The sequence below is a fragment of the Ylistrum balloti genome, unplaced genomic scaffold, assembly GCF_031769215.1.
Source record: "Ylistrum balloti isolate Yb309-2 unplaced genomic scaffold, AGI_CSIRO_Ybal_v1 Utg369680, whole genome shotgun sequence".
Lineage (NCBI taxonomy): Eukaryota > Metazoa > Mollusca > Bivalvia > Pectinida > Pectinidae > Ylistrum > Ylistrum balloti.
The window spans coordinates 672,017-744,105 of NW_026781921.1; the positions used below are offsets into that span (position 1 = coordinate 672,017).

Below are 72,089 nucleotides of genomic sequence, written 5' to 3' on the forward strand. Positions count from 1 at the left end.
AAGAAGAAGGAGGAGATGTATTAGGAAGAAGAAGAAGGAAGAAGAAGAAGGAGGAGGAGGACGAAGAAGAAGGAAGAAGAAGGAGGAGGAGGACGAAGAAGAAGGAAGAAGAAGGAGGAGGAGGACGAAAAGAAGGAAGAAGAAGCAGGAGGAGGAGGACGAAGAAGAAGGAAGAAGAAGAAACAGGAGGAGTAGGAGGAAGAAGAAGAAGGAAGAAGAAGCAGGAGTAGGAGGACGAAAAGAAGGAAGAAGAAACAGGAGGAGTAGGACGAAAAGAAGGAAGAAGAAGCAGGAGTAGGAGGAAGAAGAAGGAAGAAGAAACAGGAGGAGTAGGAAGAAGAAAAAGGAGGAGGACGAAAAAGAAGGAAGAAGAAACAGGAGGAGTAGGAGGAAGAAGAAGAAGAAGGAAGAAGAAACAAGAGGAGGAGGGCGAAGAAGAAGGAAGAAGAAGGAGTAGGAGGAGGACGAAGAAGAAGGAAGAAGAAGGAGGAGGAGGACGAAGAAGAAGGAAGAAGAAGGAGGAGGAGGACGAAGAAGAAGGAAGGAGGAGGACGAAGAAGAAGGAAGAAGAAGGAGGAGGAGGACGAAGAAGAAGGAAGAAGAAGAAGGAGGAGGACGAAGAAGAAGGAAGAAGAAGGAGGAGGAGTATTAGGAAGAAGGAAGAAGAAGGAGGACGAAGAAGAAGGAAGAAGAAGGAGGAGGAGGACGAAGAAGAAGGAAGAAGAAGGAGGAGGAGGACGAAGAAGAAGGAAGAAGGAGGAGGAGTATTAGGAAGAAGGAAGAAGAAGGAGGAGGAGGACGAAGAAGAAGGAAGAAGAAGGAGGAGGAGGACGAAGAAGAAGGAAGAAGAAGAAGGAGGAGGACGAAGAAGAAGGAAGAAGAGGGAGAAGTAGGGCGAAAAGGAAGGAAGAAGAAGGAGGAGGAGGACGAAGAAGAAGGAAGAAGAGGGAGGAGGAGGGCGAAGAAGAAGGAAGAAGAAGGAAGGTGGAGGACGAAGAAGAAGGAAGAAGTAGGAGGAGGAGGACGAAGAAGAAGAAGGAAAAAGAAGGAGGAGGAGGAGGAGAAGGAGAAGAAGGAAAAAGAAGGAGGAGGAGTATTGGAAGAAGAAGAAGGAAGAAAAAAAGGAGGAGGAGGACGAAGGAGAAGGAAGAAGAAGGAGGAGGAGGGCGAATAAGAAGGAAGAAGAAGGAGGAGGAGGACGAAGAAGAAGAAGGAGGAGGAGGACGAAGAAGAAGAAGGAAGAAGGAGGAGTATTAGGAAGAAGAAGAAGAAGGAAGAAGAAGCAGGAGTAGGAGGACGAAGAAGAACATTCTGGTTCAAGCTTTATTCCAAATTCCACATATTCCATAAACAAAATAAAGTACAAATTGACATTCTTAAACAAGTCCGGAAAACAGATATATATCCGTCTCCATTTAGTGACACATTAGTTGTTAACATGACGACATACTGTAAAACCACATATTTTCGTAATGTTAAGAAAACTATTTTAATGGACTATTAATTTCGTGGATAAATATAGCTCAATTAATGTATTTATACTAATTAAAATTTTAATAGTTTAGGAGTATCCATAATGTCAACAACCCCATCCCAATAAAAAATATTTCACGTTACATATGTATCGGTATTGGGAAGAAACGTTAAATGAGAGTAAGTATTTTTACCTAATTAAGCAGGAAGGAGAGCGAATTACATAATGCAATTTGGTCTCGTTTGTTTCTTTATACAACACAACGTACTGTCCCAATATTTCTTCTGTACCTAAGGATTTTAGGAAAAATACAAACGATTTTAATCAAGCATGGTAAATGTTAAGTTTTGTACAACGGAAGGAATTTTGTGGTCGGGTCTTTTAAAATAAGATTTTAGCTTATGCACTGAGTCTGCAACGAGTTTCAGACATTAATCAGTGAAGAAGGAAAGGATTTAGTTTAATTTGACTATACCCAGAAAGGGCCTGTTAATTCTCCATAGGAGCCTGCCCCCGTATAATTTCTTATCTAGCTCAACTACTGTTTTTTTTCTTTTCCGAAAAATAATTTTACACCTTTCCGACACCCAGATTTCATAATTTCAGTGAAAATGTATTTTTATAAAGTTGTCAATTTCAGCATCAAAGACATAAGTTCGTAAATAAAAGAAGGTTATCTCGAAATTGTAATTCGCAACATAGTATAAATTTCTTTTGATAAATATTTTCAAAACATCGTGTTTATTCATAAAACATAAAAAAAAATATTCTCGGATAAAAATGCACTTGCAGAGACACAATTATGAAGAAAAATGTCATAAATTTGCAATTTTCTCCCGTTATATAGTTTTGGATGCAAATTTCCATCAGAAAATAGGATAGAGCTTTACTTGTTTCATATGTGTACCAAAAATCAGCTAATTCCATGTGGTGGAACGTCCTCATATCGTCGCCTGAATGTGGTTGTAAATTGAAAGAAAAGGGGAAATGAGTAACAACCTTGTCTGAAACCCTATTATATAGCTTATTATATACAAACTTATATATTGAATATCAGAGCGGATATTTTCATGACAGTTTTATGATGTGTAAAAAAAAAAAAAAAAAAAAAAGTACTGTTTCCCCGTCTCGATCTTGATTACTTGAGAACCATTACGTTTGGAACGTACCAGATATCTCTGGCTCCTGGTTACATCGCCGAACATTTAAGTGATGACGGCGACTATGAGGTGTGGCTTTACCAGCACTTCCCAGACCTTCTCCGATGTCAAATACATTCTCGACACAAATGCCAAACGAAATATAACGTTTGGATACGGTTCACCGTTTCACCCGATGTTGAGGCCCCAATAAAGGACTACTACTGCCAGTGCCCAGTTGGAGAGAGAACGATGGGAATGTGTGCGCACATCTCCAGTATATTGTACTACCTTGGGTATTACAGGACGCTGGAAAACCCTCGACCATTACAACCACAGGTAAAGAAATTCCGACAAAACTTGAAATAGTTTTCCATGCGGCAACAACGTGCATATGTCGAAAGTATGTTTGGGGCTCGATATGAAAGATCCCAGTTACCATGTGACTAACCAAACTTATAAATATAGGTATTATACAATCGCCCGTAGCTATGAACATTCCCGTAAATGCGAAAACCAACCAAAATCATAAGGAACACGTTTTGTTTGTTGTTCGGTCTATTTGTCAGCCAATGTCTTCAACCACGGGGACTTGCGAAGTAGCCATCTTGGATTTTTTTTATGAAAAAGTGTTTCTCTCACTTTTTTTCATATCTGTGTACATATTCTCAACATACCGAGCAAATACTCTCGTTTTTTTGTTAATTATCTAAAGAAAGTCGAAAATCGGCAATTCAACCATAGGCTAATTCAACCCAACATTTGAAAATGTTCCACCACTTACATTTTGATGATTTTTCCTCTCATCAATAGCATATTACGTACTATTTAATAGGATAAAAATTGGTTTGCATCCAACGCCCATAAAAGGGTGTATTCTCTAAAACACACAGTTTTTGTGTCTAAAATGTTATCATCGAAAATAGCATTTTTGAGATTGTTTCTTCCATAAAACAGCCAAATGGCGCGATGGAAACATGATTTTTTGTCACAATCATGCCATGAATGTATTCTTTACGGTGACTATCAGTTTGATTAGATTTTCATTAATATTTTACATAACATGCACATTTTATCAACACTTAGACAGCTTCTGAAAGTTACATCTTTGAGGAGCCATAAAAAACAAACCAAGTGACCTAAATCTTTATACTTTATAGATTGGTGACCACAACGGCATGGGCAATGCACCACCAACAGGAAATTTGAATCAGAGAAGGGGCCGTTTTGGAAACCGGCCCTTTCTAACTCTTGTGTGGTGAGTGATGAAGAAATACATCAGAGCCTGAAAATGGTTCCAAGTTCCTTGTTTCTAGTTCCGTTTGAGAAAAACGGAATGAGGAACAAGATCCTAGTTTCGTTTAAGAAAATAAACGTTGACAATGCGCATGACATGGTGTTAATTCGGCACAGAAACCCAAAACCTTTCAGGTAGAAAGTAAGACTACTATGGCTTTCATAAAGAAATTGGTCTTAAACGTAACTCACCTTCAAACGCCAGGTACGTGTGATTTTAAACGGAACTAAGAACCAGACCCATGTTAAAAAAACCCATATATGTTGAATGCGTATGATATGTTAATTCAGTACAGGAATCGAACCCAGGCCCTTTACTCTCTTTTGAAATAACAAGATATACAATCATTGTGAAATGTATTCAGTTATGAGGTTACTAACGTCTCAATCTAAAATTTACCATTTTTCGATATATTTTTTTATTTTCTCATTTGCTTCTTAGGTTTTAAAAAAAAATATACCGCTAACAACACTGACGAGCCATAGAAGGACGAAACAACTGTATGATGTAGCATCACTGACAAGTCTTAGAAGGACGAAACGGCTGTACGATGTAGCATCACTGACGAGCCCCAGAAGGACGAAACGGCTGTATGATGTAGCATCACTGACGAGTCCCAGAAGGACGAAACGGCTGTACGATGTAGCATCACTGACGAGCTCCAGAAGGACGAAACAACTGTATGATGTAGCATCACTGACGAGTCCCAGAAGGACGAAACGGCTGTACGATGTAGCATCACTGACGAGCCCTAGAAGGACGAAACGGCTGTATGATGTAGCATCACTGACGAGTCCCAGAAGGACGAAACGGCTGTACGATGTAGCATCACTGACGAGCTCCAGAAGGACGAAACAGATGTATGATGTAGCATTACTGACGAGCCCCAGAAAGACGAAACAGCTGTAAGATGTAGCAACAGCTGTATGATATAAAATCACTGACAAGACCTATAGGGTTAAAGCAGCTGTATGCGTCACTGACAAGACTTTAAGGACGAAACAGTTGTATAATGCAGCAAAAATGACGAGACCCATAAAGGCAAAATAGCTGTGTGATCTAGCATCACTGACGAGACGTATAAGGACAAAACTGTTATATGATGTAACATCACTGACAAGACCTATACGAAGGAAACAGCGTAGTATAAAATTCAATCTCCATATATCCGACGCTCATCGATATATTTTGTTTATATGATGTTATCAATGCACTGCGAAATATCCTTCTTTAAATCATACAAGAAGTGACTTGCTGTCGAGGTTGTTGATATCAACAACAGTATTCACACAAGTAATTATGTATGTTAATTTCACCAAACCTTAATATGCGCGGTTGTCTGTAGCATTTGAGCTCGAGACGCTAGCTAATTTGGGAGATTTACTTTTCATGGTAGTGCCGTTAGTCAAATCGTTTTATGGACTTTTCCATATCCCGTTACCAGTAGCTAGTGTTGAAAGCACCTGTTGTAAGGCTATTACCGTTCTGCACATTAACAAACGTAACGACAATGGTACATTTTCTTCAGGTAGGTAATGTCAATATGATAAAGGATCTTACAACACAGCCAGCAGATTTATCTCTGTGCGCGTGCTTACATCGTTCACTTCTATTTATTTTGATGATTTTTATTTTTATTTCCTTAAAAAGTAATAACATTTCTGATTCCCGATCCTATATTTTTGACATATCGCAATTTATCGAGAGTCAGGGGTTTGGTTCTAAATATCACGATGTTCGTAATTTAAGAAATAAGATAAGTCACAATATAAAGGTTAATGTCGACTTTACGACATGTTTGTGGTTGTCATCATAATCTCGTTTGGTAATATGATATTTTCTTGTACGAAGTATGATAGCTGTGTTCGATGCTCGTCGGTTTTGTTGTTGCCAACACCGATCTCGTTTAATAACGATATTAAGCCTTGTTTGACGAGTGTAGCCTAAGTGTTGAAAAACTACTTTCTACTCCAAAGCACGTTGTCGTAATTAGCAGCTGCATATCGTTTTAAATCTTTTTACTCTGAATGCTCACCCGACGTTTCAAACATATATCAGTTTGGATGGAAGTAAGCATTCTATTACACTGCATGTAATCCCCTCTTAGCAAGGCAAAATAAAGTTAATTTTTTAGTGACAGTAAAAGTACAATTCATTATTTTTCTAATGAGAGACAAGATAAAGTTAATTAATTTTTTAGTGACAGTAAAAGTACAATTCATTATTTTTTTTAATGGGAGACAAAATAAAGTTCATTAATTTTTATTGAGACTTGTAAATCTTTCGTTTGTCTCCATACTTTCTTCACTTAATCGGTTTTGGGTTTTTGCTAACATGTCAATGTTTCTAAATGACTACATTACAGGTATTGAACATATGAAGTAGAAAGGCAGATAGTGCAGAGCAAGGGAATTATTGAGGAATCAATGTCCGATCTCAGACCTTGGATTCTGTGGATGCCAGTGGTTTTGCTTACATCTTATGTATAAGACCAGAGACCGATTGATGTATGCTGTTTTATACCGGCACAGTGAATCCTGGTGTAATACTTCTCGTTATCGGGTTACCCTCCAACTCTCCGTCATATAAAATTTATTATGATTTACCAAAGTTGAATATAATAAATACATACCGAATGATATTACAGTCCCACCCCGTTATCTCGAACTTGTATAACTCAAAGAACTCGTTTAATTCGAAGCATTTCGAACTCACTTAAATCAAATATTCGGTTATCTCGAAGTTTTCCCATGGTCCCATCGATTTCTGGATAACGAGGTTCGACCGTACGAACTACGTTTATGTAGCACTGGTGGCGGTACACCAAAAGCACAAAGACCACATGATATGTTGTACCACTTATCCAAGAGACTAATAAGTACTGTAGGTTAAGATATTTGGTCATGTATATATCAATTGCACATTAAAAAAATAGTTTCAACAAAATATTTGAAAGATGTTTCAATGATATTGTATATATTTTTCCATTTGGTAATGTCTAATTGAATTGTTGTTTAAGAATGACATTTATGAATAGACATGTCAAACGTCAACATATCACTTTACATAAAAGTTAATGAGATTTTTAACCCCCGATGTCTATACACACCCATCTCTCCTACAGAAACGTGACCGTATACATTTTAACATGGCTTACTGTCAGTGTCCTAAAACCTTCTCATGACCCAAACGTAAACACAATAGAACGTTATTTTCTCATTTTTTAGCTCGTGTTTATGTATTAGAAATTTAACAACATACTGTAATTACGTCATTCACTTGATTAAAAAAACTCTCAAGCGTAACAATGCAGTTTGTTTGTTGTTAATTTGATTTGAAGAGCACTTGCTGGTTATTGTGGAAGGCGATACGGACCCTGATTGTGATGTAGTGATTTATGGGACACAGATGGTAGATGTTTTGAACCTTGTCGGCTTAAATATTTTCTGATCATACCCTACCAGGAACGTTTGTTACAGTAAATTGTAGCGTGGAGAGTTACAATTTAATTTAGCGAGACCACACACTTGTTCTGAATCAGACATAAAACCACAGACTTATTTCTCTGCATTCAATTCTCAGATAATCAAATAAGAAGGCATGTTAAATAATAAACTACGAGAAATTATCATTATGCGATTTGGTAAAGGAAAATGTTATGTCATATTCCAAAGTTCATATTGTCTATATGTCGGTCTACCACCCAGAAGTGAGGTGACATTGTGAGGGAAGTCTGACACCTCGACCAGAATGTTTTTATCACGAGTATTGCGTTACAAGCTGATTTAGAAATCAACATTATGCATGAATTGCATTTAAGTTTACAAACATCTTATTTGATCAGATTTCAGTAAGACAGCTCTGTTTTTCTTTTGTTCCTTTGATGGAGATATTTTTATATACTGTACAATCACTCATTTTCGTGGGGAATTTATTTCGCTGATTCCATAGGAACTCCCCGAATTTGATCAGATTTCAGTAAGACAGCTCTGTTTTTCTTTTGTTCTTTAAATAGAGATATTTTTATATATTGTACAATCATTAATTTTCGTGGGGAATTTATTTCGCTGATTCCATAGGAACTCTCCGAATTTGATCAGATTTCAGTAAGACAGCTCTGAGTTTTGTTTTGTTCTTTAAATAGAGATATTTTTATATATTGTACAATCATTAATTTTCGCGGGGAATTTATTTCGCTGATTTCAATCGGACTCCACGAATTCATATGTTAATAGATTGATGGAATTAGCAAAAAATATGTTTATCGGACTATATTTATCAACTAAATCAAGTGTCCAGAAAACAGGAAGTTTTTGTAAAAACCCCACGAAATAAAGCCCCGCGAAAATACGTGTTTTTCATCAAATACTTTTGTTGACTTAGTATGATGAATGTGTTTATTATCATGTGAATATGAGTTCATGGTGCGTTAGGGAACTGCGACTGCCTGATTTGGAAAGGGAATATTTCTTCTTATTTCAATGTCATACTAATCTTTGGAGAGACAAAGATTGTTTTAGAGAGACAAAGAGTGTTTTAGAGAGACAAAGAGTGTTTTAGAGCGACAAAGAGTGTTTTAGAGAAAGACAAAGAGTGCTTTAGAGAGAGACAAAGAGTGCTTTAGAAAGACAAAGAGTGCTTAAGAGAGAGGCAAAGATTGTTTTAGAGAGACAAAGAGTGTTTTAGAGAGATAAAGAGTGTTTAAAAGCGACAAAGAGTTTCTTAGATAGATAAAGAATGTTTTAGACATCTGTTTTAGAGAGACAAATAACGTTTAAGAGATCCAAATAGTGTTCTAGAGAGACAAAGAGTGTTTTAGATAGACAAAAAGTGTTTTAGACAGACAAAGAATGTTTTAGACAACTGTTTTAGACAGACAAATAGTGTTTAAGAGAGACAAAGAGTGTTTTAGAGAGAAAAAGAGTGTTTTAGAGAGACAAGGACTGTTTAGACATTTGCGAGCTAAAATGCTAATTTAACGTCATGAGTACATTGGACATACTGTGTTGCCTTGGTCCATATGAAGCTAGTTGTGATCAATGTTCATTAGTAAGCATGACAGTTTTCTTATTTTTAGATTTTAAGACCATAGAGATTAACATTGATTTACATAGCGGCTATCATAGATTAATAAGTTGACACTTCGCCTTCAGGAACACCTGGTCTTATTCTTTTTCGACTTTTGGAAGGAATTTCTGAGTAAAATGTTTCTTTTGTTCCTATTTTGTCCTTGTTTTATCAATTTTAGATATGAATTACGATTTTGTAGGCATGCCACTATTGACGGCATATTGAAGAAATAGATGTATGACGTCAGTACATTTTGACGTCACACTAAAGATATAGATATGTGACATCAGTACACATTGACGACTCACTGAAGAAATAGATGTATGACGTCAGTACACCTTGGCGACACTAGGAAGAAATAGATATGTGACGTCAGTACACCTTGACGACACACAGAAGAAATAGATATGTGACATCAGTACACATTGACGACTCACTGAAGAAATAGATGTATGACATCAGTACACCTTTACAACACACTGAAAAAATAGATACGTGGCGTCAGTACACCTTGACGACACACTGAAAAATAGACATGTGGCGTCAGTACACCTTGACGACACACTGAAAAAATAGATACGTGACATCAGTATACATTGACGACACACTGAAGAAATCGATATGTGACGTCAGTACATTTTGATACCACACTGAAGAAACAGATGTATGACGTCAGTACATTTTGACGTCACACTAAAGATATAGATATGTGACATCAGTACACATTGACGACTCACTGAAGAAATAGATGTATGACGTCAGTACACCTTGGCGACACTAGGAAGAAATAGATATGTGACGTCAGTACACCTTGACGACACACAGAAGAAATAGATATGTGACATCAGCACACATTGACGACTCACTGAAGAAATAGATGTATGACATCAGTACACCTTTACAACACACTGAAAAAATAGATACGTGGCGTCAGTACACCTTGACGACACACTGAAAAATAGACATGTGGCGTCAGTACACCTTGACGACACACTGAAAAAATAGATACGTGACATCAGTATACATTGACGACACACTGAAGAAATCGATATGTGACGTCAGTACATTTTGATACCACACTGAAGAAACAGATGTATGACGTCAGTACATTTTGACGTCACACTAAACAAATAGATATGTGACGTCAGTACAACTTGACAAAACACTGAAGAAATAGATGTATGACGTCAGGACATCTTGACACCGTGATCAATAACATTAGATGCAATACAAGTAACAGAGTTAATTTAGTATTTTCTTGTTCTAAAGTCATCTATCGATACGTCAATATTTGTTGTTTTGACATTATTTTAAATGGGCCTACACGCATTGTCAAATAACAAGAAAAAGTACAAGAAGGTAAAGCGCACATGTTACATGTAACTGTATGAGTTTAATGAATCGCTAGTGAACAGGAACTAGATTTCCTGTTTAAAATGTGAATGAAGTATTTAAAAAATATTTGAAACAATCTGTAGGGACAATAATTTTCTAGTAACAAAAATAAAATGTAAGTACGTATATGGTTCACGTTTTCAATAACGTGATCTAAAAAAAATATTCATGGTATGAATTGGCTGAACATCATTGGCTGGAATTAAAGTCTCAAATGTACATATGTAAATGTTTGTGGTGCAGCTCATCAGGAGGCCCCAAAGATTGATATCACAGAGATAGGACGGTTGACAAGGCGCTACATCGATAGAGGATTAACATGTTCTCCTGCTATCCGTTAGTATATCTATATAATTTCTTATATACTCGTATATCTTTTACTTATATTAGTGAATACTTTTGAAAAAAAGTTAAGAATTAGGATAATTATAGTTAAAACCAGGAAACAATCATTTTTTTTTTGAAATGATGTTTTTAAAAAGGCGTGAAAAGGAATTGAAAGGAGAGCTTTGTTGACTTGTCGGTATTATCATTATGTGTCCTGCGTTTTTGTTTTTGTTTGTTTGTTTGTTTGTTTGGTTTATTTTTGCTTTTTTTGTTTTGTTTCTTTCTTGTTATCGTAATGTTATTCGTCATTCTTTTGTAAACTTTTCTCCAATATACTTTTTCTCTCACACATAATTACCGACTTGGGTTGTATCAAAATACATACCGGCATCGTTATTTTGATGGTATACTCTTTAACTTATGTTCTGTCAAAGTTGTATTTTAAACTACTCTTTTCCTAATTTCCAGTTATACAATAGCTAATAATTATCATTATTCTGTCACTACATATCACACGATAACTGCATCCGTCTTCCATTTACCAAGTAAGACTTAAATTATTGACAATCATACCCCTACTCCAATACATTTCATTGACTTAAATACATGTCTCCTCACTCCTGGAGAACAATTCGTCTATCCTGACATTATGGTCATATTAACTATGGCGAACAGCAACAGATGAAGCAAAATCTTATATATGTATCTTGGGAAAAATAAAAATGTGTTCCATAATTATGAAATCCGATCAAACGTCTTACATTAGCTCAGAGAAAGGCAGGGTTAAAAAACAAAGCCCCTAATTTCGTTTATGATAAAAATTTACGGATTGTCAAGGCGTGTATGTATTTTCCTGATATGATTGTATGTTTTTTCTATGTCTTCCATATTCATTGTTAAAATGAGGCTTTTAGTGTACAGCAATGCCACACAGGTCTTGTATAATATTATTGGAAATTACATGAAAAGACAGGTCAGACTTAGCTTTAAAAAATCAAGAAAATACCAACATGGTAACATAATCAAAAATTAAAATTCAATTTTCATAAAACTAGGGCAAAATGTGACCAACATAACTATTTACACAAAGACTCCTGTATAAGTACAAGGAAAATAAGACCATGTGTTCCGGAAGAGTAAGCGTCTTCTGCTTCATCGACGACACCCGCCATGTCAACATTGGTCAATCCAAGTAAGTAATGTCACGTTCTCAAAAGAGAACACGGTAAACAACAGCTGACTAACTAACGAGCATCAAACACGTCCAGCTTCATGTCACACAAAGACATAGAATATTTCTCAATGAGATCACTACGGCGAAAATAAAACTTCAACATAATTTTCATCAACCTGTATCATTTGAACCCTTGTGTTACAAGGTTGTCAGTCAGTTGACGACTATTTGCAATAAAATGGTAATAAGAGGAACTGGGCCGTGAGAATCAAAGTTTAATTACCTATATACTAACACTGGATGATGTTGGTTCACACTTAATTTGTAACCGTTCACTTATTCAAAACAACTTGTTGATATTATGATGGCACTGTATCCTGCCTTTTCGTGTCGATGCTCATCATGTGTCGACGTTAAAGCATACCTTGTCGCTGTATGTCGACGCAGTATTTCATCTTCTCATGGTGTCTATACTGTAGTATATCTTGTCACTATGACCATTATGTGTCGATGCTGTAGCATATCGTGTCATTTCATGTCGATGCCGTAGAACATCATGTCATATCATGTCGATGTTGTAGCATATCGTGTCATTTTGTGTCAATTTAGTAGCATATCGTTTCATTTTGTGTCGATGTTGTAGAATATCGTGTCATTCTGTGTCGATGTTGAAGCATATTGTGTCATTTTGTTTCGATGTTGTAACATATCGTGTCATTTTGTGTCGATGTTGTAGCATATCGTGTCATTTTGTGTCGATATTGTAGCATTTCGTGTCATTTTTGTGTCAATATTGTAAAATATAGTGTCATTTTGTGTCTCTTTTGTAACATATCATGTCTTTTTGTGTCGATGTTGTAGCATATCGTGTCATTTTATCTCGATGTTGTAGAACATCATGTCATTTTTTGTCGATGTTGTAGCATATCGTGTCATTTTGTGTCGAGTTAGTAGCATAGCGTGTCATTTTATTTCGATGTTGTAGAACATCATGTCATTTTGTGTCGATGTTGTAGCATATCGTGTCATTTTGTGTCGATGTTGTAGCATATCGTGTCATTCTGTGTCGATATTGTAGCATATCGTGTCATTTTGTGTCGATGTTGAAGCATATCGTGTCATTTTGTGTCGATGTTGTAGAAAATAGTGTCATTTTGTGTCGATGTTGTAGCATATCATGTCTTTTTGTGTCGATATTGTAGAAAATAGTGTCATTTTGTGTCGATGTAGAATATCGTGTCATTCTGTGTCGATGTTGAAGCATATTGTGTCATTTTATTTCGATGTTGTAGAACATCATGTCATATCATGTCGATGTTGTAGCATATCGTGTCATTCTGTGTCGATGTTGTAGCATATCGTGTCATTCTGTGTCGATGTTGTAGCATATCGTGTCATTTTGTGTCGATGTTGAAGCATATCGTGTCATTTTGTGTCGATGTTGTAGAAAATAGTGTCATTTTGTGTCGATGTTGTAGCATATCGTGTCATTTTGTGTCGATGTTGTAGCATATCGTGTCATTTTGTGTCGATGTTGTAGCATATCGTGTCATTTTGTGTCGATGTTGTAGCATATCGTGTCATTTTGTGTCGATGTTGAAGCATATCGTGTCATTTTGTGTCGATGTTGTAGCATATCGTGTCATTTTATGTCGATGTTGTAGCATATTGTGTCATTTTGTGTCGATGGTCTAGCATATCGTGTCATTTTATGTCGATGTTGTAGAAAATAGTGTCATTTTGTGTCGATGTTGTAGAAAATAGTGTCATTTTGTGTCGATGTTGTCATTTTATGTCGATGTTGTAGCATATCGTGTCATTTTATGTCGATGTTGTAGCATATCGTGTCATTTTATGTCGATGTTGTAGCATATTGTGTCATTTTATGTCGATGGTCTAGCATATCGTGTCATTTTATGTCGATGTTGTAGAAAATCGTGTCATTTTGTGTCGATGTTGTAGAAAATAGTGTCATTTTGTGTCGATGTTGTAGCACATCGTGTCTTTTTATGTCGATGTTGTAGCATATCGTGTCATTTTGTGTCGATATTTTAGCATATCGTGTCATTTTGTGTCTCTTTTGTAACATATCATGTCATTTGCGTCGTTGTATCATATCTTGTCATTTTGTGTCGATGTTGTAGACTTATCATTACATCGACAGTTGACACTATAATATATATCTTGTCTTTGGGTATTTGCTCTATGTTAAATGTTAGTGTTGCGTACTTGTGAAAAACAACCATTCTGATATACATAATAATGCCAAACGTGTTTAAAACCAACTTAACAAATATGTACCCATATGCTGTAAGACAAGTGTCATGTGACGAAAAATGTTTGTACTGTTTTGAATTATATAAACCATGAATTGATATCCGTTAAAATCAAAACAACCTTATCTGTACACTATCTTGCGCAGTCTTGAAAGAAACGTCGTGTTATAGATAGCTGGCATTCAATCTTTAGTTTTTTCTAGCATATCTATTTACGAACCCTATGTGACCTGAATTACACGTGTAAGTTCAAAAACATAACGCCTGCAGTGTCAAACATCTGCAGTATTTGATGTGAAAAGCGTCAAATTAACAACCAGAAATGAAAATGTGGACACTGTTTCGTATTATCAAAAGAAATTCAATCAATGTTTAATGCCTGCGGGTGTTGCGGACAGGATGAAATGTCAGTACTCTCTTGTCATCAGATTCCATTGTTAATATGATAGCCGTATCAACGTTCCGTAAACAATTACAAGCAATTTTAAATGAAATGCAAATTTGATGATGCTGTGTGAAATGAGTATGAAAATGCATAGCACATAGTTAGACATTCCTATTTCAGAAATAGAAATAACACTCTGTCTTACGACATCGATTCAGTCTACTTGATAACAAAACGATATATATATATATGCACAGACAAACGTTTAGTAAGAGGTTTTAAAAATGATTTACAAACTTAAATCAAACTTTGATATAGGAAAATAAACTCACCCTTCAAGAACTTACAATTAAATTAATAAATGATAAAAAAAAAAAAAAAAAAAAAATCCAAGTCGTCAACTCTACTCAGTTGATAAATCATGAAATCAAAGTCGTGTTCTCAAAGAGAAAAGCAGGGTAGCGACAACGGACTCAAGATGTATATGTCAATATAGTAAACGTATTTTCTTCATAATAGCACAATTCTTAATTGCTTCATCAACAACAAAAAGATGCGTTATTCATTTTCCAAAATAAGGCGCTTTCCTATGACATCGAAATCAACTTTGACATTGATAGAAATATCGGAAAACGGAAAAGCTGGAGTACTGCGTTAAAGAAATGAAAAGCTTGCGACATTGGAATCGGTTCTGATTATCATTAAGTTTACATATCCGTGTATGCACAGGAAAACAGTATTAAAAACCTGTTCAATTCTTAAATACTTAGTTTATTATCGGAGGTAGTCGACAGGAAAACGATCCCATAAGATAAGTTTAAATCGATGTATAGAAATGTCCTTCGATGATTCTATAAACACATGATCTGGAAGTTAGATAAGATGTCCTATTACACTTTATGTATCCTCTTCTTCACTAGGGGAAAATGGAGTTCGTAAACTTTTAATGGAAATCTTTTGTTTACTGATAAAGCTTTTGGCTTCGTCTTTCACTTTCATCAAATTCTTTTCGTCAGAATCAAACGGTGTCTCCATCGTCTTTCCTAAAGAAAAAATAATTGTTTATGCCGAAATTTTTAATTCAATCGGCTGCTTTTTCGTCATCATATGACAGCATAAAATAGTTTGGTTCTTTGAAGATAACTCCTGAATGAAATTTTGTTCATATTTTTCATCCGGGGTGTAGTAAGGTCAAGGACAATGGAACTATAAATAAACGAAGCATTTATGCAGGATTATTTCAGTATCTTTTGACAAATCAATATTAAATTTCGATTTAGATCTTCGTTATCGAACGGTGTTGATTGTTTGTAATATTTTTTTTCAATTCTGTAAATAAATAACAACATCAATTGATATACCATATAAACCATCATTTCGCATAACGAGATTTGTTTTGTTCGATCACATACATTATTGGAGTTTTTCTTCCTACAAACTGTTGTAATTGTTTTTCACAAGTTTGAAAATTTACTGAATCAAACTTCAAAGTCTTGCATGCTATGAATAGCGATATTGTTCGAAAAGATACTGCAGATTGTATCAACTGATCAATTAAAAACCTACCGTGTTGCCTATGGAAAAGGGTAAATTAGAATTGTTTTGAAGTTCAAAATCATTGTAACAACACATAGTGATGCACAAAGGTGTCCGCACGGTTACGTTTGTTTCAATAAAACTGATATAGTGCTGCCGAACAGAAAGCAACTGATTCTTCGTTGGACAAACCAAACCCATACTTTCCTAGGGGATTTGGGATATGATTGCTTTTTGTCCTTTTTATTTCAGATTTTGTATAATTTTTATCTCGTGTAGTCCATGAGTTGTATAATCTGTTTCACTACTGTTTATTTATTTCCTTTTCACATTAAGGTCTTCGCACGGGAAATTCTTCTCTAACGAGTTGTCTCTACCAGGACGATTAAGACGTGCACTTTATAGAAAACCCTCTACCCGTGAGTAAACCTTATCTCAAGATAAACGCTTTTCTCCTTAAATAGACACCACCATCAGTTCTTATCAAAATACAACTGTATGTACTTACTTATATACAACTATCTGTACTTACATACAACTATCTGTACTTACATACAACTATCTGTACTTACATACAACTATCTGTACTTACATACAACTATCTGTACTTACATACAACTATCTGTACTTACTTACATACAACTATTTGTACTTTCATACAACTATCTGTACTTACATACAACTATCTGTACTTACATACAACTATCTGTACTTACATACAACTATCTTACATACAACTATCTGTACTTACATACAACTATCTGTACTTACATACAACTATACTTACATACAACTATCTGTACTTACATACAACTATCTGTACTTGCATACAACTATATGTAATTACTTAAATACAACTATCTGTACTTACTTACATACACCTATCTGTACTTACTTACATACAACTATCTGTACTTACATACAACTATCTGTACTTACATACAACTATCTGTACTTACATACAACTATCTGTACTTACATACAACTATCTGTACTTACATACAACTATCTGTACTTACATACAACTATCTGTACTTACATACAACTATCTGTACTTACATACAACTATCTGTACTTACTTACATACAACTATCTGTACTTACATACAACTATCTGTACTTACTTACATACAACTATCTGTACTTACTTACATACACTACTATACAACTCTGTATCTTACTTACATACAACTATCTGTACATACAACTATCTGTACTTACATACAACTATCTGTACTTACATACAACTATCTGTACTTACTTACATACAACTATCTGTACTTACTTACATACAACTATCTGTACTTACATACAACTATCTGTACTTACATACAACTATCTGTACTTACATACAACTATCTGTACTTACTTACATACAACTATCTGTACTTACATACAACTATCTGTACTTACTTACATACAACTATCTATACTTACATACAACTATCTGTACTTACATACAACTATCTGTACTTACATACAACTATCTGTACTATACATACAACTATCTGTACTTACTTACAACTATTACATACAACTATCTGTACTTACATACAACTATCTGTACTTACATACAACTATCTGTACTTACATACAACTATCTGTACTTACTTACATACAACTATCTGTACTTACATACAACTATCTGTACTTACTTACATACAACTATCTGTACTTACATACAATTATCTGTACTTACATACAACTATCTGTACTTACTTACATACAACTATCTGTACTTACTTACATACAACTATCTGTACTTACATACAACTATCTGTACTTACTTATTTACAACTATCTGTACTTACTTTACAACTATCTGTACTTACTTACAACTATCTGTACTTACTTACAACTATCTGTACTACTTACATACAACTATCTGTACTTACATACAACTATCTGTACTTACATACATCTATCTGTACTTACATACAACTATCTGTACTTACTTGCATACAACTATCTGTACTTACATACAACTATCTGTACTTACTTACATACAACTTACTTACACACAACTATCTGTACTTACTTACATACAACTTACTTACACACAACTATCTGTACTTACTTACATACAACTATCTGTACTTACATACAATATCTGTACTTACTTACTGTACTTACATACAACTATCTGTACTTACTTACATACAACTATATGTACTTACTTACATACAACTATATGTACTTACATACAACTATCTGTACTTACTTACATACAACTATCTGTACTTACTTATATATACAACTATCTTACTTACATACAACTATCTGTACTTACTTACATACAACTATCTGTACTACAACTACTTACATACAACTATCTGTACTTACTTACATACAACTATCTGTACTTACATACAACTATCTGTACTTACTTACATACAACTATCTGTACTTACTTACATACAACTATCTGTACTTACTTACATACAACTATCTGTACTTACTTACATACAACTATCTGTACTTACTTACATACAACTATCTGTACTTACTTACATACAACTATCTGTACTTACTTACATACAACTATCTGTACTTACTTACATACAACTATCTGTACATACAACTATCTGTACTTACTTACATACAACTATCTGTACTTACTTACATACAACTATCTGTACTTTACATACAACTATCTGTACTTACTTACATACAACTATCTGTATACAACTTACTTACATACAACTATCTGTACTTACATACAACTATATACAACTATCTGTACTTACTTACATACACCTATCCGTACTTACTTACATACAACTATCTGTACTTACATACAACTATCTGTACTTACATACAACTATCTGTACTTACTTACATACAACTATCTGTACTTACTTACAACTACTTACTTACATACAACTATCTGTACTACATACAACTATCTGTACTGTACTTACATACAACTATCTATCTGTACTTACATACAACTATCTGTACTTACTTACATACAACTATCTGTACTTACTTACATACAACTATCTGTACTTACTTACATACAACTATCTGTACTTACTTACATACAACTATCTGTACTTACTTACATACAACTATCTGTACTTACATACAACTATCTGTACTTACTTACATACAACTATCTGTACTTACTTACATACAACTATCTGTACTTACATACAACTATCTGTACTTACTTACATACAACTATCTGTACTTACATACAACTATCTTCATACAACTATCTGTACTTACATACAACTATCTGTACTACTACAACTACTGTACTTATACATACAACTATCTGTACTTACTTACATACAACTATCTGTACTTACATACAACTATCTGTACTTGCATACAACTATCTGTACTTACTTACATACAACTATCTGTACTTACATACAACTATACTTACTTACATACAAACATACAACTATCTGTACATTACTTACATACAACTATCTGTACTTACTTACATACAACTATCTGTACTTACTTACATACAACTATCTGTACTTACTTATATACAACTATCTGTACTTACTTACATACAACTATCTGTACTTACTTACATACAACTACCTGTACTTACTTACATACAACTACCTGTACTTACTTACATACAACTATCTGTACTTACATACAACTATCTGTACTTACTTACATACAACTATCTGTACTTACTTACATACAACTATCTGTACTTACTTACATACAACTATCTGTACTTACTTACATACAACTATCTGTACTTACTTACATACAACTATCTGTACTTACTTACATACAACTATCTGTACTTACTTACATACAACTATATGTACTTACTTACTTACATACAACTATCTGTACTTACTTACATACAACTATCTGTACTTACTTACATACAACTATCTGTACTTACTTACATACAACTATCTGTACTTACTTACATACAACTATCTGTACTTACATACAACTATCTGTACTTACTTACATACAACTATCTGTACTTACTTACATACAACTATCTGTACTTACTTACATTATCTGTATACTTACATACAACTATCTGTACTTACTTACATACAACTATCTGTACTTACATACAACTATACTTACATACAACTATCTGTACTTACTTACATACAACTATCTGTACTGTACTACATACAACTATCTGTACTTACATACAACTACCTGTACTTACTTACATACAACTACCTGTACTTACTTACATACAACTATCTGTACTTACTTACATACAACTATCTGTACTTACATACAACTATCTGTACTTACTTACATACAACTATCTGTACTTACATACAACTATCTGTACTTACTTACATACAACTATCTGTACTTACATACAACTATCTGTACTTACATACAACTATCTGTACTTACTTACATACAACTATCTGTACTTACTTACATACAACTATCTGTACTTACTTACATACAACTATCTGTACTTACTTACATACATACAACTATCTGTACTTACTTACATACAACTATCTGTACTTACTTACATACAACTATCTGTACTTACTTACATACTATACAACATACAACTATCTGTACTTACTTACATACAACTATCTATACTTACTTACATACAACTATCTGTACTTACTTACATACAACTATCTGTACTTACTTACATACAACTATCTGTACTTACATACAACTATCTGTACTTACTTACATACAACTATCTGTACTTACTTACATACAACTATCTGTACTTACTTACATACAACTATCTGTACTTACATACAACTATCTGTACTTGCATACAACTATCTGTACTTACTTACATACAACTATCTGTACTTACTTACATACAACTATATGTACTTACTTCAATACAACTATCTGTACTTACTTACATACAACATGGCTACAACACGTCTTTACTGGAATCAACTTTTATGTTTACCGTGTGTTTTTTTTTTTATCCCTTGGGTATATATTCGAGCCTTGTTTCATAAGATCGTCGGACTAAATCAAGGTTCTATTGACATACTGGTATTTTCTCCACTGATATAGAATTGTATTTTAAGTTTAACATCAGATTTGTCTTTAACTAGTGGTATTGCTACTTCAAGTCGAGATATATATCATTCTGTAGGTATTCAATTACCTAATTATTTTATGAATTAAATCTAAATTAAATATCTAACACACATTTTATTTAAGGATATTCATGAACACATATTTCATTGATATGTACATCTGTTTATATAATAAAAATACTGAATACAGCAAATTTGAAACGAGGTGATGGAAGATAATTGAGAAATATGTAAAGCATTTTTAATCATCAAAAAATTGATTCTGAAGATTTTTGTGTTAAATTTCTACAGGTCTGGGATTTCGAGTGTTTGACCTCGCCGTGACCTTTACCCTTTGTTTGGTATACGTCATCAGAGTTGAATTGGATGACTACATAAGCTATCAATGGTAGATAAAACCTTTTAAATGATATTTACAAAGTAGGTGTGTTAACTGACATGATACATATTTAATGAACATTGCATATGACATAATGAACGTAATTGAAATATCTTAATTGAAATGTTACGCATTTACATTTCCCGATGAAAATAGCAGTGGTAAATTAACCATTTCTAGTATCTTTTTTTCCAAAATGATATTCGCATTATAAGTTTAAATGTTTTGACCATCAAGTATCGAATGCTTGATATCCTTGTATTGTACTTTAAACACCATATTCTTACAGTACAATCAGTATTATCTTATAAAATTTAATTCTAACCACAAAGTGGCGGGCTGCACTGTTCAGTTTCGACCATACAGCTACCCAAGGAAACCGATACCATGGCTTTTTCATCGAATGCCATCAATTGGTGAGTCCATCATATTGCCCCTCGAGGTCATATACCCTGTCGACACAATTTATTGAAATGGACTGCCCAATTATATTCTATTTTATGTCTTTCGTATCGGTTCATGTTTAAATCTGTTGAAGTTAGCTAAATATCTTAATTGATTCAGACATTGGTCAATTTAATGCGTATCCTTTAGATTCTGATACTAAATCAAAACATACACTTGTATTTAATACATACGGAGTCGCGACACCAAAACTGGATTATAGTGAATTCAACTTCTTTGGTTTCAGTGAGATTAGGCTAATGTTATTTCAGTCCAGTAAGGAAAATACTGTTATATAGAAACGTCATTGTTTCAGTTCTCCTGAATAAATTTGGTTCTGCTGTGCGATGTCTTTCACATAACTGTTTGCGAGTACCTCATGGGTTTGTTAAATCAGCTAATTTTGACAACGTTAATTAGAAAAAAACATTACATATTATATATAATTTTTGTAATTATTTATAATGTATGATTTTTAAAGGTATCTCCTGTTATGGGTTCGCCGACCTTTCACGATTTGGATCATACAGATGATACTGTCATCGATATGGTTCTTCAAGGGAATACTAACACTGTACATTAGTCCAAAGGTAAACATGATTACTCATCACAGGTTACATATGTCTGAGTCAAATCATCAAAGAGTTCACTTCAGGAGTATACCAATGTAAACTCAACGTTCTTCAAGATTGTTCCTGAATCACATATTTCAGTATCAGTTTAACAGATGGTAGAGTCTGCTTTCTACAGCTTATCAGTGATGTTAGTGTGGAAATCTAGAAACCGAATAAGGAAATTCAAAATTATTGGAATGAAAGGTTCAAACCTTTGTCTGCAAGCTGATAAAGCTGCTCGGAGAAATGTTGGCGAAAAAAGACACTAGGAAAAGTTTATAGTCATTATCACTATTGCGTTATAGATAACTTCTATGCAGAATATGATGTTTGATGTGCTCGATTCTCGTTAGAACAGCGAATAGATTGACACTTTTAATCTTGGTCTAGTTCTGGAACAGTGACGTTATCACTTAATATCTAGATATCGTGGCTGTCGATAAAGCAAAAGAGGAATACCCTACCGGAACCCCTGGTCTTTCTCTTCGTATTTCTTTTCAAGCGTCTCCGTGTTCATTGTTCTGTTGTAGATAGATTTTCCTCGTTGCTTCAATATAGGATTAAAATAATGGTCTTTATGAAACAGTAACTTATTTGTTCTTTTCAGGGAACCCGACTTCGAAGATTTTGGTACGATGGTCTGCTTTTAGATTGGCTATGTACACTGCCTCACCTACTGACGGTATGCTAGTATTAAGCACTTATCCTGTGTTTGTTCCAAGCCAATTATTTGCTAAATCCTTCCACATGAGTATATGGATATATTTCGGTATAGGCGCTCCTGATGTATTAAGCATTATAAGGATAACTTTACCGTCTATTGAGTATCAAATGCAAACCTTTTGATAACTTCAATGATTTCAGTAAACATATCTATCTTCAGTTTGTGCCAGCGCTGAGAAATCTGTTCCTGCCTGGGGGGTTCTTGGCCTGTTGGCTGGTCCGCCGGGTCATTCAAAATCTACTTGTAAGTATACTTAAAGAAGATATGATGTTTCCAAATATGTCACACTGTCATCTATGGGACATTTTGTGAGTTGTAGTGAAAACCGTCGTATCAATGAATGACTTAACATATAAAAATATGATGTTGCCTATAAGATAGAATTTAAGAAACAATACGCCTGTCAATCTTTATTTGCAAATACCTACGTTTATGTCAATAGCTTAAGAGACTTTCTAATAAAAACTAAGTAATATTGTATTTACAGAACGACCTCCACCTTACAAAACAACGATGTCAGGCAACGTCTGTGACCTTCAAACATGAACTGACGCTGCTTCTAATCACAATGTCATGTTTGATATTTACCACGTGAGTAATAATTTCTTCATAAATACATAACTTATAATAATGGTCATCTACTAATTACTTACTTGAATTGGCCAAGATTTATATTATATTTACGAGTATAAACGATGAAACAGAAGACGTTAACTCTCTCAGAACACTTGGTCTTATTGTTTTTGTAATTTTTGCAATGAGTCTCAGTGTTAATCCTTCCTTTTTCATTTTTTCCAAGTTTGGTTAATTTTGAGTTTGGATTATGCATCTGTTGTAATGATGGTATTGTCTTAATGTGTCTGATAGAAATAAATAATTTGATTCAACGACCCTCATGTACACACCTAAAATTATATTATTCATTTATTCAAGGCTCTCAAGGATATCGTATTGTATATACATGTGTTTATGTGTTACACGTTACGTAGGATAAAATGCTAAAGAGTAGTTTGTGAATTCTAGCATTTTATGCATTAAAATTCAGTATACCACAACATATTTTTATTCATTTAACACTGTTTCAGCTTACTAACGGGTTCGTTTGATATAAAGGTAAACCTTGTTTGACAAATCGTCCGGACGTTGTAAATAGTAAATTTGATATACATTTAAGATTTTCTTCCTGCACAGTTTACATATAAACCAAACATAAATGAACATCTCTTCGAGGTCTGAAAATAATGGCTATGATCACTTTCTTACAATCCCGTACAGAATGTGTGGTATACAGCACATACAGAGGGGAAGTAGTGGGGCAGAACTGACCATGTTCGAATCGTTCTATTTTGTGATCGTGACCTTCAGCACTGTTGGGTACGGTGATATATCTCCGGACACCTGGCTCGGACAGCTCTTTATGACGTGCATGATCGGTATAGCATTCGCCTTCATACCAAGACAGGTAAATCTATATCAAGCTAGAATATGACACAAATGTTGGGTACATTACGGAGTACAAGTTTGGTTCGAACTTATTTTCTTTTTATATTTGTCTTAAAAGTTTATTTGTGTTGAAGGCAACAATTCAGTAGACTTTATTTCCTTATTTTTAAGTTAATAGCTATATCATTCAGATTTCTTACTCAAAATCACAAACGAAACATTTATATTATAATTGATCTAAGGGTTCCTCACACAGAATTGCCTGTTCCTTAGCCTGTTTGATGATCTGCTAGGTAAGTGTTATGTTATATATAACACTATTCTCAAAGAAAACAAATTCAATTAACTATACCGGTTTTGTTATAAAAATGATTTACACTTCAAAGTTACGTAATTTACTAACTTTTTAGAACGTCAATTATGCTTTAGGTGGAGGGATTTATGTCAGCCTTTAAAGATGTACGTAAAACAGGTGGGGAGTATAGTCAGTCCAATGCACGTGGGAAGCATCACGTGGTCTTATGTACCACGAGCATATCAGCGGAATCTATGCTGTATTTCCTAATAGAGTTTTATGCTCATCCACAACTCGAGGTAGGTATGGGATCATTCTTCCAGTACAGAAACCTTGTCATATCTTTTGTTTATAACTTTTATGTTGGACTAGCTTGTTGCAACATAGCTATAGAATGACATATTCAAGGTTATTGTACATTAAAACAATTTCTGGTTAAGCCCCATTATCTGAATTGTACGAAACCATGTTCAAACTTTAACAAAACGGTATGGTGATATTACCTGCCGCTGTAAAATGGCTTAATGGGACGCATCGTCAGAGGTATTATGCGTGACCAATAACAGTTGTTGCATTCATTAGTTGAAAATTAATATTTTGTTGTTATCTATTTATTTGTTGTGTGTGCTTTTTAAAGTTGTTTTGTTATCAATATGTGCATGTCCAGTTCTTCATATTGACCCACTTTCCAAATATACGCTTAGTATTTATTAAGTAACCTGGGACAACAGTGACCTTATCCGATGGTTTTTTGTTCGTCGTCTTTCGTAAAATGTCAAGCAGATTAGGACCTGGAGGAAAATCGTATCCGACTGTACAGGAACTGTCGGCGAATATAGATACAACTTGCTGAAAAAACCCTTACCTCGGGAACAAGAGGGGTTGTAGATAAAAGATTAATGCGTTCAAATGCGTTTTTGCAGTCTAGAAACTGTATGCAAGATTTTAATTATCACCAGTCTATGGTAGAATCAGAGTTTTAGCCAGATAAGGTTTCTGTCCTCTAAAGACATGAAAACGACTTTGGTTAGAGTTATAAGTCTTCTGCTCGCTTCTGCCTCTAAATGTAAACTTAATTAGGTACGGAATACCCAATAGTTTTAGAAGAAGTGCCATTACAGACCTCTGAGAAGTTAACGCTCTTTCGAAATTCCCTGTTATTGATTAAATTGAAAAATGAAATTGATATTCATGAATGAGCAATCATTAAGATCGATGATTCGAAGAAATAACCTGAATGTATTTGTAAAATGTTTAAAGTTCTTTCCGATTTTTCATAAGAAAAATCATTCGTGTAAATCGGGATGTCATTTTTCTTATACATTGTGCAGAAGTTTAAGGGAATATTGACGGAAAGTTGTAAGAAAAGAAACAAGTCTTATCTTATATTTCATTAAAGACTACATTGCTGAATGTAAAAATACTTTTCTGACTTTCCCCAATCTAGGATCACACAGTGGTTCTCTTAAGTACAGAACAAAGAGAGGCCAGCTTACGTATACTCCTGAAGGATCCGAAGTGGGCCTATCGAGTTATATACATGCAAGGGTCTGCTCTCAACGACGTCGATCTCGAAAGATGCAGGTTGGTCTATCGGAAGCTAGTTTTGTGTAAAGGAAATTATTCTAAGCAATAAATATCACATACCATGTCGATGATTCAAGTCATTTCAGAAGTTCAAACTTGTCCTAAAATCGTTCCAATGAATAGTTGTCATCTTTTGTACCTACTGTCATGGACGAAATTTCAAAACGGTACTGTTATCTTTTATTTTCGTTAGTTGACCTTCAGCGTCATTTCGCGTGATTGCATTATGTTGATATTTTGGCTTCTTCATTGTAATGTCATCAGCAAAGAGTCTTTTATAAAAGTAAGTGGCGTTGTTGATAAGTAGATAAAACCTGATCTTGTTTTTCTTGTACATTTTCAAAGATCTTCATGCGCATTAGTTTCAATTGAAAGCACGTCCACAGTTTCCCATCGCTGATCATAAAAAATCATTTGGATACTTCAGTATTGCTTAATTCTGGGTACATGAGTATTTCTATCTCGGTTCTTTTCTCAGTAGGTATACACATATTTTAGCGAAAAAGACCGGATTAACGCTAAAACCACTTGCTGAAATATATGATGTTATTCACTTGGTTTGAGAAAGGTACTTAGACCTTTTCTGATATATTTTTCTTTCAAAATCCAGAATTTCCGCTCTCGTCCGCCATTTTCGTTCTGATTACTCCCACAATTGTTTAACTTGTACTTGCAAATCATGGTCTAATTACTGTTTCAGAATGGCCGACGCTGATGCCTGCTTCATACTTCTGCCCGCAGTATCCAACAACAACAATGAAACTGTAAACAGATTCAGCAATACAACAATACTATAATTACTACAGATATTGAGACCGGTTTTTATTACTTTGTCAATATCACTGGTATCACTATCTCCTAAAGGCCACTGCTAAATGTTAAATCACCTTATATATTGACGAAAAGCTACTAAAAGATGAACAAAAGGGACTGTCATAATGATCTATTATCAATTCTCCAATTTTGAATTTCTTCTATACAATTATTACTATATATAGATAACAGATGATAAATTGTAAACTTATTCTATGTAACATTAAAACGTATACAATTTTAATAAAAAAATAATCATAACCTAACATTTGTAGGTATGTTTTGAAAATAACATATAGATTGCTTTATAAAAGTAGGGGACTTTCAGTTAAATACTGTAAAAAGGAGTCGGGAATGCCACTGAATATCGAAGTATTGAGATAAGGAATTAAATATTATCAGGTCTGAATTGTTTTATTTATAAGTATGATTTGATTTAAACACTATTTGTTTTAGAAATAAGAAATCAAGCATGCTGATATGCTGCGAGTGATATTTGGAACACTAGAATAATTTCTTTTATCTTAAAACCAGAAATTGCCACACATTATTTTATTTTCTTTTCCCGTCTCGAGTCGAAGGAGACTTAATAATCTCATATTACTTTTAACTTGTATACTTATAACTTACAAACAACCATATTACATAATGTATATAATTGGATGAGCGTTTTGTGTCCTAGGATCAGCTGACCCTCATGTATTACTGGGCAGTCAAAGACTTTGCTCCACACTGTCGGCAGTACATAAAGATCTACAAACAGGAGAGCAAACTACACATATATAATGAAGGTGAGACACCTAAATATAAATAGGTAAACTAATTATGTGAATTGTAAATTTACAAATTTTGAAATTTCATTTTGTCAGTGGATGTTTTCATATCTATCGTTTATTTATTTATATTCATTAGAGCAAATCATTTTATAAATAATTCTCATATTTGCTGGTATGATGTCACTGGGATTTATCTATTTTTACTACCGTTCTGTCTACAATGACTGTTATGACGATTCTTAGTTAGTATTTACTCAATTTCTGGTTACTTATTGTTGGTCTAGGCTTTGACTCATCACTAAAGCTACACGTCATAGATCCATGGAGGTACATAAGTGAATGAAATCCTTTAGAACAAATTTAGAACTAGATGCAATAGAGGAAAATAAAATATTAAAACAACAGCTATTTCGTTCTTCACAACAAATGGCAAATGTCTTTTACTAACATAAACTTGCTTAACATAGATTAATACATGAAACATATTAGGTGCTTTATTGATATTATTATTTTAGGTAAATACAGAGAAAAACTAAAAGAACACACACATTAATTGTATATATAAATAATGTTCACGACCAATGAATAACATGCTTGATGTCGACATTTATTTTTGAAGATCACGTGGTGTGTGGAGATGAACTCAAGTTCTCTATTCTAGCCAACAACTGTCTCCATCCCGGGTTGTCGTCCTTCATCACCCTCCTGGTGCATTCTTCCACTGTCGAGTAAGTAGGATATTACAATCACAATATAGTGACAAGTCAGAATCGTATTCCTCGTTTGGTGTTTGTTTCGTTGAAAATCTGTAATTGTCAAGGTCAATATTTAAAACAACGTTTTCCAATGTAACTTTTCATTTCTCTGAGTGTATTTCGTTCCAAGTATTGTGAAACACATTCTAAATTATTATATTAATGATCACTTAATTTACAAGTGCAGTATTTCCGCATTTTTGTTTGTCACCAAACCTTGGTATATTGACATATAATTGTCTATTTTGATTTATTTCACTTCATCAGGTAAGTTCTTCCATGATTGTTGTTTATTTATTTAAATTACGTAGTGATATGTATGTAGGCTAGTGTATCATGTTTGCAACACTTGAATGGCTAAAACAGATATTGCTAATATTAAGCCCCGATTGGAACCAATCTGGTTCCCAATTTTAATCAGACTTCCGGAGCGCGTGGAACATGAATATATTTGTAATTAAGGTAATACAACTGAAAATAATAGTTGTACAAATTGATTATTAATATTTTGTTCTTGATAAAGAGTATCATCCCTAGGGACAGAGCCATGGCAACAACTGTACGGACGACATTCCAGCCACGCCCTCTTTCACATACAGCTGAATCAGAGTAAAATGTTCCAACGGTATAGAGGCTGGAGCTTCACCCTTGCTTCAGCCGACGCTCATAAAAGGTAACATACGATCGGGAATACCCGATAGTAATATTTAAAGCTAAAGAAGCGAATAGCGAATGATGAATAAAAAGTAACATGGTTTGAGGTCCGCAATGAATAGATAAATTCCACGGCAAAGAAATGTTGTTGTTATACGGGTTTTCATTTGCAATATATGTTTATACAATATACAATAATACAAAAAAAATCAAGAAATTGTTGTTTCTTCATCACTTGCAATAAAATAATATTTCATTTATCTTTACATTATTTTCAAATAAGCACTATCTGTTTGAGCTATTTAGCGAAAGTAATTTATTATATGTGCTCGTTAAGATGGGAGAATATTAAACTAGCCTTCTGACCTAATACTACCATGATATTTATGATAACATTAAATTAAGATATGGAGTGGGCTTAATAGCGGTTCAGGACCGCACAAGACATGATTCCCGGTTACACCTTAATCCTGGTGATGGATACAAACTGCGGGACTACGACTGTTTATTTTACATGGCTGACGTACCTGAAGAGCGAGGGGATGTTCTACCATCACCTTGGTCTGTTTCTACTAGAGAGTACGTCGATAACGGTATATAGAATTAGTGTTTCAAAATTTTAAAATTCAATTTTGATCCGAGTTTTTTTAGGGTAAAAACTACAAAAGCGAACAGTAATGCGGTAGTTTTAGGTTGTTTTGTTGTCTACATAAAGGTTGAATAAATTATTCCTTAATTTGGCGAATTTAAAAACATCAATGCACGTGTTGTCCAATAGTTCTTTTAGATTTATTCCATAATGACGATATATATCTTACAATAGCGTTTTACCAACTCTCTTCGCAAACTCCTATCAAGTATACATTTTATTCTGATACTGAGGATTTGACTTGGGTATATGCAACAAGTCAGTTATTGTTTTCATCTGTGTACGCATTAAAGTATAATTACAATATTATCTTCTTCTGTAGATCAATTGCAGGCCCTGAATAATAACTCACAGCAACAGGGGATTGATAGTCCGTACAACAATCGAGAGCCTGGAATTGTGTCTTCACCTTGGGAAGTAGGGTTACAGCAGTGCTGCATACAAGACGGGATAAACAGCTCGCCATCAGAGGAAAGGTCGAGAAATTGTGACAATGTAGTTAAATGTGTAGATGGGACATTTTACATCACTCTTTGCCCATTCTTCATTAAATCACTAGACGACACTTGCATAGTGCAAAGAGGAAGTTTGCCTATATATTACTGTGATTAATTAATAACTCATATACAAAAACAAAAATATGAAGGGAAACAAATTGGCATAAATAAAGAAATGTTATTTTGATCAAAGGAAGATTTGATTAGACAATTTTCTTCGTCATGTATCATTGCATTATAATTGACATATATTTTTATTGCAACTTTTCATTTTGTCCATTTTTAACTTCAGCTCTGTCATTGGTCCGCCGCCGTCTTCATCGAGCACCATTAACCATTCTACTAGGTGTCACGTGATGAAGACTAGGCGCCCGGATTGTTGTTTACAATGGGGAAAGGTAAACGTTGCCAGCTACAATAGCGGTTACATTGAAGGGTTTCATATCCATTACATTCAAATCAAAAGAAAGATATTAAAAACTTACACATGAATAAAATAAACACAAAATTCACAAATCAATAAAAAATATGAATATACAAAGGACCAAGCAGTCAGTTTGACAAATAGTAGGTATTCAGGGAATAGGGGTTCGATAAGAGGTGTTTTTCTCATCACAAAGATCAAGTACAATTTAACTCATACCCATGTAAAATACTAGCAGAACTTCTCTTGAGCTCGATCAGTTGAGCGTCAGATTAGTAAGCCAGAGGTTCTGGGGGTATTGAAATAGAGCATGGCCTCTGTTACATGTGTACAACTTAAGTTATATTAACTTTGGGACTGAACATCCTAAATAATTAATAAACTTAATTAATACAGCCGTTTCGTCCAGTTAGGATCCGCTATTACAGCTAAGGTAGGTAAGATGGAAATAAAGTCAAATTTAATGATAATGTAGTTAATATATGATGATGTTTACAGGATTGCGACCATTGTGCTTACAAAAACGCACGTCACAACCTTTACGGGAATCAGCTGATTATCTTAGCGGCTGAAGAATCAAGTGCAGGGATGATGAACTTCTTCGTCCCTCTTCGGTCACATATCATTGCAAAGGATGAGATCAAACCTATCGTCGTCCTCCTTGGAAATCAGTAAGTAAACTCATAATAGTTAAGTTTTAAGATTCACTTTTTGAATTGTTTGATAACTATCAACAAACAAAGTACTAAATTAGAAAGTAATATTATCTATTGGCAGACGTGTTCATTGATTGAGTCTGCACGAGTTGTCGTAACTTCCAAAAAATATTCACCATATTGTTTTGCTGTAGAGTAAATTTCCTTGTAATAGATTTTTTGTTCTGTTTTGGAAAAATGCAGTTTAATTTTGCTGAGTTTTTCAGTCCTTTTTGCTCGGGCAGATTACTCTTTCGTGCTATCAAGACAATAAGCCTGGTGAAATGTGTGTTTTCTCTTGCAGACCAAATGATGTATTCCTTGAAACAATAGCATATTATCCTCTTATATTCTGGATTCAGGGAAGTATATCAAGGTCAGTATCTAAAACATTTTAAAAAGTGTCAGCGTGTCTACCAAATTCTTAATTATCAATATATTTACAAAATATTGTTATCTTCCTCATAGAAATCTATTTTTAAGTTAATGATGAATCTAGATCACCACACTGGAAATATTTAAAACAATCACAAAACACGATTTTACGCAGTATAACACTGACAATCGTGGAAATAAATTCACCGCTAAAGTATAGACATTTACAGTATATAACTAAACCAGAAACAACTCATCATTGATGTAATTATCAACGATGTATGTATATACATATTTGTCAAACCTTAAGATCTATAATAAAACCTCACGTTACAGCATCGACGACCTTATCAAATCAGGAATACACAGAGCGGCACACCTCGTGGTACCTAGCATGCAGTTCTCCTCTGTTACTGATTCGGACGTACTAGTGGCCGTCCGGACAATACAAAGGTAAGAAAACTTCATGGACTGTGATACTCCATTGGACGTCGGGCATTACAAAGGTAAGAAAACACGACGAACTCGGATACTTTAGTGGACGTCCGGACAATACAAAGGTAACAAATCATGACGGACTCTGATACTATACGGACGGACAATACAAAGGTAAGAAAACTTCTTGGACTGTGATACTTCAATGGACGTCGGACAATACAAAAGTAAGAAAACACGACGGACTCGGATACTTTAGTGGACGTCCGGACAATACAAAGGTAAGAAAACACGACGGACTCGGATACTTTAGTGGACGTCCGGACAATACAAATGTTTGAAAACATGACGGACTGTGATACTCTGGTGTCCGGATGGACAATACAAAGGTAAGAAAACATGACGGACTCTGATACTCTAGTGGACGTACGGACAATATAAAGGTAAGAAAACTTGATTGACCAGGATAATCTAATGGCCCTCCCTGACAACATACGGGAAAGAAAACATAACGGTCTCGGAATACACTAGTGACTGTCCAGGTAGTGTTTAGGTCGATATGAATAAGGTTATTTTCATTTCACTATCACGTCGGATTATTACGGTAGAAATGTTTATGTGTAAATGGTCTGGTAAACAGCGATGCCTTTATAAGACATTGTCATTGATGATGTATGGCTCATGTTTATCATTCCCAGGTATTCATAACTTTTTCGATTTTTAAACTCCTGTGATCATCAATCTGATGTTGCTCAGTCACTATCCCACATGGCAGCAGCCATCTTGTACAATAAAAAATAGTGTTTTATCTTTTACGAAGTTGATGCAATGAACGATAACTCTGGTAGAGATTGTAGATACGTAAGAGTAATAACCGCCCTGACAAAAAAAAAAAAAAAAAATACAGAATATGATACAAGGGATATAAGCTTCAGCAAATCTACAATCAATTAAAACTCTGTTAATATGAAGACTTTGTGCTGAAAAATAGTTCTTAAATGATGCTCACATCTTTCTATATTTCTGTGTCTATATATTGATAAATGTGATGTTTTATTGATTTTTCCTAGATCGAATCCTTCTTTCCTTGTCTAATGACCATATTCACCAGATAATAAACAAGCGCATTCATTTTTATCATTATATATTTCCAGGTTGTTTCCATTCACCAACGTTATAACCGAACTATCACAGGCTTCAAACATTCGGTTTATCAACAGTCGTAATTCGGATACACAAACTCTTCCGGTGGCCAAACTGGAAAGGGTAAATACTGTTTTTCATTGGCTTAATTATGTAATTGTTTGCATTTGCAGGATTGATATGTTGTGAGTACCTCGATCGAAACTGATTCATGTTAATTTTATTCTCTTGTTTACAATTGTTTCATTGTTATTATATCCTACTGCCACCATGTATATGTAATGTGTGTAAATTTTAATATGTTTGGAAAAGGGCTTTATATCAGTTGTAAAACCTGTCCCCAATCCTATTGCCACTTATGTGCAATAAATTATGTTTTAATAAAGAAAGTTATTATATTCTGAAAATAACAGTATAGAGGTAAATCCGTCTAACTGTAAATTGTATATATGACGTCACATTATTGTATTGATATTTAATTGATATTCCGTGTTTTATTGACAGCCGTTATGGATATATCAAATTATTAATAGTAATATACGGTATTTTTTTGGTATTGTTTTTGTTCATAAAACAGAAATTTAATTTCTCTGTCGACAAAAAGAAGTTGTATAAAAAGACAACAAAGTGGATATCGAAATGTTAAGAGAATCTGAATTCAAACTCAAAACCAGTGAAGTTATAAGCAACAGGATGATTGATACAAATAGCCCAAAACATCATGACCTGTTTGTTTACCATTCATTGCAGAGGCTTAAAGAAAAGATGAGTTCAACGCTTCCCAATCTTTTCCATCAACATTTCGCCGCGGGAAAGGTGTTTAGTGTTTCCCTGTTAGACAGTATGCTGTATCAGGTAAACATATTACAAATGTTGGAGACAGAAAACTATATAGATATGTAATGATCTACAGTGGTATAGATCATCAGCACAACGTTTATATCAATATAACATAAGTGTACAATAAATAAATGCATACAAACGTAGAGATTCAATCGTTAGCACTTCATTGATGTTGAATATTATACTTTTCATTTCATTTGTTGGAATTAAAAAGAAAAAAAAAGAAAAAATAAAGACAAAGAAGAGAGAAACTGAAAGGGAACATGCCATCTGTGTACATTTACTTAAGTAATAATGGCCCATGTTTTTATATTTGCACAACACTCTAAGTATTTAACACGCTTTATTTACTCTGCTCATTCAATTCGTGTGTGTGTTGTATTTCAGACATTTGTGAAGCGCTACCTCATCAATTTTGTACGTCTGCTTATTGGAATCGAGACAGAAAACAATGCAGGGTATTTGTCTAGTGTAAGTGATGCTGTTATTCTGATAAATTAATTTCAAGAGCTTGTTGTCATTTGATTTATTTTCATTTGTTGTGTCTTCTTAACACTTAAACGACTCGATTAAAAAGTAGTAAGATATGATGTCGGTAAGTTGTTATAATCTTATGGTCGCAATTGACAGCAATATGTTACACATATGATCTGTGCTTAAATCTGACTGGCCATTAAATCTACAATAAACAGATTGATTTGTTAAAGTTAATCATATAAGCTGTTTAACAATTCTTTACTCGATGTAACAGATTCGAGTAAATGGGACAGCCTCCTCGACATACACCACGTTCGGGGAACTGTACTACGGTCTGGCGTCTTCCTCAGGAAACATCCCATTGGCGATTTATAGGACAGAAAAACCTCTGGTAAAATCAAGTTTGAATAATATGCATGTTTTGATAGAAAACATTTGTAAAACCTCGCTTTAAAGAATAACAGGTACTAATTTATAAATTGATATTTCAGATCTTCTTAAATCGTTTCTGGTATTATATTAAACAGAAGACAGCAGAGCCAAAATTTAAGACGAATACACGCCGTACAAATGACTATGTGCATGGTAGACTCAAGAGTTTAGGCATGGATACGGATGCATACGGTAAGTGGTCACTAAACGTTAAATCGTATCAAAATTGTCCATGACAGTTTAGATGTTCGGACAGTTATATCTAATAATGTCATATGTGTTGCGATGTGCTTATTGCGTATTGAAATGTGTTCTTAAATGGAGCAAAATCGTGGCCTTTTATTATTGTTGAATGAGAAGACCAGTATTAGTAATCGTCTCCATTTTACATTTCAAGTTTTAGGCTTGGACCAAGAACGTGACACAGACATATCGTACGTCATCCCGAACCCTACCCCAGAGACCAAACTACTGGACGGAGATGTCGTGTAGGTATTCGTTGTGACGTCGGACTAAGGAATCATTTCCATTTTCTTCCATTTTTCTTAGTTTGATCATCACTAATATTCTTTTATAGCTACACCTTAAGAAAGTCAATGGTCATTAATTGCTTATTATACATAAATCACGTTTGAATTCACGTGTTGATATTCGATGCAAGTTGTTCAATATTTTTCATCATATTATCAAATTAAATGACAAAGGTAACATAATAAAGTAATGCACTTACGTGTTACGTCCCCATCAGGGGTATCTTTTTTTCTTCCCAAAAGCACGTGGCATATTGATGCCCAGTTACTGCTAGAGTGTATTTAGGTCACCTACATTACACTTCTATAAATGGCTCGCGCTTTATCAAGATTCTTGAGAAAACGTGTTTGTGTCAAATAAGAAATAAATTAAGTTTCAGTATTGTTATTTGTGTCAGTATTTTGAAAATAAACGTAAACACACACAAAAAAAGGTAATGGCTGATGTCAAGGAAGAATGATGGCGAGTTATCATTCGCCAAGTACCGGCGTGTTCATTAGACTCATGTTCATGTTCAGTGATAAATGATGGTAATTTGGGTATAAAATTTGGCACATTTCCACCCCCGAAGCGCTGAAGTTATTCTCACCGCTGATAGATGGCATGCAAAACAGTCTATAGATGTTTCCTACGTTGGTGTTGTCAGGGATACCGCCACATTATTATCCGACGTCAAACTTTGACCCTAATCGAGAGGTCAACTAAATATAGACCGTGAGCCGTTTACAGAGCCTTATTGTGACTGGAAAGGAACGATAACTCTGATAGAGATTGACAGACGTCATGGTGATAATTTTGCATACCAGTATTTTTGTTTTTAAATTTTCAATGTAGTGGACAATAAAATGCAGCAATTTGGTGTAGAATGTAATCGAGGAAATGCAACATTATTTATATAGAACTATAACCACTTAAGATTTAACACTTACGTTTACTCACTTAGGTATGTTCTGTTGCCTGGCAACTTCATTGGCCATCCTCCGCCGACACTGACAGCTGATGTGACCAGAACTTCGGCGTCTCATGGAGTCCATGTCTGAATATCTGAGGTCATTTGTCTCAATAAAAAAAAGTAGGATATATGAAATGGACAAGAAACCCTGTTCCTTGTGCTATCTATCTCCACCAAGGACAATTCAGGACATCACATACTGGAATGGTTATAATGTTCAAATCTATGAGAACAATTGTTGCTGTACTTTGTTAATCTTTCTCGTCTAAAGCTGGTGTATCAGTCCCCATTTCAGCATAACAATAAATAAAAGTAATACATTTGTCCTTGGCTGGGCATCCACAAAACACTGGATAACATCTTATGAATATTTAAGAAAATAATTTTGGTATCGGTAAAATGCTCAATGTAAATTGAAACATCTGTATAATGCTGATGAATTTGTTATCTTGCTCTAAAGTAGATACGTGTTAATCTGTATTGACATTTACTATACCGCCGAGTGCCTTTTGTGCAGCTGTTGTTTTAAATGAAACCACGTGATGCCAAATAAGATAAATAATATTTTCTGCGGGATTGATATACCAATTTATATGATTTTACAGTGTAACTACCCTAAAGGCTGTATGAGTGTTTTTTCTTTACATATCTTTAAAGTTTATATCTGGAAATTTGATTATTTGTGTATTAATGTATATTCTAGAGAGGAATGGTAATAACATTTTGATGTACTTTGTAAATTTTACGCTGAGGGCTACAAATTTAAATAATCAGAAGAGATACTGATGTATCACAAATATTATGGTTATATATGCCCATGTCACGAGATAAAGGTTCTTCCAAACTCGAAAGTTGAAAGGTAATAGAAAAAATGGGTGGTATATGCGCAGTATTAACTCTCTTATTCAGATTGCTTAATCAAAAATATACGAATTCAGTTACACTTGCTTGTATTCCAGTGCCACCATAAGTGATATTCATTTGCATGGAATTTTGAAAGTGAAATTTTATTTACTCATTAAACGTCTCTGTTAAAATGCATTTATTCATCCACCTATAAGGTGGTTGTAGTAACACTTTTGAACAAATATATAAAATGACATTGTTTAGAAATTAACGAATTACATATGATATATTTGTAGTAGGAGTATGTGTCAACACTTATTGTAATAAGTTACTTAATGTGATAATCTATTACATTAAGGTTAATCTTTTTGTAAGAAGTTGAAATTTCTACCCACAATGCTTTCCGAGTTATCTCCCCTTATACATCAATGTTTGTAAACATCTGTTAATAAACATAATAAGAGGTAGTTACGTTCGGTCTCTTTTTAACATCTCGCTATTTCTATGTTGTCATCGTGTACGAAATATAATTATAACATTGAGAAATATATAGGAACTTTATTGTTTATTTTAAGAGAATCACGTGACACTTATAATTTCTATCATTTTTCCTTATTGATATTGCCGACACAAAGAAAGTACGTTTCAAGCTTCGTTTTATTTTTTTTAATGTTGTTCACGCGAACGGAGGAGATCCTAATTTGTGAAATGAATCATATACATTAACATATTGATTTAATATCAGATAACGTAAACATCCCTACATAAATCGCCTGAAGCAAATATTAGTCACGTTATTATCTTCAGCTTAGTATAACTTCTCCTAAGAATCGGTTCGTAATTATTCTGAAATTCTTTTTTTAAGGAAATGTATTCCAACTGGATAATATATGCTTTCCTTCACATTATGTAAGAGATAAGACAAAAATTAACTCTTCATTAATCAATTTTCAAACTTTTTTAGATTTTTTTTTATAGAACCTCTTATCACAGATGTCTATATACTGAATAAAATTCATCTCATAACAGTGTAAACAATTCATACTTGGTTATTTTTTTTTTTAATAATTTTGACGGGTTATTCAGAGAGCACTTAGATTTACCAAAATTGATTTCACAGCGAATACAATCCAAGATCGTGTACATGGGGAGTAGTGGGGTAAACGGATTAAGGGTTTAGGTGATCACATGTGATGTCCTGAGGTGTATATAGATGTACCTACCCGCAATAATTCAGCCGAACCGGAACCTTTGGGTGAAGATCAGAGGGGCGTAGCTAGATGTTCCCTAGTTTGTATTGCTCAGGGAGCTGAGAAACGGACTGGTCTGAAATGACACAGTTGTGTCCGTGGACAAAACACTTTAATTACTTTGGACTACACGCAACGATGTTCCAGTATCTGAATAAGGGAGGTAACCAACAGTCATTAAAAGGAGACCCCGCCTTCAAATGACCATGGTCATTCTCGGGGCTGTATCGACAAACTCATGAAACAAACAAACATGAGACATGTACATGTCATTCAATATTTATTAATTATGTTTGTGTTTACAGAACTCAGGAATTAAGTAATTTTCTTTTTAGTTTTTTTATTGTCTTTATTACACCCGCGAAATGAGAAACCAATATTTCAACAGTACAAACCGTTCTTACTGAAAATTGATTTCTTTTAGCAATAAGACTTTTCAATATCTTTAAAATTTATATTGACAATATTTTTTTTATCTGAATAAGAATTCATGGTATAATTCCCCATTGGAAATAGGAAATAATGACATTTACAAGTTCAGAAAAATCAATTCTGATTTGTATATAGACTTCTGCCTCCGTTAATTTTGGAGATAAAGACGATCGATCATAGTCAGAGAAGCAATACAATCGCGTGTTCGCAGATGTATGAAATTTTAATCTGTCCTCTTCTAAATTTAGAAATTCATAACGAACAGAAAGGCAATTCCGATATTTGCTCTGAAGAAATCTTCTTGTTTTTGTTAATTTTACGTTCGAATATAGAGATGAAAAGTAACAGGCAGCTGCAAGGCTTAATTTTTTTTTCATGTTGGAACCGGTATTATATTTGAAGTCTATTTATCTTTACAAACATCAACTTTGGAACACAATAAACAAATGTTTATTGCATTTTTGCCTATCGGTGAAAACTTGCTGAGGGGCTTAAAGACGTTTTAACATAGCGAACCAATATTTGTAATATGGCCCAGGGGATAAGCATATGCCGACAACACAGTGTTTAAGTCAAAAATGACTTCGAAAATGGAGTGCCTTTCAAAGCAGTTATCTGAATCAATATGATAAAAAAATAAACTCGCCCAATTTTCTTTAAAGTAACCAGACCTGATATGGAAGCTTCAGACAGTATCTTATATAAATTATGTGTTCCTGTGGGTCTGTGGATGATATAAGCCTTCCAATGATATCGTTTGAACTTGTCAGTAGTGTTTAATGGTTTAATCTTCACTGATGATATATACAATATGCGGGTTTTTACTTCAAAGCCTGCAGTATATCGTCCTGACAACAGACCATTTTTTTCACAGCTTGTACTAAATATCAAATATGCGTCGCGTCCGTTGATCAATACTTTCTTACTCTGTAAGGGTTAGTTATTATAATTGTGCTGACAATATCTCTTTGCTCAGGATAACTAAGAAATTCTTTATTTTTATATATAAATTGATGGCATTTGGGATTAAATAGATTAGACGATACACAATATGTACGGTGAGAATGGTTCATTCTACATAATACTGAATCACCTGTGTTCATTTCCCTTAATTTCCTTCTGTTTATTGAAGCATTTATTTATCTATCTAATCATTTTTGTCTCGTCAATGTGTTTTAAAAGAATTTAATATGGAATTGTGTTTGTAGTTCTTGTTTTTGTAGAACTGTTTTCTGTTTGGCGTCGCAATCGGCATATAGATATATCTCGCAGCACTCATGATCACATCACACTATAACGAATCATCGAACGCCACAAGGCGGAGTGCGTATTGGTAAAGAATTTACCAGACCGATGTCGATTTCTAAATCATTCAAAAGAAATAACATCTCGCAGAGTCTAATCCAGACGAAAATGCATATTTCTGAAATCTATTTTGCGATAGTATACTATCTAATTTCAGTTTTTTGAAAGTGAAATATAAAAAAACATCAACCCAATAAAATGTTGATCTCGCCTGCAGTATAAGAAATGCTACATAGTCATTAGATCTAACATCATTTTCCCTGTTACAGTGATTATATTAACCTTTTTATAGATCGACCAGAATAAAGCGTTCTATAGGCAGCCTTAAACTGCCTTTCTCAGTTCAGATATATATAAAACGACCGCCGGATTACTTATTGTGAGATAACTAACAAATACATTGTGCGGTAGAATACTGCAGAGAACAGCCGTTTTAAAATGGCACTGGTTTTGCAAGTGAAGTCAACGTCATGTAACTTCAATATGATTTCAAAGATTACGCTACTGTTTCCCGCAATTTTTGCCAGAGTTTTATTTTTAGATATTTAATCAATAGGACATTGATTTCTGGGTAATATCATATACATTGCACTCGTATGGAAAATAACACGATGTTTTCATTAGAACTTCGTACTTATGAGAAATATTGGCATTCTATCATATTCGTGAAATGATACATTTCATTGGAAAGTATTAAATAATCTCTATAGACAAGATAAAAATCGTTCATTTTGGTCACGGATACAAGTTTTATAGAAGTTTAATTAACTACACCTGTATTACGGCTAATGTTTATTAGTGAAATTTATTCGAGAGAAGACTAAAGGATCTATTAACAATATATTTTTCATGAGTTTAAGGGCATGCTTTTTCACCAGATTGTTGCCATTCACAAAGGATGAATCAGTAACTTTCATTTGGCTGAGCAGTTTTTAGAGACCGTGACATCGGAATTCTTGTCAAATCCATTAATGAAGATTATGAAGGTAACGATCTCATTGAGAAATATTACATCTCTCTGTGCGATATCGGGCTGGTCATGTTGTATGCCCTTTAGTGTGCACGGTAGTTTCGTTGTTGTACACTTTGTTCTCATTTGGGAAACGTTACATTACTTACTTGGATTCACCAATTATTGCATTTGGATGTCGTCGATGAAGCAAAAGACGCTTACTCTTCTGGAACATGTTTTTGAATTATCCTTGTACTTGTTCACGAGTCTGCATGTAAATTTTTCTTTTGCTTTTCTATATATTGTTTGAATTTCGATTCCATTTAAAACTGATATTTCCGTAGTAAAAGTATTTGACAAATAACAAGTCAGTCGATTTTTCAGCAAGTTTATTTAATGATAATAACAACATTACAACAATTCTAGCGATTGTTATAAACAGCGCCTGGCTGATACATATGTGACAGCAGTATTGGTAATAACGATGTGGATGGCCAACCGTGCACAACAAATACACTTTGCTTATTTACAGAATGATATCAACTATTTATTTTGGCATACATGGATTTACAAATTAGGATTTAGTGTCAGGAAAAGTGCTGAAGAATTCATAGTTCGTTAGATCGCCCATGGGTAGACAACTCAGAACATCAATTACCATGTTAATCTTAAGATTTTATTATAAAAAATTACATGTATCACCTTATGTTAAGTGTTATTCAATGTACATGTATTACCTGAGTGTACAGTATACGCAGTCATCTACATATACAAGCACTTGGATTTCTGTTTCAGACATTCTGATATTATCTGTGAACATACAGATGACGCACGCCTCTGAGCAGATGGCGATATTGATCAGCACGAAATATCCATCTCATTACATAAGTCATTCTGGTTTATGTTACAATTGTACTTCAGCTCGTCGACATGTGATAATATCTAATGCAGTCCTTTGATGAGAGTTATACAACCGAACAACAGCTAAAACAATCTCACTTATTACGATGTTACAAATGGCCATGGAGGTATGTACAGGTATGTACATGTTCAGTATATATAATACTCATTTTTACTTAATTTACATTAAACATGATTGATAGACTTATATGAATAATTATTTCGGTCAGGATAAAAAAAATCATCCCTACGCAGTATTCTGATGATACCAGGCTTAACAGGGATCAGTTATCGTGAAAGCACGCTCAGTGTACAAAACTGAATTGTATCGTCTTTTAGAGAGAAACGTTAAGATTCCGATCATGTATATTCTTACTTAAATAATACCATATTTTACAACAATTGCGAAAAAAAATCAAATTTTATTTATTGGTTTTGTCTGCCTGAATGGAAGCACGCGAGGGATCTTACTGTTGGGTAAAACCAAACAGTCGGGAAAATCAGGTCACTCCCTACAACCTAATCACGACCCTTCGTGAAATCTCTCCTGCAACATCCAGGTGAAAGACGAGAGTACGTTACCAATACATCAAATCATCCCTATCAGAAACTTCGTCTTTAAAAGAATATATGGATGGTCGGGTGGCGCCGTGGTAACGCATTCGCCTTTCACCTAGCCGTCCGTTGTTCGATTCCCGGAATGGAAGTGAAAAGGTATGAGGTCACCTGTCCGACCACGTGGGTTTTTCCCAGGTACTCCGGTTTCCTCCCACACCAAGACCCCTCGCGCGCTTACATCCGGGCCAACAAGAGTGATTAGTAAAAGCTGACATAACTTGTTTCGCAATTGTCTTAAAATAAATAAAGTTTATAAATTTATAAAAGAATACATCTAAGAAAGAAAATCTAGTCGCTTATATTCCAAGTACCGTATACCAGAACAAGCAACAAATGAAACTTATCAACAGATCAGAACTATGAACCTTAATGTATATGAAATTTGTCCGATAAATCACACTTATAACGAGGCACGTTTGCTCCTCTGCCAATTGAGAAAGGATTCAGTGTCTTCAGACAGATTGCTGTCCATGTCTTTTGAACACTCTAGAGCGGTCGCTCCAGACGATCTACTTTTTCTTTTCCCGCTTTTATGATTACTTAAGGGACTGGACGTGTAAACTTTGTCACGTGGTGACGTCCATTTGTAACATGAGCACGAACATACAGATAATGTGTCATTGAATTCTGGACGTTCTTGTGCGTTTGATACTACACCTCCATTTCCGGTTATGACGTCACCATCGAGTCGCACTGCATTCTGGGCGGCAACAGCAGCTTCCATTTCATCCCGTCGCTCGTCTTCAGTGTTCATCGTGACAAAACGAAGAATTAAAAGATTCATCGCCGCAGATATGACTGTTAATCCAAACAAAATGAATAGAATGCTGAACGCAAAATAATGGGGCTTCTGTTGGACCATGTAATCCTTCTGAAGTGCAACAAAATCACCAAAGCCGATGGTGGTGAGTGTGATGAAACAGTAGTAGAACGCGTCGATGTAGTTCCAGCCCTCCACATGCGAAAACGCTAAAGCCCCGGTAGTTATAATTATTGTTGATAAATTCATAGTCACAAAAAATAAATCAGTTTGAGAAACTTCCGAGTTTTTAAACCGGAAACATTTTTTAATCTGTTTCAAGACAAAAGTCACGAATGTGTTCAGTCTTTCACCAACGCTTTGAAACATGATGATGCATAGTGGAATTCCAATTAAAGCGTAAATCATGCAGAAGGACTTGCCCCAGAATGTCTTTGGTGTACTGTGACCATAACCTGTAAAAAGTAAACAAATGTTACAAAACAATGGACAAAATATACCTATAGTTTACAGATGTTATATCACAGTATAGCGTGACCATTACCTGTAACAAAGTATACATGTCGTACATATGTTATACCAGAATGGTTAGTCACAGTGTAGCGTAACCATTACCTGTAACAAAGTCTATATATAGTGTACAGATGTCATATCACAATGGTTAATCACAGTGTAGCGTGACCATTACCTGTAACAAAGTATACATGTCGTACATATGTTATATCACAATGGTTAATCACAGTGTAGCGTGACCATTACCTGTAACAAAGTATACATATAGTGTACAGATGTCATATCACAATGGTTAATCACAGTGTAGCGTGACCATTACCTGTAACAAAGTATACATGTCGTACATATGTTATATCACAATGGTTAGTCACAGTGTAGCGTGACCATTACCTGTAACAAAGTATACATATAGTGTACAGATGTCATATCACAATGGTTAGTCACAGTGTAGCGTGACCATTACCTGTAACAAAGTATACATATAGTGTACAGATGTCATATCACAATGGTTAATCACAGTGTAGCGTGACCATTACCTGTAACAAAGTATATATATGTCGTACATATGTTATGTCACAATGGTAAGTCACAGTGTAGCGTGACCATTACCTGTAACAAAGTATACATGTCGTACAGATGTTATATCACAATGGTTAGTCACAGTGTAGCGTGACCATTACCTGTAACAAAGTATATATATGTCGTACATATGTTATATCACAATGGTTAGTCACAGTGTAGCGTGACCATTACCTGTAACAAAGTATACATATGTCATACATATGTTATACAACGCTGGGCGAAATACACAGGCACTGTATAGATATTTTAATAAAATAGACAAATTATACAGACACTGTACAAAATAATACACATAGCGTATTGATATTTTACCACAACGAAAATAAACAGGTGTTGTATGGTCTTTAACTATAACAAATTATACAGCTACAGTACAGATATGGTAACAAAATGGACAATTATACAGCTACAGTACAGATATTGTACAACAATGGACAAAATATACAGCTACTGTACAGATATGGTAACACAATGGACAAAATATACAGTTATGTACAGATATTGTACCACAATGGACAAAATATACAGCTACTGTACAGATATGATACCACAATGGACAAAATATACAGCTACTGTACAGATATTGTACCACAATGGACAAAATATACAGTTATTGTACAGATATGGTACCACAATGGACAAAATATACAGTTATGTACAGATATTGTACCACAATGGACAAAATATACAGTTATTGTACAGATATTGTACCACAATGGACAAAATATACAGCTACTGTACAGATATTGTACCACAATGGACAAAATATACAGTTATGTACAGATATTGTACCACAATGGACAAAATATACAGCTACTGTACAGATATGGTAACACAATGGACAAAATATACAGCTACAGTACAGATATGGTTACACAATGGACAAAATATACAGCTACTGTACAGATATTGTACCGTAATGGACAAATATACAGTTATGTACAGATATGGTACCACAATAGACAAATATAGAGCTACAGTACAGATATGGTTACACAATGGACAAAATATACAGTTATTGTACAGATATTGTACCACAATGGACAAATATAGAGCTACAGTACAGATATGGTTACACAATGGACAAAATATACAGTTATTGTACAGATATGGTTCCACAATGGACAAAATACACAGCTACTGTACAGATATGGTACAACAATGGACAAAATATACAGTTATGTACAGATATTGTACCACAATGGACAAAATATACAGCTACTGTACAGATATGATACCACAATGGACAAAATATACAGCTACTGTACAGATATTGTACCACAATGGACAAAATATACAGTTATTGTAGATATGGTACCACAATGGACAAAATATACAGTTATGTACAGATATTGTACACAATGGACAAAATATACAGTTACTGTACAGATATTGTACCACAATGGACAAAATATACAGCTACTGTACAGATATTGTACCACAATGGACAAAATATACAGTTATGTACAGATATTGTACCACAATGGACAAAATATACAGCTACTGTACAGATATGGTAACACAATGGACAAAATATACAGCTACAGTACAGATATGGTTACACAATGGACAAAATATACAGCTACTGTACAGATATTGTACCGTAATGGACAAATATACAGTTATGTACAGATATGGTACCACAATAGACAAATATAGAGCTACAGTACAGATATGGTTACACAATGGACAAAATATACAGTTATTGTACAGATATTGTACCACAATGGACAAATATAGAGCTACAGTACAGATATGGTTACACAATGGACAAAATATACAGTTATTGTACAGATATGGTTCCACAATGGACAAAATACACAGCTACTGTACAGATATGGTACAACAATGGACAAAATATACAGCTACTGTACAGATATGGTACCACAATGGACAAAATATACAGCTACTGTACAGATATTGTACCACAATGGACAAAATATACAGCTACTGTACAGATATGATAACACAATGGACAAAACATGAATGTAGGGCATGGAACGGCAACAACGATTGATAAACATGCACAACCTTTTCATGGGCATGATTCACAACAAATTACATTGTAAGTTAAATTAGCGATCGGATATCATCCGAGTCTTGTATTAATTAATTTCAAAACTTTAAAATAATGAATTAATGAACACAGATTTATTTACATAACACGATAAAGAACTGCGTGTTACGTAAATACCGACTAAGGATTTCTATTTTAAAGATGTTACATAATTAACCGTGTTCTATTAATAGATTTCTATATATATTCCTCCTACCGGCTGTTGTACAAGTGCGTTATCTATAAATATAACGCTCAGTTCAAACGAGGTTGGTTATGTAATAACTACAAAAGTTCTATATCTAATTAAACATTTTGTTTTATCGCTTTCATTTACACGTGATGTACACTCCTCCGCAGTGTTTATTTCTGCTTTCTGCATTAGTAAGTGAATCCTGAATTTTTGTTTTGATTTCCGGCGATAACCATATCGACCAACAGTTGAATTAAACTCTTCGATTCAAAAATAAAATTTATTATGGGTATTTAAGAAATATTGAGTAAAAGAATTGAGATTAAAATAAATATCATAACGCGTTGCAGAATCGAACCCATAATTTATTATTAGATCTAATTAAATGCAAAAAAATACATTATTATAGAATTCCTTAAACATATATTTCATATATAATATTGGACCGTTTAATTGATGTACCATTATGTATCTACATAAAAATACAATTTACATATAACAAACAAACATTTATATAGAATACAACATTTATTAACTGGTATTGACTTCATTTAACATTTTAACATACAGAGGTTCCATACCCCGTCATAGCATAGTAAACCTAGTTAATCGGATATACATTGTTGACCATGTGTTACAATGAAGGAAGACAACAGACCGTGTTCATGATGGAAAGTAAGAAAAGTGAAGTAAATATAGACAAAATGTACGTTGCGTAAAATAAAACACATTATCTGATAGCTCGTGCTATTTACACTGAAGGGATATCACAACAGCGAGGTTTTTATTACAGTGTAATCTGAAGCGTAACCATATCACATATCACATCAAAAGTCATGAAAAATTAACTTCATCCTTTTCTATTTCTATCATCATTGGTGACGTCATGCACGCGCAGGTGTAGTATAGAACCTCACTGATGAGCTATAACGTCATTGATTAAAACGCAACGAGTCCTTAATCTGTTAATGACGTCAGAAAACACAGAGCTGTGAGGTTAAACACGTGCTTGTAGATGCCTTACTATTATAACAGCACTGCATAGTTGTTTAACCGATTATAATAAATAATGATTTTATTTCAGTGAATATGTAGATCAGGAAAGATGTTTGATATACCGAAAAATGACCTACTTCCCAGTTTCATATATATATTGTTCATTACGTCTCCAGATAGCAAAATATACAATTTGTTTTTGAATCACCAAATGAATATTACATTTGTGAGAGTACGTACGACTGGACGCATATATATGTTATAAAATAAAGTGCATTGTATATCGGAAATTAATGTTGGATGAATTCATTGTTTTAAACATTGCTACATGGTTTGAATCAACGTTAATCATCACTCACCTATTACTGCCACCACGACCAAAGAAAAATACAGAGCGCCTCCGAACTTCCACTGGATGACCTCCTGGTATGGACGGGACCAGATGACATTGTGCTGAATGCTTTTAAAATCGTTTTCTGAAATGTTATATTTCTTTAGTATCTCGTCTTCTTCCGCAAATAATCGTCTTCTGTTTTCTAGTTCATACTCCGATTCTAGGGCGTCAAACACGGCCGCCCCTATCAGAAGATAGGTAAATGTACAGACAATTAAAGACAGGGTCCGGACGTTCTGTCGTTTCATTGTTTACGTATTTCAAAGTTATTTCCAAAAAAACAAAATTATCCAGTGTTCAACACACAATCATGTTCCTGTTTGGAATGTTCAGGGACGAAGGTATGTATTCAATATCCTATTTCAATAATTATATTCAAGTGTTGATCTGTACACCAGACACACGAAATTCTCGCCAGAACTACACTGTTAATTTCCTGATATTCGGTCGAGAACAGCTGCTAGTCAATGGTTAGGCCCTTTGGTGCTATAAAACGCAATACCCTCAACAGGTTTTGCGTGTTATCATTAAACAAGCCTCTGTTCTCCAGCAGTAGAGATGTTCTCTGTCATACCGTCGGCAACAAAATGATTACAAAACACGATTTGTAGTAAAAGCAGCACGGACCTTTTAATTAATACGCCATTTAAAACGATTGCTTTTAATAATCACCATGACCTCCTTTCCTCCGCGGCAATAGCATGCTTTCCCCTTTTTATCAAAAGATGGACTGGACGCGATGTTTTCTCATACTTATTTCCTGTCATAAGCAAACTAATCAAATCACAGACTGCTGCCATCAACGGCGTCCTTTTAGGATTTTTTATCGTTACATCTACGCAGTGGTACAAACATCTTTGATGTGTCAGAACAAATCTTCATTAGTAAGATCTCCAGAAGCCGGGAGAATGAACTATTCCCAAAGTATATATATAGATATTAGTAGATCTGTGTAGCTTGTAATCCGTATATTCGCCAACAGAGGTGATTCCCGGGCGCGCGTGCAGCCAATGTATACACAGCAGCAACACTACTTATCCGCCCCGTGCGATCGATGCAGTGGTGACTACACGTAAATACCTCACTCCGTGCTCCGCCTCGCCAATGGTTAGCATTCAGTAAAAAGCGTCTATAACAAGCGGCATCCGTCCTTTCTCCTAAGGGATCGCCAATGGTGTGTGTCGTTGGTCGTTGTAGTGTCTCGGTTCATTGGCTGTAGAACTTTGGGAATATTATCTGCTTGTGAATTTAATTATAACCAAAATTACCTAGTTAGTATCTAATTATCTAACCATATATCATTAGGGGCTACAAAATCACCAGCCTGGTTAATTTAAAAGGAGACTGTAATTGACTGCCATGAATATTCAGTATTCAGTCTTTTAAAGATGAGCGTTTAGTCGTAATAAATATCGTTATTCAGTGTAATATTTCATATTTTTTGAAACTAAAACAAACTATATATTTCCAACGGAATTCGAAATGACACATCTTACCATAACCAAACATATTCACATATGGAAAAATTAATGAAGACGATGGTTAACAGCGCGCAAATACTTTCAGCGAGTTTTTAGATGTTAATAACCGATAGGGGACGAAGAGATATTAAATTTTAATATGTTCGTTTCATTCCCGCTGATTATCAACTATTGCTTATAAGATGTTACTAATTAGTAACACGACCAGCACTCTATTGGCGTTAAATGATATTCTTCAACAAACAAAGTTTGTATCAATTATATTGTTTGTCGTCCTTACAACAGACGAGGTAAAGAGAAGGAAAACAGGCTTTGTAAACACTGTTAAATATAAGCGTGGGCGTGATGTACAAACACAATATAGTGATGATGATGATGATGATGGTGGTGGTGGTGGTGGTGGTGGTGGTGGTGGTGGTGGTGGTGATGGTGATGGTGATGATGATGATGATGATGATGATGATGATGATGGTGGTGGTGGTGGTGGTGGTGATGATGATGATGATGATGATGATGATGATGGTGGTGGTGGTGGTGGTGGTGGTGGTGGTGATGATGATGATGATGATGATGATGATGATGATGATGATGATGATGATGATGATGATGATGATGATGATGATGATGGTGGTGGTGGTGGTGGTGGTGGTGGTGATGATGATGATGATGATGATGGTGGTGGTGATGATGATGATGATGATGATGATGATGATGATGATGATGATTTTTAAGATGATGATGATGATGATGATGATGATGATGATGATGATGATGATGATGATGATTTTAGCTTTGTTTATTTTTCTCCTAAACAGAAAACACGGGAGAAAATCCACTATTTCATGAGACCAATAATTCTGTTTGTACTTTGGTTTTGCCTTGTGTATTACTAGAGACCAGTCTTCGATCTTCTGTCCTTAGGTTCTGCTAATTTGTCAATCATTTCACTTCACAATCCATTCTCAATTATGATTAGCACTGTTATTTTCAATGTAACAAGGCAATATCACCATAGCAAAATGATCGATGAATTACGCGATCGACAGATTGAGTTGTTGGAATTTAGAATGAATGTAAACATGATCTTTATGGCTGGTCTCTTAAGGATGTTGGTTTTCTAAAATACCACACAATTAAGTGAGTGAGATTTTGTTTGTGTGCATGCTGGGGATGGGTTTGAAGCGAGGTCTCTGTACAGTGGCTTGTGATTACCACAATTAACAACATCCGAGAGGCAGGCCATCCGATGTTATCTAGAACAAAACGCGGAAGGTGTCTCACCCGAGGACACAACCGCGTCAGCAGTGTCCATTCTATTTCCCAGCAACTTGAGAAACACAAACCGCGACGAGTGGGTAGGATCGAACCGCACACCTCGGATCTTCTAGCCGACCATTCAGGCCCTTTGATTGAGAGTCAAAAAGGAAATAATTGGTGATATTATAACCCTTGATATAACATAACCCAGTCACGTCAGTGACGTCAGTACCGTCGATTGACCCCGACCCGTCTCCATTACATATAAATGTTGCCAATAAAACTGAATTTGCGCCAGTCTAGTTACGGTATATTTACAGTTTCAAATTTCAATAACACAGAATGGTCACATGTTGCTCGTCATATACCAATTCATTAACATCCATTTATAAAATTTAACATATGTCTGATTGTTGAGTCAGATATTCATGTTACATCGCAATGGCGGTCACCTACACGCGATAAAAATATAACGAATATGTTGATCTGCCTCTCTGTTCCTGTCTATTAATTTGGATCTTAAATTGGCATCAAGGGACTTTCTTTTTTGTCCAATCAGATAACTGCAGAAACGTTTTGCGCGTCGTTGAAAACATACGCAGGCACATTTTGCGACATAGCTGCGGTATGATATCGCTAATGAGAAGCCTGCGGGTATTTCAAAGCATAAAGATTTTATAAAAAAAAAAACACCCGGCCAACGACAACATATTGCTGAAGGCTGTAGATTTTATGTGACATGCAATTAAACGATTAGGATTGTTTAGATGGATAAATCCTTGTAGACCGTCAGTACCAAATGAATAAATATACCACATTATCGACACGAAATGAAAAACTATACAAACCAACAAAATATACAACAACATCAACTAACAAGGCAAAATATACCACGATATCAACACACAAGGATAAGATATACCACGATATCAATACACAAGGACCTTGTAGACCGTCAGTACCAAATGAATATATATACCACATTATCGACACGAAATGAAAAACTAAACAAACCAACAAAATATACAACAACATCAACTAACAAGGCAAAATATACCACGATATCGACAGAGGAGGACAAAGTATACCACGATATCAATACATCAGGACAAAATATACCACGATGTCAACACAGAAGGACAAAATATACCACGATATCAACACAGAAGGACAAAATATACCACGATATCAACACATCAGGACAAAATATACCACGATATCAATACACAAGGATAAGATATACCACGATATCAATACACGAGGACAAAGTATACCACGATATCAACACACGAGGACAAAGTATACCACGATATCAACACACGAGGACAAAGTATACCACGATATCAACACACGAGGACAAAGTATACAACGATATCAACACACGGGGACAAAGTATACCACGGGGTCAACACACGAGGACAAAGTATACCACGATATCAACACACAAGGACAAAGTATACCACGATGTCGACACACGAGGACAAAGTATACCACGATATCGACACACGAGGACAAAGTATACCACGATATCAACACACGAGGACAAAGTATACCACGATATCAACACACGAGGACAAAGTATACCACGATATCAACACACGAGGACAAAGTATACAACGATATCAACACACGAGGACAAAGTATACCACGATATCAACACACAAGGACAAAGTATACCACGATATCAATACACAAGGACAAAGTATACCACGATATCAACACACGAGGACAAAGTATACCACGATATCAACACACAAGGACAAAGTATACCACGATATCAACACACGAGGACAAAGTATAACACGATATCAACACACAGGGACAAAATATACCACGATATCAACACACGATGACAAAATATACCACGATATCAGTACACGAGGACAAAATATACCACGATATCAACACACGAGGACGAAATATACCACGATATCAACACACGAGGACAAAATATACCACGATATCAGTACACGAGGACAAAATATACCACGATATCAACACACGCGGACAAAATATACCACGATATCTGTACACGAGGACAAAATATACCACAATATCAACACACGAGGACAAAATATACCACGATATCAACACACGCGGACAAAATATACCACGATATCAGTACACGAGGACAAAATATACCACGATATCAACACACGCGGACAAAGTTTACCACGATATCAATACACAAAGTATACCACGATATCAACACACAAGAACTAAATATACCACAGCGTCAATACACAAGGACAAAATATACCACGATATCAAATACACGAGGACAAAGTATACCACGAGTTCAACACACAAGGACAGTGTATACCACGATATCAATACACAAGGACAAACTATACCACGATATCAACAAACAAGGACAAAATATACCACGATATCAACACACAAGGACAAAGTATACCACGATATCAACAAACACGGACAAAATTTAACACGATATCAACACACGAGGACAAAATATACCACGATATCAACAAACGAGGACAAAATATACCACAGCATCAACACACAAGGATAAGATATAGCACAGCGTCAACAAAGAAGGATAAGATATAGCACAGCGTCAACAAAGAAGGATAAGATATAGCACAGCGTCAATACACAAGGATAAGATATAGCACAGTGTCAACACACAAGGATAAGGTATAGCATAGGCAACACACAAAGATAAGATATAGCATAGGCAACACACAAGGTTAATATATAGCACAGCATCAACACACAAGGTTAAGATATAGCATAGTGTCAACACACAAGGATAAGATATAGCACAGCATCAACACACAAGGTTAAGATATAGCATAGTGTCAACACACAAGGATAAGATATAGCACAGCGTCAACACACAAGGATAAGATATAGCACAGCGTCAACACACAAGGATAAGATATAACACAGTGTCAACACACGAGGATAAGATATAGCACAGTGTCAACACACAAGGATAAGATATAACACAGTGTCAACACACAAGGATAAGATATAGTACAGTGTCAACACACAAGGATAAGATATAGCACAGTCAACACACAAGGATAAGATATAACACAGTGTCAACACACGAGGATAAGATATAGCACAGTGTCAACACACAAGGATAAGATATAACACAGTGTCAACACACAAGGATAAGATATAGCACAGTGTCAACACACAAGGATAAGATATAGCACAGTGTCAACACACAATAACAGAATATACGACATTGTCAACATAACAAAATTAACACACCGACAACACAATATATACTAATGTAAACATGTAATTACAAACCTACAAGACCTTCAGCGGTTAATTACAAAATACATTACAGTACATGTACCATCATATCGAAACCAGCTTCAAAACAGAGCTACAAGAATGTCACATAATAAATAACAATTGCATATACCAGAAACGGAAAAGGATATTAACTCACTGCATTTAATCACCTATTTTTATGGTTAATGTCTTGAGCGGCTTCTCCCTGAACATATCCATTTGATTATACACATGTCAGATGACTTATTTTGTTACAGTGTTCGTCATTTTACTACAGGGATGTCACTAGTTCACCGAAACGGGACATCGGTTATGGCATTTGACTTCATTTGGATTGATTTTGCAGACCAATGCCTGCGACAAGGTTATGACCATGTCAGGTCTTATGGAATTGTTTGAATGTGGACAAATCAAATTGGCCTTCCCGATGTCTGCTCAGAACACGTTGCTTAAAGCCTGATAAGCTTAACCAGAATGATATATTTAGTAACAGACTTAAACATTTTAAAAAGTGCTTAAATAGAACAACCTTTTCAACAACGTAATTTTAGTTTTTTACTTATTCGATTTCCAGCAAGAAAAATAGCATTTGAAATCACATGCTTTTACAAGAATTGTAGATATTTGATTACATATGTTCAAACATGCAACTCTACACTGTTTCTACAGCTTTTATCGAGACAAAAACCAGTCATCTTAATCAATATGTTCAATCAGCTTCTATTGTTATGTTCATTACTAGATATTGCTTCTAGGATGTACACAACAACAGGAAACAGATTGTCACGAGAATGAAGCCAGAATAAAACGACATTTGTCTGTGAGCCAAAACAGTGAACTAGATGTAATATTGTATTGTTTCTATAATAATGTCAAAATACTCAAATCCAGCATCTGAAAAATATATAGAATCACAGAAAACATTTTGCCATCAAAGCTTTGCCAACAAAATTTCGGATTATATATTTCTTCAGATGCTAGACTTAATTTTTTTTTTATTTTTTACATTTTTTGTATTAGAGAAACAGTACAATATTACTTCTATTTCACACCATTGGCTAACAGGCAGATGCCGTTTTATTTAATTCTGGCTTCGTTCCCGTGACAATTTATTTTTTACATTTTCTGTATGAGAGAAACAGTACAATGTTACGTCTGTTCGAGCTGAGGTACAAGAGCATACTTTCCTATTCACAAAATCAATATTCGCGATTAAAAATGAATTAAACAAGAGTGAAATATCAATATCGTCAATTTTTAACTGATAAAAAGTAAAAATAAATAATATAAGGTATTGTGGAAAGGTAAACATTTTCGCTTCATCGAACAACTCAAACATTAAGATTCAGGTAAATCCTAAATACATATCCTATTAAAATAAAACATTGATAAAATCATTAACGATATTTCCATTTCTGTAATTATCTCGTGTTGTATTTCAAAATATGTCACTAACATTTATTCTAGAATATGTCACCATTTCTTCAGCTGTATGTTCGTGTATAACAGTTGCCTCTATAATATTTCACGTTCTTCAGTAGACTAGCCAATAGCTCCCGAGTTTTTGAAAGTTTTTGTTTCCGTTGTTTACCTTGTTCTCATTTTTAGAACGTGACATAACCTACTTGGATTGACCAAGATTTAGATGGAGGTTGTCGTCAATGAAGAGGAAAACGCTTAATCGTCTGGAACACATGGTCGTATTCTACTCGTACTTTTTCAGGAGTGTCCATGTAAACTTTTCCTTTGTTCGTATTTTGCCATAGTTTTATTGAATTTGAGTTTGAGTTATGTTGACACGTTCGTATTTTCTAGTTTTAATACACAAGCTTATCTTCCCTTTGTCTAGATTAAGACATTATTTGTAAATATGGTATTCTGGAGATAGGGGTCTGTTCTTAAGTTTTGTCTCTGCTTGAAACCTAGTCTGTTGCATATTCGATTGTTTAAGCTTACTGTGGACATATTAATGGTTTTTATGATTTTGAACGTTTGAAACGTATCGTCAAATCAATATCCGTCTGTTGCACTATGTAAACAATCATAAATAGATATATATCACAGGAGTAACACCTGCTGGGTCATGTGACTTCAACATCATTTGTCACGTTGAAGATATTAGATCTTACTGGGAACTAATATATTCCTTGTGCGTTATGACGCGTGTGGTGGACGTTTTCGATGCTTATTAGTGTGTCTGGTGGTCAGGAACATGACCTCATTTGTAGTATGTACTAAGATTGATCATGATTTCCATGGCAGGACATGTAGATTGATCAGAGGACGCTAAATCTTGCGGGACATGTGTCTTATTCTCCTTGCATCTTTTCTTACGTCTCCGAATGAATCTTCCTTTTGTTCCCTAATTGTTAAATTCGTCGAATCGGAGTTTAAATTGTCCATATTTTCTTTGTGTTTCCGAAAAATAGAAAATAGCCGTCCTAAATCATAGATGCATGACGAATGACATGCTAGAATGCCTCCAGTCGATTGGAAATGACACATATATTCTAGAACAAGGTAATGGATGAGAGAAAACTCATCTGGCTTGAACTTCATTTCAAATGAATTCATTAAAAATTAATGGTGACACATTCAGGCGTAATTAATAGTGCTTGAAGGTACAAATCAATATAAAAAGAACAAGGGGACAAAACGGTGTTAACCGCAGTTAAAAAATATAACTATTGTCATGAAAATCAATTTAAAAATTACTATTGATGTTACTGAAAACACCAGCCTTATCTTTACTATAAACGAGAAATGTTGAACTTCAATTTGGCGCGTGCGAGAACCTTACCCTACTTTCAGGTACGTGTTCGACTCTCTCGCCGTAGGGGCGAGTCCGTGGGAGGAGTGGGGTATCTTTAATTGAGTCTTAAGTATACCATTGTCATGGAACTTGCAGAGTGTAAATACAAGTTAAGAGGAGCTATATTTTAAAACATGCCTTCATTCCATTGGAAACGTAATAGCTTTATCACACATAAAGTGTGACGCAATTAGTGCTTTCGTATGTCAACACTTAATTCTATCGTAATCACAACATCCTGATTATGGGAAACGTTTCATTGGTTTAAAAAGTGATGTCACTTGAGATTTAAATATTCAGGCAGTGATTTACATTCATTGTAATATCCCAACTTTTTGAAACATCGAAATGACGCAATAATATTACTGAATATAACTTTGCAGTAACGTAATATCATTTCTGCACATCAAATATGGCGTCACCAGTGTTTTAATGCTAATGTGGCGTCGCCTGTGTTTTTAAAGGTAACGTGGCATCACCAGTATTTTTTATGGAAATGTGGTGTCGCCAGTGTTTTTAATGGTAACGTGGCATCGCCAGTATTTTTAATGGTAATGTGGCGTCGACAGTGTTTTTAATGGTAACGGGGCGTCGACAGTGTTTTAATGGTAACGTGGCGTCGCCAGTGTTTTTAATTGTAATGTGGTGTCGCCAGTGTTTTTAATGGAAATGTGGCGTCGCCTGTGTTTTTAAAGGTAACGTGGCATCGCCAGTGTTTTTAATGGTAATGTAGTTATGTTGCATTCCAACACCCGCCATCTGTGCTATCATATTATGACGCAGAAATTAACAAAATTTAAAATGTGACGTCACCATGTAATAACACTCATGTCGTCAACTGCTGTAGCATTTATCTCTCGTTCAAAATGCTGAATATTATTTATCGAATTTCAGAATTCCACGATTTTTATATTGTATGGAAAGAAAACCATATTGAATCCCTTTATTACTGTAACAGTTACTAATATTTCACTGAAACGCTTTGTACTTCTCATTACAATTGATTTTTATTTGATAAAATAGAAATGGTGATTTTTACATTGTGACATGCTGTTATGTTAAACGCCCTGGGAGTATTCTGCATTCAATGTTTTGCCGGTTTTATTAGATCATGACCGACATATTGACGAACTGTAATAGTTCTAATCTGTACGATCGTACCATGCTGCGCAGTGTTGGCTGCTCACATGAAGACAGATGAACCAATTGTTGATGATGGCATGATCGAATGCCAAGGTTGCCGTGATTTGCATGCCATGCTTCAACTCAAGGGTCAGAATACACGCGTGTAATTTATTACATTATTGGGCATGTACACCTCCCTAAATAAAATCTGACATGATTTCGATCACTTGGAGTTTCCTCAGTCGTCCCCAAAGCTTCCAAATTGAGGCCTTAAATATCACTGACGAGTCCTAGCAGGACGAAGTAGCCGTATGATGTAACATCACTGACGAGTCCTATAGGAACGAAACAGCCGTATGATGTAACATCACTGCCAAGCCCTAAAAGGACGAAACAGCCGTATGATGTAACATCACTGACGAGTCCTAGAAGGACGGAACAGCCGTATGATGTAGCATCACTGACAAGTCCTAAAAGGACGAAACAGTCGTATGATGTAACATCACTGGCAAGTCCTAAAAGGACGAAACAGCCGTATGATGTAACGTCACTGACGAGTCCTAGAAGGACGGAACAGTCGTATGATGTAACATCACTGACGAGTCCTAGAAGGACGGAACAGCCGTATGATGTAGCATCACTGACAAGTCCTAAAAGGACGAAACAGTCGTATGATGTAACATCACTGGCAAGTCCTAAAAGGACGAAACAGCCGTATGATGTAACGTCACTGACGAGTCCTAGAAGGACGGAACAGTCGTATGATGTAACATCACTGACGAGTCCTAGAAGGACGAAACAGTCGTATGATGTAACGTTACTGACGAGACCTATAGGGGCGAAACAGCTGTATGATTGTTTGCTTCTACTGCATCTAACTCTCAATTTGTGTTATTGTTGTTGTTAATTTGTCTGTCTTTTACACATAAAATCTTCTAAAATGATGTTGATATCACGTTTATTGACTGGAAAATTCTCACGACCTATTTAACTATATATCTGATTCGCTGATAGGTTGTCACGGCCATCATTCTGACACTAGCTGATAAATCCTGGCAATCTACCATGTACTTGACAACGACAAAATCTAGCATCGATTTAGCTGGCGAAGGGAACGATAATGACAATTACACGTTCCAATTCACTTTCCTCATCTCCCAGCTATGCTAATCATATGTTCCTATGTCCATTTGAACGAAAGTACATTTGTTAATTTTTCTCGTATTCCTAATGTCCATATTGACGAAAGCATATTTGTGAATTCCTCACTTATTCGTAAGGTCCTTTTTGACGAAAGCACACTTATTAATCTCTCTCGTATTTGTAATGTCCTTTTTGACGAAAGCAAACCTGTTAATCTCTCTCTTATCCGTAATATCGTTTTTGACGAAAGCCTGTTTCTGAATTTCTCTCGTAATACCATCCTCAATACTCCAGGGGTTACAATCACTTTCGCTCCCTGCAAGACTGCAACATGTCACGGCAAAATCGAAAGTTCCACGTACAACACCTTGTGAACAAGACGGAACGACAACTTTTTATTCTTTGATGAGCATCAGACAAATCTCGAGGTAGCATAGAGGTAATTTGTACTGACTATAAAATTGGTTGTCGCTCCTCTGTAATCTTCAAATGAGGATGTCAGCTTGTGATTGGTGTGTTTGTTTCTCCTAAAACCTTCTCTAGATCAAATTACTTCACTTGTGCCTTTAACTTAGCCATGACATGTTCCCTAATACCTTATTTCGAAATGCTGGATTCATTTCCGTAAAAGTTTAAAGAACATTGAACTCACAAACACCGCCAATTCAGCGCTAGAGTGCTGACAAATAATGGATATAATTCACTTGCTTGCTCGGTTTACCTGACAAATTAACTATTATTCTTGTTGAAAATTGAAACTTGATCGGGAGGCCCACCTTTTCCTGACGCACATTGCTTTGTAACAGAATGGCATGCAATGTCTATGGACATTAATGTTTAAATCAATATGATACGTGTAAAAATAAAGGGAAAAAAATGTATGAAAGCAAAATATAAATATCGTTACAGTAACGATTTACACTCAAAAAAGAGCTACAAGGGGAATTAGATCAGGTGTTCCGGAAGAGTAAGCGCCTCCACATAAGCAATGAACATGTCAATTTCCTGATCGCATATGGTTATCATTTTTAACAGTTCCTGAGAGCGACGACAGAAATACATCATTATATTATAATTCCCAATAAAGACGGGAAAAGTCGCGGGTTCTTGTTGTTGATCGAGCCGATCAAAGGCTGGAATTTATATTTCATAATTACATAAACTTTCTTTTAAAGCAGGACTTTAAGTTAACGAAGCTTAACTGTAAGAATCAGTATCGACTTCGGATAATAATATCAATAATACTGGTCTTTTTTTATCAAAGTTGATATTGGAATATGATTTTTTCGTATGTCGGTGTTTTCCTTGAAACTTTTATTATTAATTTTTACATATATTCTGCAATTGGTTTTTTTTACTGAATATACAATTATACCTTTAGTTCTTATAGCCTTTGTAACTTATGTTAACGTCATCATTTCTGATCTGTCATAAAATCCCCACTAATTCAGCTAGTTGTTATTGAGTAGAACAGCGCCAATAAATTATAAAAAGATACGATTATACATATGATGATACGATGAGAAGCGAACCATATCTTCACCAGCTATATACAACATAATCACGAAGAGGTACATGGTCAATGTATTGGCGTTCCTTTAGTTCATTTCCAGGGTCTCGTTTAGATTTATCTACATAACATTTTTGATTGTTATTGATAGGGCTACATGTACTTTTTTTGCGCGTGATAAAACAAACTTTGACATCTTATAATTACAGAAGATCAGGAGTGCTTTATAGACACTCATACACATGTAGCTTAAAACAAAGGAATTCAAAACTACATACTTACGATTGTAACCTTGACAAGTATAAGAGAAATATTGGATATTCAGTCATTTGGCATTTTTTGATACATCATTGAGCTTACTCTTTTCCAGTTGCATTGATAATGCTCATAAATTCCAGCTGAAAGCTTGAAACGGCCATATCATAGACCTTTTTCCGGAAATCTTAAAGTTTTCACTATTTTAGTCTGTGTCTATGACAGCGAGATATATCATGAAATTATCTGGTATTGTAATATACCTTTAGGAACATTTTTAGGAAAAATGAACGCTTTAAAAGAGCTCGCCCGAAAAACAAAGCAACATCTCGTGCTGGTATGAACCGAATAAGATTGGAAGAACTATTGAGTGTGTTATGGTTTAACCGCTAGAAGACCAGATGATAACGCTGTTTTAAGAAATACTGGTGCGGTGTACACTGCAATCAGAAGATGGTATTCTTAACGATTCTATTCTAATACCCTATCAGTATTTACTTGCGTACACCATGAAAGTATTTGTTTAAGTCAAGATTAAATGCTTTGTCAGCCGATAAAACAGTATACATAATACAGTAGGACCTAAAAACAAATGGAGCCTTCAATTTTCATTCCCGAGTTCAAGTCACTAAGTGGTCTAAGATTAATGCACCCGATATATTCAACTTACAGTTAAAGTGGACCGAATTTCTAACGTATTTGGGTTTACCTTAGTCTAACGTATTGTTTCATGTATAGAGTAGCGCTTTGAAATTCACAATCGAATTGTTGATGGAAGATTCTGAATTCTCTAACGTCAACTTGAAAATGGCGGTTTACGTTCTGAACTTATATAATGTTTGACCAAATGCATGGGTATCTAGATATAGCAAATATTTCTATATAATCTGAAGTTGGCTATCATATATCTATTTATTCAATAGACAATTGATGCATGAAATGAAATTCGATAATGACCAAAATATATCTTTCATTAAGCTTCCTATCCAGTCTGCAGCCGTTGCAATACCTTTATGAATAATGCATGAACCGACGATTGGCAAATACTGTTAAATTCCAATGCACCATAGTTTGATAAACTACAGTATGTGTTTTTCTTGTGCTGAAATGAAAAGGGCACGTAAGTTTAACTTGTAATCCTATACCGCAACAGACCATGAGAATAATTTCCGGGGCATATTCTCTTCATGATATGCAAATCATGAATTGATGTCATTAAATACAAATAATACCGCCATTCGTGTGCTCGTACACATATATGCAAATTTTCCTTGTATATTCTAATATCACGTGTTATGTGTATTGAATGATCGAAGAGTCGTAAAAACGTAAATATATTCAGGTTCCAGACCAAACCAATTTAATACCTGTCGTTAATGAACGGTGTGAATGTGTAAAGAAAACAATGGCATTCATGTTTGTGTCCGTCTTTCAGGGAGATGTTGCTTTGTTCGCAGAAAAATGAATTCTGTCTGAACCTTGTAGATAGTGCTTTTGGAAAAAATTAAGCGTGATAGTGACTAATAAGCGATCAATCAAGCGTGATAGTGACTAATAAGCGATCAATCAAGCGTGATAGTGACTAATAAGCGATCAATCAAGCGTGATAGTGACTAATAAGCGATCAAACTACGAAACCTATTTAAATCATATCAAACCGTGGTACTAATAATCGACCAACCGTGATACTAATAATCGATCAACCGTGATACTAATAACCGACCAACCGTGGACCTAATAATCGACCAACCGTGATACTCATAATCGACCAACCGTGGTACTAATAACCGACCAACCGTGATACTAATAACCGACCAACCGTGATACTAATAACCGACCAATCGTGGACCTAATAATCGACCAACCGTGATACTCATAATCGACCAACCGTGGTACTAATAACCGACCAACCGTGATACTAATAACCGACCAACCGTGATACTAATAACCGACCAACCGTGGACCTAATAATCGACCAACCGTGGTACTAATAATCCACCACCCGTGATACTAATAATCGATCAACCGTGATACTAAAAATAGACCAACCTTGGTACTGATAACCGACCAACCGTGATACTAATAATCTACCAACCGTAGTACTGATAATCCACCAACCGTGATACTAATAACCGACCAACCGTGACACTAATAACCGACCAACCGTGATACTAATAACCGACCACCCGTGATACTAATTATCGACCAACCGTGATACTTATAACCGACCACCCGTGATACTAATTATCGACCAACCGTGATACTTATAATCGACCAATCGTGATACTTATAACCGACCAACCGTGATACTAATAACCGACCAACCGTGGACCTAATAATCGACCAACCGTGGTACTAATAATCCACCACCCGTGATACTAATAATCGATCAGCCGTGATACTAATAATCGACCAACCGTGGTACTAATAACCGACCAACCGTGATACTAAAAATAGACCAACCTTGGTACTGATAACCGACCAACCGTGATACTAATAATCTACCAACCGTAGTACTGATAATCGGCCAACCGTGATACTAATAATCGACCAACCGTGATACTGATAACCGACCAACCGTGATACTAATAATCTACCAACCGTAGTACTGATAATCGGCCAACCGTGATACTAATAATCGACCAACCGTGATACTAATAATCGACCAACTGTGGTACTAATAATCCACCAACCGTGATACTAATAATCCACCAACCGTGATACTAATAACCGACCAACCGTGACACTAATAACCGACCAACCGTGATACTAATAACCGACCACCCGTGATACTAATTATCGACCAACCGTGATACTTATAATCGACCAATCGTGATACTTATAATCGACCAACCGTGATACTTATAATAATCGACCAACCGTGATACTAATAACCGACCAACCGTGATACTAATAACCGACCAACCGTGATACTAATAATCTACCAACCGTAGTACTGATAATCGGCCAACCGTGATACTAATAATCGACCAACCGTAGTACTAATAATCGACCAACCGTGATACTAATAATCGACCAACCGTGATACTAATAATCGGCCAACCGTGGTACTAATAATCGACCAACCGTGATACTTATAATCGACCAACCGTGATACTAATAAACGACCACCCGTGATACTAATTATCGACCAATCGTGATACTTATAATCGACCAACCATAATTCTAATAATCAACCACATTGACATGCTTACAAATAATCGAATAAACTTGTTATTCTTAACTATAATCGATAAAACCATGATTTTTTCTATTTATAGATCAAATCATTATACTAATAAATAGTTTAAAAGAGTCAAAATTACAAAATCAATCAACTGTATCCCAGTTTTAACTGTTTATGTATCTTTTCACTGTGGCCACATAAATTATGATGTTGTACATTTGATTGAGTGGTCAATGCAATGCTCTGATTTAGTGATGATTCTTACAGCTAGACAAATAGAGTCATGAAATATTCTCATGAAATAATACCAGCCATGTTACCATCAATGTATTGTGTACGTTCTTGTTGTCTTAGCTAACTCCATCTTCCACAAACTTTTAAAATTAGATTATTAAAGAAGGGAAATAACACATGAAAAAACATACAATGTTAAAAACTACAACATAATTCCTAGAGAATCATAGTATCAGGGTTTTTTGTACAAGACGTCGAGAGCTGATACATAAAGTCACCTTTGTCCTTAGAGATACAGGTTAATGAAAAATAATCTCTGTCCCTAGAGATACAGGTTAATGAAAACTCATCTCTGTCCCTAGAGATACAGGTTAATGAAAACTCATCTCTGTCCCTAGAGATACAGGTTAATGAAAACACATCTCTTTCCCTAGAGATACAGGTTAATGAAAACTCATCTCTGTCCCAGAACTTTTAAAATTAGATTATTAAGATACAGGTTAAAAAACACATCTCTGTCCCTAAAGATACAGGTTAAAAAAAAACACATCGAGAGCTGATAATCTTGTCCCTAGAGATACAGGTTAATGAAAACTCATCTCTGTCCCTAGAGATACAGGTTAATGAAAACTCATCTCTGTCCCTAGAGATACATGTTAATGAAGATTATCTCTGTCCCTAGAGATACAGGTTAATGAAGATTATCTCTGTCCCTAGAGATACATGTTAATGAAGATTATCTCTGTCCCTAGAGATACAGGTTAATGAAGATTATCTCTGTCCCTAGAGATACAGGTTAATGAAAACTCATCTCTGTCCCTAGAGATACATGTTAATGAAGATTATCTCTGTCCCTAGAGATACATGTTAATGAAGATTATCTCTGTCCCTAGAGATACATGTTAATGAAGATTATCTCTGTCCCTAGAGATACATGTTAATGAAGATTATCTCTGTCCCTAGAGATACAGGTTAATGAAAACTCATCTCTGTCCCTAGAGATACAGGTTAATGAAAACTCATCTCTGTCCCTAGAGATACAGGTTAATGAAAACTCATCTCTGTCCCTAGAGATACAGGTTAATGAAAACTCACCTCTGTCCCTAGAGATACATGTTAATGAAAACTCATCTCTGTCCCTAGAGATACATGTTAATGAAGATTATCTCTGTCCCTAGAGATACAGGTTAATGAAAACTCATCTCTGTCCCTAGAGATACAGGTTAATGAAGATTATCTCTGTCCCTAGAGATACAGGTTAATGAAAACTCACCTCTGTCCCTAGAGATACAGGTTAATGAAAACTCACCTCTGTCCCTAGAGATACAGGTTAATGAAAACTCATCTCTGTCTCTAGAGATACAGGTTAATGAAGATTATGAAGAAGTTTTATGATCTTCACAATTATCTCACGAAATTGCACGTATCCATTACTCTTTAGAATGCCCGATAGTTCCATCAATGTGAGAACATGTTCCCATTTGGAAACATGATATTACTTTATTGGATTTACCAAAATTTGTATAGTGGGTTCATCCATGAACCAGAAAACAATTCAGTCGTCCCTAGCACACACCTTTATTGTTCTTGTATTTTCTTGATTCTCCCATTGCATCTGTCTTTTGTTGATATTTTGCCGTAGTTTCAAAGAATTTGTGTCTGAATTATGATTCTTTAAAATGCTATTATTTTCTTTGATTTATTGATGTAGTTATTTATCGATCAATTTATCATGTATATATATATTTATTTATCTATATAGATATTGATTAAATAATTTATTTATGCATACAATTATTAATCTATTTATCTATATATTCATTTACTAGTCTCATTATCAATATACTTATTTATCAATTAATTTATTTTTGTATATAGCTATTTATAGGTTTGTTTTGTTCATTTTAAGTTTTTTTTTTATATAAACTCTAAACTTTTCTTTGAAGTCTTCAGCCTTTATCTAATTATAGTATCATTTGCTACTTGGTTTTTTTTGCTGTTGTTGTTTTTCAAATTTTTTATTGGGGTTAACAGAGATCTAGACTATTGTCTCTAAGGTTTGGCACTATTGTTATCGGCAAATTACAAGCTGTTGTCTTTTCAGTCTTTACGAGTAAAACATGCCGAGGAGGCAGGGCAGCTTCTATGAAGACAGATGAACCAGTTGTCGGGAGTTTAATGATTTTTCAAATCTAAACAAATTTGTCACGTCACTGTTGGTCTGTACGTAATGTAACGGTAACAACCTACACTTCCGCTCGTGGCCGTTATTTGATTGAGGCTAGATCCAAAGGTTTCAGTGAACAAATTAGATATCAAATATACAGGACAATACGTTTACAACACTACTGATATGGCTTCACCAAGGAGTGTACTGATATCTAAATGCAGGGTTTCTGCGGTAACGTTTCCTCTGAAAAACCACTTATTTCGAAGCCCTGATTTAATGTTCATCCCAGATGAAAAATCTGAAACCCAGTAACGCCACCAAACTGACGCTAACAGTGCCGTTATATAGAGAGACCATTTGCTTGAATGTCCCTTCATATTGCCCAACACAATTGACCTTTTCCTCCTGTTGCAAATCGAAACAGAATCGACGCAAGTGCTCGTGATATTACATTTTGTAGCATTTTTTTTATTCTGTAAATCAGAATGACGAGCTAGGAAGAATAGATAAAAATGTCCATCGATTTTCATGGATACATACCCTATGTGTGAAACACAGACGAATGCTGACGTAAAAACTCGAATCCAAAATAACACAAAAAAGACCATGGATACTGTACCTAGATAACCTGGTCTGGGGCTGCAAAATTGTAAACATCTTTGGCTTACTTCATTGAATTTTATTTGAAAGCGCGGGACTAGGAGACAGATGTTCTCTGCAATATTGCGTGTGTTCAAATTTCTGTCAGAGGTTAGTGCAGATATGTTTTGAAAAAGAGAGCTTTGGTCAAGAAACCACAAAGGGTTCGCTTCCTCACATTCTTCAATGTTTTCCTGGCGCCTTCTTAAAGATATAGTCTATATTGTTTACAACCTACATCACTGCGAATACTGTTTGTATGTTACCATTGTAATATATTATCGAAGTCAAGGTTTCCATAGTAAACTAGGATATCGACCTAATTGATCTATTTCTATTATAACCAATATCTGTTAATTATTAAATGCAATTCATGGTAGATTTAGCTTAAAACATGAAGAACCATCTATTAAATGTTTTGTGAGTTGTAGTACTCCCTGTGTTATGTGGCATAGTTGGTTGATGTGACAGTTTATTATTGGTGCACTCATCTGGAACATGCTGAGTTACTTCCGGTTTATTTCAGTAAACTTATACTGTACCCTAACTGATTCAGTTATAATTCTTTATGTGGCAAATTGTCCTGGTTAGTTATTATTGCAGTACATTCATAGACTGCAACTATCTTTTTATCAAATAGACATTTTCATTCCAACAGAATGTCCAGGGTAATACGGCATAGTGTATAGCATAGATGAAGGGGTTTCAACAAATTGGCCTGATGTGAGATAGCCGCGATACAAACAAAATGTGATGTGTAACAGATTTCGTGCATAAGATGTAGTTTTCAATTATTTTGGATTCAGGTACATTATAAATAAACAAAACAAAATACATACAGTAATATTTTTCATTAATATATATATATATTGATCACTTGATGATATCAGTTCTTAGAAATCAAAATTCTGTTTAGTCTGCATAACAGATTGTTATGATACAGCTAAATAACATACCATAAGGAACTGATGGTGATAAAAAGGGGTTATGATGGCGGTATGTGTTTTTAAGCTGGCTATGAAACATGATAAAGATTTTTTGGATAAAGTTCGCAATCTATCAGTGTTCTTTTCGGGTCCATACCTCTACTGATATTCTAAAGGATGCTTAATTTATAATAATAATGGAACATTTGCGTCACAGTGGTTGGGAAAAAACCTCCTTAGTAATTTAATGCTTTGTCGGTGCATTAACAAATATACATATATATATATATTGCGAATAGTATTTGGAAAGCAAATGGAGCCTTTTTTATTTCAGGTAACTAAGATTAATGCATCTGATTTATTTAACGTACACTGCGATTGTATCTCATACATCATGTTCTTAACCATTGCCTACGTACCATATGATTAATTAACATCTAGAAGGCTTCGGGTACTTAAAGGTCAACTTTAAATTATTCTTTGTTGTTTTGAACTACGAGTTTATTTCAGTTGTGTATATGCAAAAAGTCTAAAGGTTGCTGTACTTTATCAAGATTTTCAATAAAAAGATGATGATAAACAACGTGAAATCCATGTTGGCCTGTCCCTGTGTATCATTAAGCTTCCCAATCTGTATACAGCTGATACAACGCATTCGTGAATTATATATGGCCGCGATCAATTTCATCGACTTTTGGAAAATACAGTCAAATTGAAATGCAAATTCTCCTGATATACTACGTGTTTGTTTTGTATTTAAATGTAAACGACTCGTAAATTTTATCTAGTCAACCCGCACAGAAACAGACCATCGGGAATATTTATCGAAACATATTGATAATATGCAAATTTCCACACGGAGTGTTGCCCGCTACTGCTGACAGTAAGCATCTGTTCCTATTCTTGTAACCTGTATTTCTAGCTGATCTGATATGATATTAAATATTCAAAAGACATAATCGGATCATAATAGGGTCATTGCTATTTACCCTATGTTAAAGTATCGGACCAAAACAATATAATGCACGCCATTAAGGGTGTGGGTGTGGGATGGGGTGGGTGTTGTTCTGAATAAGGACTGGAGATAATGCCACCCAACAAAAAGATATTGTAAGGTGTTCTGATTTTGTAACCAACACTGGCCATACTCGCAAGAGACTTGTAAATTAAGGTGTTGTTAAATAACATCAACTTACCGTCTATAAAACTAGGAAACTAGGTCAAATCGTGGTGAATATTCTAGTTTCGCACCTTATGTGTGTAGCTTAGTTTGAAAATGCTTATCATATGACACTACGTTCAGAAGAGCTAACATCCATCAACGAACTCATCCATGTACGTATGCTGGAAAGAGTGATATAATGACACGATATCTAAGTGAGTGACTGGGCAAACAAGGCATACAAAGTGAAAATAAAAAAAAAGTGTTGTATGAACATCTAAGATTTTCTTATGTCTAATCAATATTATTGGAATTATGTAAATAACAATGTGGCGGAAACTAATTAAATCTTTGAATACAAAAGTTAATTCATTTATTGGAAATGTTTTTCTTGATAGAATCAACAACAATATGATCTGATTAAACCAGTGGTACATATAAAGCTAAAAAATGTAAAGAAATATTTGCCTTTTTTCCCAAACTTCATTAAGAACAAAACAATTGAAAGCAGTTATGTCACCGCGGTAAAAGTGATTGTTAATGCATTGGCTTCGTAGTAATGTCCCACAGAACATCAGTTGGAGACATACTGACGGCTGGAGACGATGTCTGTTGATTTGTCAAAAGACGTTCCATTATCGCCTTTTAATTAAGCATTGAATCTTTCTTTGGTCGGTTTCTTGGGATGATGAATTAAGTCGCTCGTGGGACAAATTTTAATGAATTTGTATCTTAAGTTTAGCAGCAAGCATATGTACGGGTGCTTTCTACTTAGAGAATTCGTAATGGATATAATCATACGCCCAGATTAATGCTGATCTAGTCAAATTCTCGGTAAATTTGGTTGAGTTCAAAATGAACAGAAATTGAAATTGTTAGATATTAGTTTCGCCAAATAATGAATAAAGCTATAATATTCAGCTACTTCACCTCTCTGATACTACTCAGTGATAAGGCTATACATCGGAAAGCCGTGAATGAGGTTGTTGATAAAAATGGTTGAAACAAATGTCAAAAATAAGATAATCTGGTGTACTCATCTTAAAAATCAACAAATTTCATAACTTTCAGTATTTTCAAGTTCGTTTGTATCATTTCTATTCCATTAGTTATTTTTCCATTGACAACATGTTCGCTTTACAACGCGAGTTTTCGGTCAACACCAAAATATTTTTGCTCCCAAGCGGCATCATGATAAAACTCATGTTGATGTAAACTAAGATAAGTAAAAGTTAACCTGTTTTTTTTTTTTTTTACGTTTCATTAATATAATCATGCCTCCATATACTACCAACTGTACAGATTTATATTAAAAAACTGAAGAATATATCATATATTTATAGATGTAAATGTTTGCATGTTTTGTTCTACAGTTCACAGTGCGGTACATATCATTGTTCTGTATCAGACATTTGATTGTTCAGAAATAATACAAGATATCTAAATAAGGCAATATCGATTATTGATAAGAACATTCGTAGGTGGTATGACATGTGTCAGGAACAGAAACATAAATATTGTCACATTAGAAGTTTTCCTGTTGTCTCTGATGATAAAAAACAAATTAAAAAAGACACACATAATGCTAAGCAGGTAAGATATGTACTCTAATGTGTCCCAAAAAACTTCCAAAAATCCTTTTACTTGAATTTTCTACTCACAGATTCTCAGAAAACATAAAAGAAATGACCTGATGGATAATGTTAGAACGGTGGCATGTTCAGTTAGAGATACAATTTGTACCAAAAGCAGTAGGTCACATCGACGAAAAAAGCCAAACCCCCTTCCCCCTAACCATTTGTTTTCTGTAATTCCTATCGTATTAAACATCACAGCTAGATACATGGCGTGTCTCTGCTCAATTAAACTGTGTATATACAGTTTTCAGGAATGCCGGGTTAAATTTTATGCAATAATACAAATATATGAACAAGACGGTTTTCTCCTGCGCAAATATAGTGGCCATGCGAATTAGGAATAGCAACGAACTTTGCCTTAATGAATTTCATCTCAAGACTAGTGCGTAATAATTCAAATAGAGATAGATATGGAGATGTGCATTAA

General features: G+C 34.8%; 2 protein-coding genes across 2 annotated transcripts; one reads left to right on the forward strand and one right to left on the reverse strand.

Annotated features, from left to right (window-relative positions):
- Window positions 1-10,662: 10,662 nt before the first annotated feature.
- Window positions 10,663-37,139, forward strand: LOC132564486 (potassium channel subfamily T member 1-like). Its single transcript, XM_060229143.1, has 28 exons — window positions 10,663-10,711; window positions 16,410-16,492; window positions 21,406-21,502; window positions 21,826-21,909; window positions 22,419-22,527; window positions 23,159-23,241; window positions 23,416-23,518; window positions 23,763-23,866; window positions 24,551-24,737; window positions 25,148-25,312; window positions 26,461-26,597; window positions 27,301-27,364; window positions 28,096-28,204; window positions 28,809-28,917; window positions 29,468-29,617; window positions 30,004-30,191; window positions 30,570-30,723; window positions 31,037-31,142; window positions 31,667-31,839; window positions 32,168-32,239; window positions 32,575-32,691; window positions 33,828-33,939; window positions 34,567-34,671; window positions 35,047-35,130; window positions 35,411-35,527; window positions 35,664-35,760; window positions 35,966-36,056; window positions 37,043-37,139. The coding sequence occupies exons 1-28, from the start codon at window positions 10,695-10,697 to the stop codon at window positions 37,137-37,139; spliced, it is 3,114 nt and encodes a 1,037-aa protein (XP_060085126.1). The 5' UTR covers window positions 10,663-10,694.
- A 6,585-nt stretch (window positions 37,140-43,724) lies between these two features.
- On the reverse strand, window positions 43,725-49,352 carry LOC132564663 (two pore potassium channel protein sup-9-like). Its single transcript, XM_060229304.1, has 2 exons — window positions 48,814-49,352; window positions 43,725-44,569 (listed from the first exon to the last, which is right to left on the reverse strand). Exons 1-2 carry the CDS (start codon window positions 49,094-49,096, stop codon window positions 43,755-43,757), a joined length of 1,098 nt encoding a protein of 365 aa, XP_060085287.1. The 5' UTR covers window positions 49,097-49,352; the 3' UTR covers window positions 43,725-43,754.
- Window positions 49,353-72,089: the final 22,737 nt, after the last annotated feature.

Bases quoted from the DNA above. Each gene is read 5' to 3' on its own strand.
- LOC132564486 (XM_060229143.1), top strand. The intron at 28,205-28,808 runs GTGAGACACCTA...TTATTTTTGAAG, and splicing joins ACTACACATATATAATGAAG to ATCACGTGGTGTGTGGAGAT. The intron at 35,528-35,663 runs GTAAAATCAAGT...TATATTAAACAG, and splicing joins ATAGGACAGAAAAACCTCTG to AAGACAGCAGAGCCAAAATT.
- LOC132564663 (XM_060229304.1), bottom strand. From the start codon at position 49,096: ATGAAACGACAGAACGTCCGGACCCTGTCTTTAATTGTCTGTACATTT. The intron at 44,570-48,813 runs GTGAGTGATGAT...TACTTTTTACAG, and splicing joins GGTCGTGGTGGCAGTAATAG to GTTATGGTCACAGTACACCA.